General features: G+C 34.2%; 2 protein-coding genes across 4 annotated transcripts; both read right to left on the bottom strand.

Annotated features, from left to right (window-relative positions):
• Positions 1-49,713: 49,713 nt before the first annotated feature.
• Positions 49,714-54,786, bottom strand: LOC130820558 (protein NRT1/ PTR FAMILY 8.3-like). The gene is made up of 5 exons (XM_057685974.1): positions 54,609-54,786; positions 53,115-53,220; positions 52,785-53,002; positions 51,686-52,242; positions 49,714-50,769 (listed from the first exon to the last, which is right to left on the bottom strand). Exons 1-5 carry the CDS (start codon positions 54,708-54,710, stop codon positions 49,947-49,949), a joined length of 1,806 nt encoding a protein of 601 aa, XP_057541957.1. The 5' UTR covers positions 54,711-54,786; the 3' UTR covers positions 49,714-49,946.
• Positions 54,787-59,642: 4,856 nt separating this feature from the next.
• Positions 59,643-64,830, bottom strand: LOC130820557 (protein NRT1/ PTR FAMILY 8.3-like). Of its 3 annotated transcripts, XM_057685973.1 has the most exons (7): positions 64,476-64,710; positions 64,161-64,269; positions 63,961-64,021; positions 62,075-62,180; positions 61,772-61,989; positions 60,882-61,438; positions 59,643-60,660 (listed from the first exon to the last, which is right to left on the bottom strand). In XM_057685973.1, exons 3-7 carry the CDS (start codon positions 64,000-64,002, stop codon positions 59,838-59,840), a joined length of 1,746 nt encoding a protein of 581 aa, XP_057541956.1. In that variant the 5' UTR covers positions 64,003-64,021; positions 64,161-64,269; positions 64,476-64,710; the 3' UTR covers positions 59,643-59,837. The 3 variants fall into 3 exon arrangements, with proteins under 3 accessions (XP_057541956.1, XP_057541954.1, XP_057541955.1); XM_057685971.1 differs by lacking the exon at positions 64,161-64,269 and having other exon boundaries at positions 64,476-64,830; XM_057685972.1 differs by lacking the exons at positions 63,961-64,021; positions 64,161-64,269 and having other exon boundaries at positions 64,476-64,830.
• Between the last annotated feature and the right edge of the window lie 7,259 nt (positions 64,831-72,089).

Raw genomic sequence — 72,089 nt, 5'->3', positions numbered from 1 at the left:
GTCTTCGTCCGGAGTTGTGGGCACATGTTAAGGTGAGTAAGAAAAGAAATAGAGCTGATGAAGTTGGTGGCAGTAAGAAGAAGATGAGTAATGACAAAGTTTATCTGCCTCCAGCTTGCTACACATTGTCCAAAGCAGAGAAGCAGACATTTTGTGAGTGTTTGTATGGCATTAAGGTTCCGTCTAGGTACTCATCCAACATGAAGAGATTTGTGAGCCTAAATGGTGAGCTGAAGTTGGGAAGCATGAAATCTCACGATTGTCATGTAATGATGCAAGTGTTCTTACCAATTGCAATCCGTGGAATACTGCCAAAACATGTGAGATATGCTATTACCGAACTATGTTCGTTCTTCAACACAATTTGTAGTAAAGTTCTTGATCCCTTTAAACTTGATGCACTTCAACTCGACGTGATTGTAACTTTATGCAAGTTTGAGATGTATTTTCCACCTTCTTTTTTTGAAATAATGGTTCATCTTATTGTCCATCTTGTTCGTGAGATTAAGCTTTTGGGTCCAGTTTTTTTAAGGTGGTGTTATCCTTTTGAAAGACACATGGGTGTTTTACAAAACAAGGTGAGGAATCCAGCACAACCCGAGGGGAGTATGATTCAAGGCACTGTGAGCGATGAGATTAGTAACTTTATAGCCGAGTATTTGGCCATGGCAAAGCCTATTGGACTTCCCACCTCTAGACATGAAGGAAGGCTTGAGGGAAAAGGAACAATTGGCTCCAAATCGGTCACACCTCCTCGAGAAAGCCTTCTACAAGCACACTTGTATGTGTTGCATCATATTCCGGAAGTTCATCCTTTTTTTAGTGAGCATTTTGATATATTGCGCGCAAAACAACCTTCTAAAGGGGATAGGGCATTGATGCAGTTGCATAACAAGACGTTTATTAATTGGTTTCATAATTGAGTAATATGCGAAGAACTCAAGGGTGTATCCGAAATTGTTAAGTGGTTAGCTTTTGGTCCTCGTGATGATGTCAACAAATATGAGGGTTACGATGTCAATGGCTTCACATTTTGGATTGAGGGTCAAGACAAGAAGTCATCGTATCTACAGAATAGTGGGGTTTCTATTTTGGCGTCATCTACATTTTACGCGAGTGCAAAGGATCAAGCGTCGGTTGATGCTAAATTGGTATACTACGGGCGGGTACATGAAATATGGGAGCTTGACTACTCTACTTTCAATATTGGTCTTTTCAAATGTAAGTGGGTAGATAATAATCGACGATGCATTAAAAATGACGACCCTTGTGGATTTACTCTTGTAGACTTAGCTCGTTTGCGTGATAGTGAGGAGCCATTCATACTAGCTACACAAGCCAAGCAAGTATTCTACATTGTCGACCCGTCTGATAAAAAATGGTCTATTGTTGTACCGAGAAAAAGAAGTATCCTTGGTATAGGTGATGTTGAGGATGAGGAAGAATATGATGCTTTTGAAGACTCCCCTCCCTTTATCTATCCAAAATCAGTGGATCAAGATGATGTAGATGTTGGTTATATGCGTGTAGATCACACGGAAGGAATACATTTGAATTAAGTGATCCACAAGGTATGAATTTAAAGCTTTTTAAAGTTTTTTTGGCACTTGGTTTGTTTTGCATGAAACATTGCACATAACACTATTTGTTATATATTATTGTGTTGAACGTATCAGAATTGTTTGTCATATTCTTAATATTACTTAGCTTATGTTCTAATATATTTCTATTCATACTCTTTCAGGTACTGATATACAATGCATTTATTCAGAGACGAAATTGTCCCCGAGATTGAGACCTTGGATAATGAGCATCGTAGTAATGACAGCGAAGAAGACCAAATTGTGAGATACGAGCGTATGGCTGAAGAAGCTCCACCGATTGACAATGATTTTGAAACTGAAGACGCCCCACCAATGGATGCTCTCACCACTACCAGTAAGAAAAGAAAAGGGCGAGGTCCTACAAAAAACCTCAAAGTCACAGAACCCATGCATTTGGAATACAATGCATTGGGTCAACCCTGCGGAAAATGGCGTAGGCAATATGGAAAACAAGTGGGTCTATGTATCCGCAAGCTTTCCATATTGCACGCATGGAACGAGGTTCCAGAGGGTTTGAAGAACTCTCTATGGCATGATACTGTGGTAAGCAACTTTACTATATTTACTCATTTATTTTCATTTTAAAATTAATTTGATTGATAGTAATAAATATAAATTTTTTTTGTAGAATCTTTTCCACATCGAGAGCGATGAAGACAAGAAGAATGTGTTTCTTTCAGCTGTTGCTGAAAGATTCAGAGATTTCAAATCCAAGCTAGTAACTGGCTGGATTACGAAGAGTCGTGCCCGTACGACCAAAAAGGTCAAAACGGGAAACGAAGGTGGAGAGCAAGAACCTTCGAAGATGCCCTACGAAATATGGGGTCACATATCGAAGAGGGATTGGGAGGCCTTTGTTGCCAAAAGAACAACTCCCATAGAAGTTGTAAGTATTTCATATTATAATATAGTTTACCAATTTGAATTTACTTCTTTTGATTCAGTCATTAAACTAATACATGACATTCGATTTCTATTGATTAATTAGGAAAAGTGTGGTAAAGCTTCTGATTCTGCAAGCAAAAGGAAGTTTTACCATCGCTTAGGCCAGAAAACGTACGATGAGGTCCGAAAAGAGTGGGTGGATGCGGGTTTATACCCCAATCAAAGTTCATCCACGCCCTCATCTACGACTACCTCCGCATCCGTGAATACTCTTGCTGGAGATCGGGTGCGTGATTGGTATTGCGGGCTTCATTCCCGAGATGCAAGTGGTAAATTTACCATTAATGATCCGGGAACGAAGAAGGTTGCTGATGCTGTGGTGAGTTTTGAAATTATTAAGTATATTCTTCATTTGTTTTGTATTCTTTGGCATTGATGTACTTATACTAATTGCTATATATGTCACTTTTTATTTGAACAGATGGGCTGTAAGGAAAAAGAAGCTACGGGGGAGTTCACCCCAAGAGGCAATGTTGACGCATTGCATATGGTCTTAGGGAAAGACCACAGTGGGCGGGTAGTCGGAAAAGGAGGCGTCCGCGTAGGGTTACAGAAGGCGTTCGGCAAAGAGTGTGTTGCTACTCAATCCAGAACGGCACTACGGGAAGAAGCAGCAACCCTCCGAGCGGAGATTACGAAGGACGTTCTCGCTAAGCTGGCCGCCGTGTTGCAGAAGATGGAAGCACCCATTGTGGACTTGGCAAACCTGATTTTCGAGGATCAGGAAAGTCAACATGGGGATCCTAACGCTTTGGTCGAGCCAACACCCGAGCCCATTACCCCCGTAGCACCCCAGCTCATTACTAATACCCCTGAAGGGGAAAACACCACACCGGAGAACATAAACTTCGTTGCTCAAAATCCGGAGCCAACTCCGGAGCCAGTGCTACAGGTACATAGTTTTTAAATATATAAGCACTTATTAATTTAAATTGCAACGCGTAATTAACATTTTATTATGATGCTTATTATACTAATTCCCTTGCATCTAAACACACATTCATTCTGGCTCCATATTGGGAAGAGTAAGTTTTATTATTGAAATTGAACTTATCTTTTGATTTTTAAAGTCACCTAATCTCTAATTTGTTGATTTTAAATTTGTGTTTGTAGTTTGCATTGGATACTTTTGATCATTTGTCCTTTAACGAACACTGTGCACGTCTTCGACTCATTACAAAAACCTCAAAGCCAACCTCGCAACACAAGATTCAAAGCGTTGTTGAATGCGTACGTAATATTAATTATTTTACCAATTTGATTTAATTAAGTGTTATATATATATATGTAAATAGTATTACTTTTCCCATGCGTTTCAGCGCAATGAAAAGAGTGCGTGGACAAATGGGATCTACATCCAGAGCCACATTTCCAAAATGGATAGCAAGAAAGGTACACAAATTCGATTTTGTGCGTTTTTAAGCGTTTTTGTCAATTTCGCGCGTAAAGTAGGTCAAAATATGTTTGTTATGCACGAAACTTCGCAAACAAGACTATTTGGCATATATTATTGTTTTGAAATGGTTAGAATTGAAAATAATAGTCATATGCTAGAAATTTGGTGTTAAGTTGCGATTTTAAGGGTTTTTAAGCGTTTTTGTCAATTTCGCGCGTAAAGTAGGTCAAACTTGGTTTGTTATGCACGAAACTTGGCACACAACACTATTTGGCATATATTATTGTGTTGAAATGGTTAAAATTGAAAATAATAGTCATGTGCTAGAAATTAGGTGTTAAGTTGCGATTTTAAGGGTTTTTAAGCGTTTTTGTCAATTCCGCGCGTAAAGTAGGTCAAACATGGTTTATTATGCACGAAACTTGGCACACAACACTATTTGGCATATATTATTGTGTTGAAATGGTTAGAATTTAAAATAATAGTCATATTCTAGAAATTAGAAGTTAAGTTGCGATTTTATGGGTTTTAAAGCGTTTTTTTCAATTTCGCGCGTAAAGTACTCAAACTTGGTTTTGATGCGAAACCGGGGCTGATTAAGGCCTTGGTTATGCAAGGATTAATGTTGTGCGTAAGCTTTGATTAATGACATAGTCAAAAACTACAAATGATCATGAAAAGAATACGAAACAACCACAAATTCTAATCTAGCAAACTGTCGAGCAGCCCTCCTTCAGCTCAGCTTCTAGGAGTCCACGGGGAATGTTAGAATGGTTTTAGGACCTTGATAGCTAGATCTAAGTACCAACATTCCATTTCCACTTTATCCTAGGTCCTGGATGCATAGGTTTGGTCTCCACGTGTTGTGCAAGGTGTTCTGGTCACTAGTTTGCTGCTGTGTCAATTTCGCGCGTAAAGTAGGTCAAACATGGTTTGTTATGCACGAAACATGGCACACAACACTATTTGGCATATATTATTGTGTTGAAATGGTTAGAACTGATAATAATAGTCATATGCTAGAAATTAGAAGTTAAGTTGCGATTTTAAGGGTTTTTAAGCGTTTTTGTCAATTTGGCACGTAAAGTAGGTCAAACATGGTTTGTTATGCACGAAACTTGGAACACAAAACTATTTGGCATTTATTATTGTGTTGAAATGGTTAGAATTGAAAATAATAGTCATATGCTAGAAATTAGAAGTTAAGTTGCGATTTTAAGGGTTTTTAAGCGTTTTTGTCAATTTCGCGCGTAAAGTAGGTCAAACATGGTTTGTTATGCACGAAACTTGGCACACAACACTATTTGGCATACATTATTGTGTTGAAATGGTTAGAATTGAAAATAATAGTCATATGCTAGAAATTAGGTGTTAAGTTGCGATTTTAAGGGTTTTTTAGCGTTTTTGTCAATTTCGCGCGTAAAGTAGCTCAAACTTTGTTTGTTTTGCACGAAACTTGGCACACAACACTATTTGGTATATATTATTGTGTAGAAGTTTATTATATATAGATTATTTTGCACGAAAATTGTAATTAGTATAGATTATTTTTTATACTTTAATGTATATTATATATATATATATATATATATATATATATATATATATATATATATATATATATATATATATATATATATATATATATATATATATATATATATATATATATATATATATATATATATATGTACATACATAATATTATATTATATATACGAGCGAGAGTTTATTATTACAAAGAGATTAATGTTGATTATCTGTGATTATCATTGGATTAATCACTGTTATCAAATTGTATTATTATTGCATTATTATAAGGAAAAAACGGAAAAAAAAAAAAAAAAAAAAAAAAAAGAGAGCTATTTGCTGCGGTTTTTGCCCTTGACCGCAGCAAATAACCCTCATTATTTGCTGTGGTTTTTGCCCATGACCGCAGCAAATAACCCTCATTATTTGCTGCGGTTTTTCCCCATGACCGCAGCAAATAATGCCTTTATTTGCTGCGGTTTTGAACCGCAGCATTTAAAGTAGGACATTTGCTGCTATCACTATTGCTGGGGGCCAAAACCGCAGCAAATAATGGCAAAAAACCCGCAGCAAAAGAGGTTTTTTCCACTAGTGTAAAACGTTCCAAGATAGACTTGTTGATGTCTAAGTATGAGCGGTTTGTTATGGAACCAAGAGAAAGCATCCAACAGATGTTTACAAGGTTCACTAACATCACAAACGAACTTGTCTCTCTTGAAAGACTTATTACCACCGATGAACAAGTAAGAAAAATTCTAAGGAGTCTCCCTCAAGATGAATGCTGGAGAGCGAAGGTCACTGCCATCCAGGAATCCAAAGATTTCAAAAAATTCAACCTGGAAGAGCTGACTAGTTCCATAATGACTCACGAATTACATCTGGGAACAGCTGACAGCTCCAGAAACAAGGGACTAGCTTTAACAGCAGCAGATCAAGATGAATCAGAATGTGATGAGGAGGAGGCTGCCATGCTGGTACGAAAATTCAAGAAGTTTTTCAGGAACAACAGGTTTTCCAATCAAAGAAATAACAAGGAAAGAAGAACAACCAATACAAAATCCAGCCTTGAATGCCACAAGTGCAGAAGTACCGAGCACTTCATCAAAGATTGCCCTATATTGAAAAATGAGAAGGGCAAGGGAAAGGCAAGGGATACACGAAGACTACAAAGCAAAGGAAATCTCAACAAAACCGACTTTCGCAAAGCCATGATAGCTGCATGGGGAGAATCCGAGAGTGATGATGAGACTAAAAACCCTGAAGATGAAGAAACAGCTAACTTATGTCTCATGGCCTCACACGAAAGTAAGAATGAGAAATCCAAAGGAAAACAGGTAAAGTCTTCTAACTCATTTTCAAACCATCCGTTTAAATTAAAAAGATATAAATTTATAGAGTTGCTTATGGAGACACAAGATAAGTTGAAAAAATGCAATGATAGATGTCTCCAACATGAAAAAGACCTTAAGATAAGTAAGGACCATATTTCCTATATAAATACCTTTAGATCCGATCAAAACAGAGTTTTCAGTTTGTTGGATCAAAATGTAATTCTAAAGGAAACTATGGAAAGAGTGAAAAAGGAAAATATTATTCTTAATGTTGAATTGACACAATATAAATTGCTAGGCTTGAATAAGGAATTGAATGATGCATCTATTAAAAAAGTTTGTACAGATTTTAAAAATCTGAAAATTAGCTTAGAATCCAACCACACCGACAATGATAAATTAGAACTTGAATTAAATTCAAGAGAAAAAGGGAAAATAAAAAATGTTCCCATATGGATTCAAAATGCTAAAAGTAAAAATTCAGAACGCCTAGATTATTTTAAGAATAATAAAAAGAATAAGGTCTATGTTGTTCTCCCAAGTGACAGAATCTGTTCCTTTTGCGGAAAAACTGGTCATCTGAAAAACCAGTGCACTGAAAGGGAACATCATACTGTCTCCAACAGAGATTATGTCGATCATATTTGGATTAAGAAAGTTGATTCATGTAAAATTGATAAGGAACCCAAGAGAGACTGGCTTCCTAATTCTAACAATTAATTTTTCATACAGGTCCAAGTGAGGGGGAACAATTCATGGTATCTCGACAGTGGGTGTTCCAAGCACATGACAGGTGATAAATCAAAATTTCTCTCACTGGAAACATATGATGGCGGAACTCTGTGACTTTCGGTGACAACATGAAGGGTGAGATCATCGCCAAAGGAAAAGAAGGAAGGTCAAGTTCCCATGCTTTTGATAATGTATTTTTGGTCGAGAATTTAAAACAAAACTTACTAAGTATTTCTCAGTTCTGTGACAAAGGTAACTCTGTAAACTTCACTTCTGAAAGATGTATTATTTCTAGGAGTGACACAGGAGACACTGTTCTAGAAGGGATCCGAAAACGGAACACTTATGTTGTGGACCTCAACACTGTTCCCAAATCGAGTCTGACTTGTCTCAGTGTCATAGAAGATGACTCTCTTCTTTGGCATAAACGTCTAGGTCATGCTAGCTTTACTTTGATTAATACTTTAAGATCAAAAGACCTAGTAAGAGGACTGTCATCCATAAAATTCCTAAAGTATGAAATTTGTGATCCTTGTGCCAAAGGAAATCAAGTAAGATCGTCCTTTAAACCAAAGAATGTGGTGACCACTTCTAAACCGCTTGAATTAATTTATATGGATCTTTGTGCACCTATGAGAATCGAAAGCCGTAGTGGCAAACGATATGTATTTGTTATCGTTGATGATTATAGTAGATTTACATGGACTTTATTTTTAGTAAGCAAAGATGAAACTTTTAATGAGTTTGTTTCTTTTGCTAATAAAATACAAAAATCTAGTAATAATCAACTTATACACATAAGGTCAGATCAGGTAAATAATTTGAAAATTCAAGCTTTGTGGATTATTGTAATGAACATGGAATAAGTCATAATTTTTCCGCATCAAGAACTCCACAACAAAATGGTGTGGTAGAAAGAAAAAATAGAACATTAGAGGAAATGGCTAGAACCATGTTAATTGCTAGTGGTCTACCTAGAAAATTTTGGGCCGAGGCTGTCAATACTGCATGTTATATCTTAAATCGTGTACTAATAAGATCTATCACTTCTAAGACACCCTATGAACTGTTTAAAGGTGTAAAACCGAATATTTCTTATTTTCACGTGTTTGGATGTAAATGCTTTGTTCATGTTAATGGAAAATGAAACATAGAAAAGTTTGATGAAAGAAGTGATGAAGCAGTATTTCTTGGCTATTCATCTCTTAGTAAAGCTTATAGAGTTTACAACAAGAGAACTATGTGCGTTGAAGAATCCGTTCACATTATTATTGATGAAACTAACTTTATGACAAGTGAACAGGATACAAATAATTTTAAAATAGGTCGTGCAAATTTGGAAGATGATGAAGATATAATGAAAGAGCAAGATCGAAGAACAATAGAACAGCTAATTCAAGAACAAATCGAAGTACCGGACAATACAGAACAACTAGTGAATGAGGACCAGCAAGCTGTTCCCAATACAGTTGTTCCCAGAAATGAGCAAACTGATCTAGTAGAAGTTGAGCAAAATAACAATCAAGTTAATGACCTTGAGCATACAACAGTTCCCACAAGAGAATTTGTGCCCAAACCTTGGAGATATAAAAAATGTCATCCTCTTGATTCGATAGTCAGTGATTTGAATAAGGGAACACAAATCAGATCCCAAATGAGAAATTTCTGTGCACACTTTGCGTTCCTCTCAACACTTGAACCCAAAAATCATGAAGAAGCTCTAAAAGATTCCGAATGGATTATAGCCATGCAAGATGAACTGAATGAATTTAAAAGAAATAAAGTATGGCATTTAGAACCCAAACCAAAACATAAAAAGGTGATTGGTCTAAAATGGGTATTTTGGAACAAATTAGATGAGCATGGAACCATTGCAAGAAACAAAGGAAGACTCGTGGTTAAAGGGTACAATCAACAAGAAGGGATTGACTATACCGAGACATTTGCTCCGGTAGCGAGGTTAGAGGCTATCAGAATTTTAATTTCTTTTGCTGCATTTATGAACGTTAAATTATATCAAATGGATGTGAAATGTGCTTTCTTGAATGGTTTTCTTGATGAAGAAGTCTTTGTGGAACAACCCTCTGGCTTTGAAAATCCCTCTTTTCTTGATCATGTCTATAAGCTTGATAAAGCTCTTTATGGGTTAAAACAAGCTCCTAGGCAATGGTATGAAAGATTATCAAAGTTCTTGATTGAAAATAACTTTGTTAGAGGTAAATTTGACAAAACCTTATTCTTTAAGAATAGAGGTTCTGATATTTTAGTTGTTCAAATATATGTTGATGATATTATTTTTGGTGCTACCATTGAATTGCTTTGTAAGGAATTTGCTAACCTAATGAGCACAAAATTTGAAATGAGTATGATGGAAGAATTAAACTTCTTCCTTGGTTTGGAAATTAAACAAAAAGCAAATGGAATCTTTATTCATCAACAAAAATATATAAAAGAACTTCTCAAGAAATACGGCTTAAATAATGCTAAAACTAACCATACACCTATGGCTATAAATGTTAGATTAGATGAAGATTCAAATGGTAAAGATGTTGATCAAATTATGTATCAAGACATGATTGGTTCTTCATTATATTTAACTGCAAGTAGACCCGATATTTCTTTTAGTGTTGGTTTATGTGCTAGATTTCAGTCAAAACCTAAAGAATCACATCGTACAGCAGTGAAAAGAGTTCTTCGATACTTGAAGGGAACAGATTACTTGTCCCTATTTTATCCTAAAAATGATGTCTATGATTTGAAAGGTTATCGTGATGCAGATTATGCAGGAGATCTTGTGAACAGGAAAAGCACTTCAGGTATGGTACAATTTCTTAGCTCATGTTTAGTATCGTGGTGTTCCAAGAAACAAAACACCGTTGCACTATCCACTGCTGAAGCAGAATATATGGCAGCAGCTGCTTGCTGTTCCCAAATGCTTTGGATAAAACAGCAGCTAAGATATTTTGGTATTAAGTTTGAATGTGTTCCTATTTTTTGTGATAACACCAGTGTCATCTGCATATCTAAAGATCCAGTGCATCATTCAAGAGTAAAACATCATTTTCTTAAGGAAAATGTTGAAAATAAAAACATTATTGTCATGCATGTAAATACCAACGAGCAAATAGCCGACATCATGACAAAACCCCTTCCAAGGGAACAACATGAAAAAATGAGATTGGAACTTGGCATGATTAATCTACACTAAAGTATATGAAAAAATTTATCCTCAAGACAAAATGAAAATTGAAAAGGTTAAATCATCCGCCAAAATCTTGATTGAAAAATCAATTATTGAAAGGATCATGTACGCAGTAATTTAAAAGTATGTGCTATGAATGCTTTCATGTTTGTATGTTTAAATTGATCGAACTAAAGCAGCATAATTTTTTTTATTTTTATCCTCATATAAAATATTTCATATTTTCAATTTCTATATTTTTCTATTCCAGCAATTTCTTTTAATAGATGGTTAACGCAAATTAATTAAAAAGTGGGAGCCGGATCATCGTAATGCTTCGAAAAACTGTTATTAACTTCCCTTTCACACACATTGTTCACACATGCAAAATTTAATAATGTGTAGTGCAACCTTTTGTTACCCGTCATTTCATCATCATATATATACACTAACCCTCACGTCATAACCGCTCACATCACAACTCTAACTTTACCTTCACTCAAACCGTCATTTCTCTTATTCAATCTCATTTCCTCTTCTCCAAGCCAGAAATCGATGATGAAGCCCCAAAATCCACCTCAAGCAAGAAGCGGAACATTCAAACGCCCAAAACCTCTCAACCGTTGAAGGTAGTACATCCATCACCCCAAATTGTTGTTGCTCCATCTCCATCACAAGAAGAATCTGGTACACCAAGTGCATCCACGATGCATGTGAGAAACAAAAGACCCATCTACACTCTCGCTGACAAATCATTATCAAAATCTGCAAAGAGGGCAAAGAACAGTGATCCCAACAGTGCTGAGGAGATATCTAAGGAAATGACTGTGGGATTTGGACTAGACAAATACTGGTATGAATCCACTCCCTTTCCTTAACTTCACGCAATTTTACAACATCAATATTGGGAAACACTGATGACAGATTATTGCTGTAACCCCATTTACCCTAACTTAATGCGAGAATTTATTTTGAATTTTTCGATTGATAATGGTGTTTGTTCAAGTATGGTCAAGGAGATAAAGAGTGAATTTAATAGTTTAATGTTAGGAGAATGGTTTGGAGTGCCAGCTGTTGGTTTTGATACTTATCATGTTGGGTCGAAAATTATTTTTTCTGGTATAAATGAGAAGACCGTGCTGAAATTCTTAGGAATTCAAGAAAAGAAAGGAAAAATTAGTCACAATGTGCTGTCTCCACTACACAAACTACTTTACAACATAGCACGTAAATTTATCCTACCACGCAATTCTAAGCATAGTGAGGTAAATCTACGTGATGCTACCTTGATTTATTGTTTGGAAAATCACATTAAGATTAATTTTCTTTCTCTAATGATCTCTCATTTAAGTGACTATATTGAGAAGAAGTATGTTGTTGGGTATGGAGGTTTATTAACATGGATATTTAAGAAGTTGGGTGTCCCTCTTGACGATCTGCATTTTCTAATGGGTCCTAATAATAAAATAGGTGCAAAGTGTTTGAACAATTTGCACTTGAAATTAAATGATAATGGGATTTTAGAAGATGTTAATGAGCAGGTTAATGTTAATTCTGACAAAGAAGAGGAGAGACAGAAAGATGAGGAGGAAAAGGAAGAAAAGGAGGAGGAGGTACTAGAAAAGGAGGATTAGGAGCTTGTTCCCTCTGCCACTGAAAGGGCAAAAGCTTGTTCTCCAAGAGAACAGGGGGAAGAAGGAAATTAGGGGGAAGCTGGAAAAGAAGGTGAGGATGTGGAGGAGGAAAATGATGAAAATAATGATAGTGATGAGGAGGTCCTATTGCCGGTCCAAAAGCAGCCCATCGCAACACCTAAGAAAAGTAGAAGGCTGGTTTCTAAGGGAAAAAGTCCAGTTGTGGATTTGGATGATAACTCTACCTCACATAACACTTTTGAGCCTACCAATGACAAACCTCCCTCACCAAAGCCAACCACACCACCATCTCATCAAATTCCATCACCACCACCATCACCTATACCATCTTCACCACCACCAGTAACCACACACATATCACCCAACCATGGTTTTGATAACACTTCTGTTCCTACAGCTCCTCTATACTTTATCCTCCTTAAGCTAACTAATTTGCAGTCTCAATTCTATGCACTTCAGGATGAAATTCGTGTCTCCTTAGCATCAATTACTAATCAAATAACCCTGATGGAAGCCCGTCTTGGTGCAAAACTTGATACGATAGAGGTGCAGACCGAATAAATTGATGAAGAAGAGACTGCACCCTGATCCCTCCTACTACTGAAATTTAATATTTTAATTGTCTCAACCATCTGTTTCTCTAACTATTCATACAATATTTTTCTTATGTTTTTTAAGTACCAACTGGGGTACACTTTGTGTAATTGTAATTTGTTGAACATATTGCTTTCTTTTATGCTGATCAAAGTTTGTGACGTTTTACCATTGCATATCTTGACTGCATCTCTTGGTATTTGAATTTGATTACTGCCTCTTGTTTCTCTCTTTGACTATATCTACATGATTAGTGTTGTGGTTTGATTATCCTATTTCTTTTTGATTGATGTCAAAAGGGGGAATATTTGGCACAAACTTGCTTGGTTAATGATTCTTTATGACTCAGTTCCAGTTCCTTATTTGTATTACCTAAGGACAGTGAATATGCTCATGAATGTTCATGCTATATGCTATTTATGAATATGCTCATGAATGTTCATGCTATATGCTATTTATGCTTTGACTTTTTGATGAATATCTGATGGAATATTATTTATATGCTCTGATAATATCTAATGAATATGTTCTGATGTAGTTATATGCTTTGATGAATATCTGATGAATATGTTCTGAAATTAGTTAAGCTATGCTCTGAATTCTGACATACAAATTAGTCAAGTTCTGATTAACCTATTTTGATCAAGCTCTGATTGCTCTGATCAAGCTATTTTAATTTGTATTAGCTCTGATCATTGATATTGGGTAACTAATTGAAACCTTGATTATTATGGTTGTTATTTGAAATATGAAAAGCTTGCTCTGATATTCTGGACACGCAGAGTCTTATTTGAATGATTAACACATGTTTTGATTATCTACTTTAGTATTTAGTGTTATCATGACTTATGCTTGGATTAATTATACTTGGTGCTCATTATTATCATTGCTCTGATACTCAGTAATATGATAATGTTCTGATTGTGCTTAGACTAAGGATCTTTGTAAGCTATGTTATGTTATTTTAGATTTATTTAAAGCCTTAAGCAATAAACTACTTCCAATGCTCTGATTATGCTTAGGATATTTTAAATAATTCTAATTGTTAGAGTAATCTGTTTTAATATATGCTTGGTAAATTATATTGTAACGAGTTGATTTACTAAGTTATGAAGAGTAGCTTTAATCTCTGGCATGCTCTATGATATTGGTTTTACTCTATTTTATTTAAGTTTGTTTAAAAGTTCGTCATCATCAAAAAGGGGGAATTTGTTGACTCTTTTAGGTTTTGATGATGACTACACACTTCATATAAACAAATGTATTTTTACAGATTGTTTGCAGGTCAATATCCGGTCGTGATTAAGATCGTTGATGGTACCTATGACTTAGTCTTTTAACATGTACTCGTCAAAGGAATCCAAATAAGTTAGAAAAGGTATATCGCTTAGGATGTCAAATGTAGACAGGAGGTCTACTGTTCCTAAGTTTAATGATCTAACAAAACTGGAAAATGGAAACAGTGCAGTGTTCCCAGACTGGAGTCTGTAGAGAATACGTCTGCTGAAATTCTAATTATTATTATATTTTCTAATTTTTAGTTGATGTATTAGTTAAAATTAATTAGTTGCATTATTTAATTATTAAGTTAATTGGCAAAATATTTTTTATAACCACTTAACGTATGATTTTGTAAATCCTTTTTATTAGGCTTTGGTTTCGAATCTATATTTAGTGAATAACTAATTTGGCTAAATATAGTGGAAGGGAACAGCTTCTAATATTAGTAAAGGGATCCTTAGCTATTATTAGTTAAAGGTAACCGTCTCTAATATTAGTAAAGAGGAACCGCACCTATTATTAGTTAAAGGTAACCGCACCTATTATTGGAAAAGGAGACCATAGCTAATTTTAGTTAAAGGGAACCGTAAGCTATTATTAGTATAGCGGAACTATCACTAATTTGCCTATTATTAGTAAAAGGGAAAGGTAGCTAATATTAAGGAAACCATGACTTTGATTTAATCAAATGTACACCTATTTTAGCAATAACCGTAGGTTTGACCTTACTAATTGAGATCCATATTATTCTCCTTATTATTTGGGATAGGGGAATAGTGGGTAGTTACCTCCTTTTTATTAGGGATTTTAACTCTATAAATAGAGGATTCGGTTGTTCCTCAAATTGTGCATTCGTATGAGCTATTAATTTTGATACGTTATTTTTGGAAAATCAACAAGAAATATTTTGTTCAAAAATTGCCAGTTAGGTTATAATATTTTCTTGTGCAACTCTTTAATTTTATCTTTAGAGAATTTTTATCATTACAAAAGGGTTTTTGAGTGAATTATTGTAACTAGACTTGGGTGAGTCTAGGGGAGAATTAGATAGGTTCTAGTGAAGCTAGAGAAGATATTAGCTTGGAGTAAAGCTAAGAGAGTTGCTTTGAGTGAAGCAATTGAAAAAAGAAGTTGGCCCAGTGGAGAACGCTTCGAGTGAAGCAAGGTGTTTAAAGTAATTGTAACGAGTTGCCTTAAACATAGTGGAGTTTTGAAATCCCGAGGACTCGTGGTTTTTTCCTTCTATTTATGCCTAGAAGGTTTCCACGTAAAATCGTGTTGTATCTTTCATTATTTCTCTCTAAGTTTAAGTTTTATTTCTTTCATCTAATTTCGCAAAAACAGGGCAAAAACACTTAAACTTGTAACAACAATAATTCACCCCCCCCTCTTGTTGCTGTTCCCATCTCTAACACAGTCTACACCTACATTTGAGCAAGGAGGCCCATCCTCTACCTTCGAATTTGGTGGCACCTCTCATGCAGCACCTCCAACCCAACCATCACCCCATCATACCGACCCTGATCCCGTCTTGGCCTCTCTACAACGCTTACATCTGAGTATGGACGGCTTTGATCAGTGGTTTGACCAGATAGAGGCGCAACAGAGCCGGTTCGACCATTTCATGGTCGATTATATGACCACCATTATCGGCAAGGGCATATAGCCCCGGATCATGTGTACCCATTGTCGTACACACCGCCACTAGGTGATTTTGGTTATGTTTACGGTTCTGGGGGAGGCGCTAGTACATCTTTCGATCCTAGGGCATAGGAAGAATGAGACGATGATGATGATGATGAAGAGGGAGATGAGAGTGATGACTAGAGTCCTCGCACCTTCTCTAAAGCCCTTTTGTCGCATTGAAGACACTGCTCAATTTGGCTTGGGGGAGGAGTTGTCTTTATGATCTCCTTAGGTTCTTCTTGTGTATATATGCATGCTTTCATTGATTTGCTTTTTGTTTTATTACTTTTGTAATTTAGCTTACTATTTTCTTAATTTAATTATGTTTTTGATGCCTTGAATCACATTCATGCACTTTTTTTATCTTCAGCAGCTAACTTGATTTCATTTTGGGCCATATTCTTAATCTATGTATGATACCGTGGCAAGTTTAGATTATTTCTTCTAAATTTTTTGATTTGCAATATTGTGAACCTTGAGTTTTCAAAACAATAGTTAAGCATTGATTTGGTTTGTGGCACCACCTTTGGGTATTTGTGGACATATTTTGAACCTGTGAGTATTTATTGAGCCCCTACCATGCATTCACGTAAATTAATGAGATTGTGGATTTGTAGCGCACTAGGCATGACTTTAGAGACTTCGGTATTATATGGATCTAGTTTCTAGTTTGGATCGAGCTTATTCCCTTTCTTTCTTACCCTCTGTTTAACCTACATTATACCCCACTTTCTTTCATATCTCATTCGAGCATTCCATTTTCTTTTGTATCCCTTCACTTTCACCTTCTTTCACCTTCACTCCTAACTCTTTAGCATACTAGTTTGTTTGGTTGATGGTATGTTGGTGGTTGGTTTATCACACTTGGCTTGAGTTTTTAGCTTGCCTTTGTCTTTTTATATTTTCTTGAGGTTATCACTTACATATATCATGGTGATATCTCGATTTTAGACACAATTTTATATATTTAGTTGGTATTGTACGACTCTAAGAGTCCTTTGATTTTACTACCCGCTTATGGTAGTGTAGTGTTTGTTTTTATATCATCAAAAAAAAAAGAAAAAAGAAAAAGAAAGAAAAAGAAGTCAAAAATTTGTATAGAGAAATATTAGTAGTTAATAGATGCCAAGTTGTGTGAAACTACATTTTGGTTAGTTCGGGTTAACTAACTAGTTTTGCTACATCTTTTTGTAAACTTACCCTTCCTTACCCTTTCTACGTTTCATCGTACTCTAACCTTTACCAATTCACCTCTTTTAGGTTGATCCACCTACTTCTAGTGAAGTCTTAGCCTTTGAGTCCCCGAGTACCGAGGTACGAAACTTTGACACATCTTTATTTATAGGCTCACATCACTTTGAGCCATAGCATGAGGGAATGAGTGTAATTTTAAAAACTTGAGTGTGGTTGTTCATCTTGGCTAACATACCCAAAAGTGAGGTCCACTTGTACCCATTGTGATTGGTTTGGGAGTCTTAAACTCAATAGTTACGGTCATTGCTTGACAACTTGTTTTGAGAATAATTTATAGAACAGGAACACACTTCAAACTTTTTAGAATTGATAATCATAGCTTGCTACTCTATCATACATTTTTTGACAAAGTGTGGCTTGTGCGTTCATGACTATAACTATTGTTAGATCATTCATGTGCATTTATGTTGGTTCTCGATCTTTTTTGTTTATGATAATGCAATGCATGCTTGTGGACAAGCAAGGGTCTGGCTTGGGGGAGTTTGTTAGCTACATTTTATCATTATTTTTACACCTATAAGTGGCTTGTTTAGCGTAAGGAAACTACATGTTATTGCATTGGTTTATTTGATTTTACTCTTGTTCTGTTGCTTTGGTGTTTTATTTCATTTAAGTATCTAATCATCAACACCAAGCACAAACTAGATCCTTTTGTTGCAAAAATTGCTCACCTAAACACCGACGGCTCAAAGAAATGAAATGTCATGAGCCAAGGTAGCTCGAGTTGTCCAGGAGCATTGCTTGAGTCAGAAGCTGAGTATCACATTTCTAAAGTTTGCTCCACCGGTCGAGCAAGTTGGCTCGGGTCAAGCAAGTGCATTTAAACTTCCAAAGCTTCTGATCATTAGCAGGATTCAATTCAGAAGTACAGGACATTCGCTCGACTTGTCTAGCGAGATGGCCCGAGTCGAGCGGAGCTAATTTTCATATTCTGTCCAATTTTTGAAGTTTCTGATGTTGGACCTGATGGTGGCTCGACTGGTCGAGCGGGCTCCGTTCGGGTCGAGCGAGATGAGTGGCTGCAGCTTTTGCGATCTTTTTAAATATTATTTGAGGTCCAATTACATTTGTTGCTTCTGATTCCTGCTTCCATGACTACCAACCACCCTACCTTATCCATTAGGAGTGGCACCCCCCTTTTACAACCTAGCTGTGGTGGAGCAATCATGAAACCACCACCCCCCACTTGTTTTTGAAGGCTATAAATAGAGAAGAGGAAGATGGAGCTAGGCATCTGAGTTTTCACCTTTTATTTTGAGTAATTTCTATGTATTCTTCATAGCTTTGCTTTCATTTCAATTAAGAATTAGTGTTTAGCATAATTTCCCTTTCAATTCAATTAAGTACTTTCAATTTACAATTACAAATCTTAACTTCATCCTTTATTGTAATATTTTGCAACTTAGATTCTTCAACCATTGATGTATTATTATTGAAGCTTTTGGAAGGTATTACTTTGAATCATCAAATTATCCTATTCATCCTTAAATTGAACCTAAAAGAGTAATATATATCCTTGCTTATATTGTTTTCAATTCATGTCACTTCGTTATCTTTGATGGTTTGCCTTTAATTTTATATATTAATGCTTGTAGTTCTTCAACTTATATTGCACTCAGCTCTTTAGGATACTCTAGTTTAATTTATCAATCTATGGTTCTTGGCTTGTTTGTAATCTACAATTTAAATATGAATATGAGTAAGTAGTTTATTTTGGCCTAGGCTAGGCATCGTCACCATGTATATAGCTTGAATTGTCTTCTTTACCTTTGGGTTGGTTGTGTTGTTTTTGGTTTAAGATGGATTTTGCTATCATGTTGTAGTGTTGTTGAATTGAGGGCGAGAGTCGATTTTTAACGATAATCTATGCTTAAAAGTTAAGACATCTCCATGAGAATAGGCAGATGCTTTGATTGAAAATGTCTAATGTGCACTGCATGTCTTAAAATATGCTTAGTTCCATGAGAATAGGTAGTTGAGTATGTTTAGAAAGCTTTTGTTGCTCGAGAGAGAACATTAGTACTTTTAATACATTCTTCCCCATAGCAAAATATCCATGACCTTAGGTTAATGTTCAGTAAACACTACTTTGGTGAGAAATTCTAACCTATGCCTCTTAGCTTATTGATTATTTTATCTTTACTTAATTCATTGTATCCTTATTTACTTTTATGCTTTATTTTCATTAAGCACTTTTAATAGCTTGTTTTAATTATTTCTATCTCTAAACATCTTATTAACGTTTTCGAACACACTAATCGATCGAGAAACTATTAACTTAACCCCCACTCCTTGTGGATTCGACTCGTACTTGCAATCGTACTAAACTACGCCGTGCACTTGCGGTATTACTATTGAAGGACGTAAAGTCCCGATCAGTCATCATCACAAACAATGGTCGAAAATTTATTAGGAAAAACACCTTGGAGTATTGTGAAAAATTCAACACCCAAATCCGGTTTAGTTCTGTGTCTCATCCACAAACAAATGGTCAAGTACAATCTGCTAACAAAGAAATTTTGAATGGCAATAAAATAAGGGTCAAAAGGAACATAGGATGAAGAGCTACCAGGTATTCTATTGGCAAGCCTTACCATAGTAAAAGATGCAAAAAGTCATACTCCTTTTTCCTTAGTCTGTGGCTCTAAAGCAGTTCTCCCTGTGAAATTGGCATACCCTCAACTAGGGTAACAAATTACTCACATGAAGAGAATGAAGATGAAAAGAAAATAAACTTAGACTTGTTACCAGAAACAAGGGGAAATGCTCTCACGAAGTCAATAGCTCAAAAACAAAGGATGACCCAACATTTCAACCGCCATGTTAAAACAAGACAATTACAACTTGGAGACATAGTAATTCGTAAAGTTGAAGCTACGGGAAAATTCACAAACTAGGGCAAACTAGGGGCCAATTGGGATGGTTCATTAAGAATTATCCTGATCATCAAACTAGGCACTTTTGAGTTGGAAAACTTAGATGGGAAGAGACGACAACGCCCATGGAATGGAGATCATTTAAAAAAATACTTCATTTAACAAGTTTTGCAAGGGGTCATACATCGTCGCACACCATCAGCATCATCATCAACATGAGAAATCAAAATTTAATCGCATTCAATTTTCATTTGCTTTCAATTAATTTTCAGACTTCTATTTTCGATTAAGATTTGTTCGAATCATATATTTTCTTATCATCACATTATTGTATTTAAGTTGAGTTTATTTCAAAAAATCATTACATTCAGTATTTTCGCATATATTATTGCAAACCTAGCTAAATTCTTATTATCATAAGTCTCGGGTGATTAACGACTGGGCAGAATTTGTTGATGTTTCTTTGGAATCACCTAGCTTGATTCATCATATTAACTCCTGGGTCATCTAAAAAGTTCGACCCCCTTTTAAGGGTTCCATAAGGGAAGTGAATAAAAGTTTCCTAAGTGTTGAAATATTTTCGCACTATCAATAAAATTTTCCATGAGGCAAAGTCGGAATCATTTGTTAGAATCCATGAACCAAGTTTTCAAGCATTCTAAAACTTCCGTAACATCTAAGGGCCAACATGAATAAAGTCGACCATTTTTTTAGCCCTCAAAAGGAATAGGAGCCAAATTCTCTAAAACTTAGAATCAAACAAAATCGGACAAAATAAAGTTCATCAAAATCATAGCATTCAGAAACAGCAAATTCATAAATGTAACCTAAACATTTACAAATGGTACAAAGGTCGGATCAATATTCAGAGGTTACAAAAAACATACAAGTCCATAAGATTGAAGAATCAACCGGCAGGTCGACATAAGAGAAAAAAACCTACAAATCATCTAAAAAATCTATCTTTTGAGCCACTGAAGTCTACGGTTGGGGATTCGAGGACTCGACTTTTTCTTTCTCTAGAGAAGAAGAGAAACTTATGTACTTCTCCACATTAAATGTTTCAGGCTCCCCCTCCAAAAAAAATTTGTCCAAGCTTTGCAGGGTTTGAGTTTCAACGATCAGGGTGTTAGACAAATTAACACAATTTGAATCTAGCTTGGTTAGCACAACCCGATCTGGCACCTTAGGAACAGAAGAATGGTTAGCATTATCTTTTCAAGATCAAGTAGAATAGAACTTTCTTCCCTTTCCTGGCTTAATTTGGCTAATCATTCATCCTTCTGCATCCTATGCCGGATCCTCAAGCACTGCTGAATCTCATCCTAGAATAGTCGAGAAATTTATGATGGCCTCTTCTTTTTTGGTCTCAGCAAGCTTGAGTAAAGCCTCAAAATCCACCCCTAGCTTAGTCGCGGCAATTTAAATTTTTCTTGGCTGATTTGGTAGGCGGCAATCATCACCTTAGTTGTACGATCTTCAACGAAGCCGATTGCTTCATTAGACGCCAACCAATCTCGTGCTTTCCTAGCCCTCCTCTTTGATTGCAACTTGTGTATTTTATCAGCTTATAACAATCCCCTAAAGTTTTCCACATCATCTAGAACAATTTTGTTCAAATGTTCATTCTGAATCACCAACTCCTTATAGAGATCCCGCAGTTTCCTTACCTCGTTGCCTATTACAGCAGATAAATCAGTAGCCTAATCCAAATTACCAGCTTCCCATTGAGCGGACTCAACTAGACGTTCTTTTAAGTCCTAACACTTGGCAAACTTCTCTTTCAGCCATGGAATCTCCCCCACTTCTTCTCTTAGCTTAAAAAGCTCGTTATTTTGTTCTTCGACCTGTGTAGTTATGGAATTCAAAGCTTCTTAATCCACGGCGTTTTTATGAGCCTTGATAGCTAAAAAGACATTTTTGGAAGAACCTGCAACAAATAATGAGTTAGATCCAATTATAATATAATGTAAAATTAAATAAAGTTAAATCATTACCTCAGCCGCGGCAGATTGAGATTCGCAAATTATTTCCCTAACTGGTAAGGAGTCCAAGTAGTCCATGTCCACCTCGATAATTAAGTTTCGGGTACTCCGGTTATACCGAGCCACCAAACCCGTATGATCAAGCTCCTTAAAGACAGAGGTGTGTTTGTATGGGAGAATCTCGGTCCGACTTGAATATACCTCTTTCAAAGGATGGACTTAGGTTTCAGCTGACACTTGTATCTTCCACTTACCTTTATCATTTTTTTTTGGCTTAAAGCCATCATCTCCTCTACAACCAGACTATTCGCCCTATGAGAGTTGATAGGCGTGATGGTCTTGACCCTTTTTGCTGAACATCGTTTGGCCGCGTTTTGAGCTTTAGCAGGAGAAGAGTTGCGCTTTCTCTTCTTCTTAATCTCTTTTTACTTTCGAGGCTCTTCTCGCTTTAAATCCTCCGAGGGAGGGATTGATTTCATCTTCTCCAGCAAGGCTTGCGCTTTCGCAACAATGGGCACTTCTTTTAGACCCTTTTTTATGGTCGTCATATTCTGTAAGAGGAAATTAAGTAAGAAAGATACTCAAAACGAAGAATAGATTATTTTTGACAATCACATACCTTGGGAGGAGAAGGAAGAGGTATGTCGAACTCGACCCTCTTACCCACACTATATGCCAGACGCATCACATTGAACTTCTTCATTAGAACAGGATATATATCCCTTAGTTTTTTCTTTGGCGAGTCCTACATGTAAAAAACAATGCTAGACTGTGATATGATAATCCGATAAAAATGGGATATGAGAAACTCAAGCTTGTTAATCTTAAGACTAATATCAAATGCCGAAAGAAGAAACTCGTTCTTGAGAATTTTTCATCTGGGTATCCATTTGAACTAGACGTTAACAGGTTCCTTCCTAGCTCAACATCCATCTTTGCAGTTCCTTGGCTTTATGTTAAATGTGGTTTTGAAGTTCCTTGGCTCGAAATTGTATAAAAATGCAAATTTTGTCCTATATCTCTTTTGGCTATTAGGGAGATCACCTAGTATCTTATAACTCCGCTGGTGGATTAGTGTAATCCACCAGACATTATGTTCTTGAGTGTTGCACAGACAGGCCCTATAAATATTCTTAGTGTAGTGAGGCTCGGCCTCACACTCAGTACTTTACATAAAACCAAAAAGGATGTTAAACAACCCTGGGGTATAACTCAACCACTATAATATTCAGAAAATCTAAAACTTTTCTAATGAATGGTTGAAGGGGAAACTTAAGTCCTAAATCGAAAGACCAGGCATATCCAAGTGTACATTGGGAAGGAGGAAAATTAAAAGTTTCATACTTCTCTGGTGTAATAATGTTATAACCACCAGAAAAATCCAGTTTTCGATGAGGGATTCTCTTTCCTTCAACAAACGCAACGTGGGCACATCCAAAAAATAGTTTAAAGGTCTTATGTTTGGTATAAAACGGATGCGATTCTGCAGCCGCACTCTTTCTCTCATACGACTCTGCGCTGTTGGACATCCTCGTTGTATCTACATAAAATAGTCCGTCTAGTTCAGGATTTATTTTGGGTAGCTAATTTGGGAAGAAAGCCAGGCTCACTTCCCAAGGAGCATGTTTATTTATTTTCGGTAAATGAAGGGGAGAAACAGAGGACTCTTCCCCACTCTCTATTGATTCGTAATAAGGGGTGATGCTTAGAATAGTGCTATAATCATTTGTATCAACGTTTGTTTCAGTCTTACTAATAATGTGAGTTTCTTTAGTCAAATCTACGTTAGGGATGTATGATAAGTTAAGTGTCACTATATCTAAGTGACTTGATGATCTGGCCACATTGATGATCTTATTATCCATAATCGTAAAAAATAACAGCATACAAAATTTATGTGGGAAAATAAAAAACAATTTCATGAACAGTAATGACAAGGTAGAACTCAAAGCATACCTTGTTGAAGATCTTAGCTTGAAATTGACAGAAAACTTCAATCTCAGAGTGTCTCTCTCTAACTTTCTCTCACTAAAATCAAGATTCGAAAATGGGAAATGTGGAAATAATGCTTTGAACAATCCTAAGCACCTCTATTTATAGCCAAGATAAGGCTCAAACACCAATTCTTCATTCATGTCATGAGATACCCATGTTTGCATTGGAGTGACTTTCTAGGGAAGATCAATTGTCTCATCGTGAACCGATGATTATTGGGAATTCAAGTCCCTTGTGATTCCAAGGTTCACTTTTAGTTGAAATTTTACTCAAGTATTGCAGGTGAACTGAATTATCAGTTTGTCTATGCCCTGATTAAAGTGGGAACTGAAAGCGGGTTACAATTTTGAAGTATTTATGTCGGTCATGGTTTTTTTTTATTAAACTTTATTTTAAGTCGAACCCCATTTCTAACATCCATGGAAAAAGAGATGAAATATTTTCTAAGTTGGGAAGTAATACCGTGTATTCTTTATTTAGAATGATTAAGCCGGACTCCCCTTTTTAGTCCTAAATTTATACTAGGGCTAGAAAATTCTAAGTCTTTATTGACTTTCACAGATAAGTCCAAAATATGAGTGAAAGTTGGACCCTATTATTGACCTCTACTCTAAAAGGAAAAATATTCTAAGTATGGAGACTGTACTACATTTTTATGTTCGAATGTTGCTGAAAGTGGGACCCCGTTTTGTTAAGTAAAAAATGATAGAGGTGCAAAACAATTCTAAGTGTTGAAATATCATGTCTGAAATATTCCGAATGATGGAGTATACTTTTATATGACACTTTCCATGATAACTGATCTCAGGGACATTAAATAAGTCGGACCCTCTAATAGAGGGTTCAATTTAGGTTCTTAGAAATTATTTCCAGCATGTTCTTAACCGTGATATATAGGGTTATGGACGTAGTTGAGATACCATAGCTGGGGCTGGTTTCTTAGTATTTTCGTGTCATCATTTATCATGTCTGAGTCATTCCTAAAGTCAGACTCCATTTTAGAGGGGTTTAGATTAGGTGGATAGAAATTATACGAAGTGTAGAGTACTCATATCGTACTTCACCATATCATTCTTGGAAAAGTCAAATACCTTGAAAAGGGATTCATTTCTTTGCAAGTCATTGACTGAGGTCACTTTGATCAAGCTTTAAGTCAGGATTTGCTGACTTATATGAAGTCGGAATCACGCAATAGTCAGACCCTATTTCTTACTGTCCTAACCGAAAGTTCAATAAAATACAAGTTTGGATTTTTACCGAGCTGTGGGAAGTCAGGTCATTTCGTGTGAACAAATTAAGCGATGCTTAAGAATCGAATCCCATAATTCGGGCTCCCATGTTTAAGCTTTTTTTTACATATCCGTTCCGTATGAATCGAACCTACCGAGTTGTCGCAAAAGTTGGACCCCGCATTGGGGCTTCCACTGATTCTCGAAAGTTCACTTAATGATGCGAACTTGCCGAACCATGAAATAAGTCGGACCCCCATATATGGGGGCTTCGTTAGAAATTCTTTCAAGTCTCCAAGTCATCCGGCCTATATGAGGCGGATTGTCGAGTTATCGTGGCACGAATTGCCGAGTTAGGACAAAAGGCTCCATTAAGACTGCAATTTTTATGGCACGGAATAGCATGAGCTATAACTAGAGGCGGATTTTCCGAATATGTTATGTGGTTTCTGTCGAAATATAAAGAAGATCCAAGATATCAAGGAAACCTGCGGAGTCCTCGTTCTTCTGTATGTCTTCCACATAAAGAAAGATGCTTCATTCCTGCTAAGTGCCTTATTCAAATCATCCTTCATCCGTGGGGCTAAATGTTATGAGTAATATTTTATTTATTTATTTATTTATTTATTATTATTATGAAGATACCTGATCACCCTGTTGACTTTCATTTCTCGTTGATCTTGACCTTCAATTGACCTTAACTTGCAGTTGAGGGGCTTATATGACTTTTTCCATCCGGATTATCCATGAAATACTTCTATAAACCCTAGCTGCTGGTCAAACCCACTCTCTGTCACTACCTACCACTATCACCCATGATGTCATGTTTCATGTACTAAATTACCTTCTGGTCCTTCATTCAAATCACTATAAATACTTGCTACATAATTCATTTCCCCCTAAGCTTTCATATTACATAGCGTAACTCTGACAAAATACATAACCACCCTATTTCCAATCAACATACCAAACAACAAAATCCTATAATCTATAATCATCCCAATAATCGTTAATCTTGCATTGGTCATAGTATCATTCCGAATTTGACTTGAACGTCAGAGGGCTTTCCAGAAGATTACCCCTGGACAAGGCTAACGTGTTGTGATGTAGTTTTTACAGTTATTTCTACTGTAGCATCATATCTCACTTCCAATTCTTGACAATTGACTTCTTTAACACTTCATCTTTCAGGTATTATAAGAATCTTTTTCACTTCTTATTTCATTATCGAAACAATGAAATTTTTAAAAATAAATTTTCAAAAGAAGTACTTATTACAAACTAATAATGCAAAATACAAATTACAATTGGGAATTTCTATTTTCCCTTTATTGAAGGCTAAAATAAAACTTACAAAATACACTAAGAAAAACTTGAAGATTATCTTTGTAACGACGACCGTTAGCCGGAAACTTGATACTTGTTGTAGGCGTGTAATCACTTTCCTTTTGTGAAGTTTCCCCACAAACGTACTTGGGTTTTTGACTTGGAAATTCACAACGAAATACAAACAACACAACACACCCTTAGTACTTACGGTATGTAACTTAATAACAAGTGTTTGATGAACTATAAGCTTTGGAAGTTCTAACAAAAGTTTATAACTCTCTTGAAAGAACACAAATGAAAGAGAAAGAGCAAGAATAAGAATTTAGAAAATTGGTGTAGTTTCCATCCTTTTCCAAGCCCCTATTTATACTACTCCAAGTATAACAAAGGGTCATGGCACAATAGATCACCCACAGATGATCAACCTTAATGACCTCCAAACAATACCATTAACCAAGGTATTTATGAGCATTATTCCTCCCAATTACTCCTTTGTAACATCAGAAAGAATATAGATTAAGTAAGAGAATCCAATGCAATTAACTCAAAGGAAACGTAAAGACTGAACGATCATATTAAAAGAAAAAGCCGAGTCGGTTTTTGCTCCAACCCCAGGAAAGCCAACTCGGCTTTACCTGCTGGATAAAATGATTTTTCCAGAACCTAAAGCCGAGTCGACTTTAGGCTCAATACCAGGAAAGCCGAATCGGCTTTTCTTACTGACACGATTGAAAACTTTTCATTTTTCCTATCCTTTCAACCCCTTTTTGGACCTTGTATTTTAATACATATTGTTCTACTACTATTTGTAGTACTTGGTGATTATATACTTAGGACTATTAGACACTAAATGTTCAAAAATCCTCCATTTAAAGTATAATAAGACTATTTCTCAATTACAAAAAAAAATTTATAATTTCATTTCATGTATCAATGCTAATTGTAACATCTCGGAATAACTCGGATCGTTTGAAAAGAGAAGACGACCTTTTTAAAGAAAGGTAAATATAGTCCGAGTCAAACCAGGATGTTAGAAGGCAGTTATAAAACGGATTTGAAATCAAGGAAAGCTTGCGCATCGAGTTCTATTAGTGTTATTATAAACTACTAGATATAAGAAATTCTTAGCAGCGGACAAGAACGAAAAAATTAAATCTACTTATTACAACTTGAGAACGAAATCGCCTCATAAAACCAAATATTTTTTTAAAACTTTATTAGAAGTTCTTATCAAGACTTCTGTATCCTTAACGATTTATTTTTCCAAGGAACAATCCTCACTCCCCAGACCTGTAACTTAACTTAGTGCTAGTCATTGCCCAGAAAGGAAACAACATCATCGCAGGGTCGTTAAGACCAAAAGTACACGTCAGCAAATGTCGCATACCAATTGATTAAATACAACAAGAGAAAGATTTAATAGCTGTCGATTTCAGAAAATACGCTTCGATCACGCTAACTAAGAATAATCAATTTCATGTAAAGGTTAGTCAGCCATACTGCTGTACTATCCAGCCATACTGCCGGTACAACTCCAATCTCCATAAGTGAGACATTACATTAGGGGAAGCTAACCCCTAAGCAAGTCTCTACCATAGACACTCGCCTTACTTCGGTGCGTATGGTTAAGTATGCATACCCCCGCGGTGGCTCATAATGCCCCCATATACCGCGAGTAATTCATTTCCACTAATTGACGTCATACTACGTCCACTTTAAGGTTAGTAAGGTCATACTTCCTCTGCTTATCAAAACAATGTATCAAAATTATTTATTCGGAAAGATAACAATATTCATACTATATATCCATACTTTACATTTGTTTACCATTATTATATGATACATCGGACTAAATGCGAACTTTGTTGCGTGTACATACCTTAAGCAAGATAACCAGCTCTCAAGCGTCCTATTCAATTCCCGGTCACGAATCGACTTCCAACAAGGTTCAATCATATTCGGGAAATAAGCACACATACACACTTTTCTCAAATCAACCATAACACACACATACAATTACAACCACACCTAGAATACCACACACATCATGAACATCCATCACATACTATAACATAGTAAACGCACAAAACAGGACAGCATACATAATATGTCCAGAAAGGCAATTTAAAACTGTCAAACTGAAAATCCGACTTCACCGTTGCGTTCAGAAGGAGTCAAAACCCCCGAGTACCAATTTTCATAATTCATAATGTACTCTAAGTATTTTTAACCTATTTTCAAGCCAAAAAGTGTCCCAAAAACAAATTTTTTTTAACATTTTTCTAACCCTACGGGATTCACCAAAATTTCATCAACAAATGAATTCCAAATGGTATATTGCCTATTAAATATCAATGACCAAATTTATATAATTCTTACGAACCATCTTTGAGATTAAATTCATTGTTCAACAATAATTTCTTTAACCACACAAATTTTTTTTACAGGAACATTCATTTTTATATATAAATTTCAAAATCACCCATCACACAAACCAATCCTATTCTTCACATATATGCATATCTAAAAACTCTAAAAAGAAACATTCTTCATCAATTTAAATAGAAAAATACATCCCAAAATCATACATGAAATTTTAAATTCTTAAATTAAACATGAATTATAAGATAAAACATATAATAATCATAGAATTTTAAATTAAAACTTAAGAATCAACATAGATTAAAAATTACACTTACAATTGTAAAGGAAAACACATAATGATCAAGCGTAATGGAGTTAGGAATGTGGATTAGGAGGAATTTTGAAAAGATATGTTTTTTTTGTCTTTGGAAACTTTAGAAATGAAAGGATGTCAAATTGAAAATGATTAAGGAATTAAGAAGGGTTAATTATATGGGATTAATGCCTTGATCCTTCATTACCCTAAGAGAGTTACAAGCTCCACCAAGAGTCCCTCCTATTTTCTTTTTTTTTTTTTTTGAAAATAAAAGATGGGTTAAGGAAAAGTTTGGGCCCAAATAATTCTAATTGCCAAAAAGGATTGCAATCTCATGACCAAGCCCAATAATAAATTATATATATATATATATATATATATATATATATATATATATATATATATATATATATATATATATATATATAAATATATATATATATATGTATATATATATATATATATATGTATATATATATATATATATATATATATATATATATATATATATATATATATATATATATGTATATATATATATATATATATGTATATATATATATATATATATGTATATATATATATATATATATGTATATATATATATATATATATATATATATATATATATATATATATATATATATATATATATATATGTATATATATATATATATATGTATATATATATATATATATGTATATATATATATATATATATATATATATATATATATATATATATATATATATATATGTATATATATATATATATATATATATATATATATATATATATATATATATACATAAATATATATATATATATATACATATATATATATATATATATATATACATATATATATATATATATATATATATATATATATATATATATATATATATATATATATATATATATATACATATATATATATATATATATATATATATATATATATATACATATATATATATATATATATATATATATATATATATATATATATATATATATATACATATATATATATATATATATATATATATATATATATATATATATATATATATATATATATATATATATATATATAATATTACTAGTAAATTATTAAATATATCGGGGAAAAAAAAATCGGGAAAATATCGGGGTGTTACACTAATATCCCTACGGATTGAATTAACGCCAAGTACAACACACTTCACAAGTGATCGAGCCAGAATTGATATCCATTGGATTTGAATCAAATGACCCTTCCAACCACTTGAAGATGAAGTACACACAAAACCAATAACACAAAGTCATTAATCTGACACATTATAAGGCCATGTTCGAATCTTATTCATAAGTTTATCATAGTCGGTATCCAATCTTGACTACTTGAAGCGGCCACACTTCAAACTTATATAGGCAGGTTCTCATTACGTATAAAATATATCCCCGTGAAACGGATACAACACCAAGAGCTCTTAAACCCTTGATCTTAAGAACTTTCAATGGACGACTACCTCGTTCATCACGGTCAAAGCAATGATGGGTCATTAGAACTTGTTGCTTACAAATATCAAAAGGAATTTTACCACATTGAATTCAAGACACGATGTTACTCATGTGTGAATTGGGCTTTTCCAAATGACCTTTATTGACATAAGTCGATTGCAATTGACGCTTGTTCAATTGAATCCCTACTCATGGCTTTTGTAAAAGAATCAGCCTCATCGAACTTAGTGTTCACATAGTCAAAAGTTATGACCCCATTAGTGATAAGTCCTTGCACTAGGCTGTGCCTAAGAGCAATATGACGAGACTTACCATTATACACTTGACTATAAGCCCTACCTAAAGCCATCATGAAATCCATAGGAATCGCCATCGGTGAAATTGGCTTAGGTAACAAAGGTATCTCAAACATAAGATTCCTCAACCACTCCGCTTCACTAGATACTGAAGCAAGAGCTATGAACTCTGCTGACATAGTAGAATCAGCTATACATGTTTGTTTCTTAGAGAACCATGAGATGACACCTCCCCCATAAACAAACACCCAACTACTGGTTGAAGAATTATTCTCTTCATTAGTGATCCAACTAGCATTGGAATAACCTTCCAAAATAGGAGGTTCACCACTATACGCAATACCATAATCTTTGATACGCAACAAGTATATTAATACTTTCCTTATCGCCATCCAATGATGTGGACTCGGGTTACTTGTAAATCTACTTAGTTTACCAACCGCAAAAGCTATGTCTGGCCTTGTACAGGTCATGGCATACAACAAAGATCCAATGACCTTTGAATACTCCGATTGTGAAATTGGTTGTCCGGTATGTTTGGAAAATTTCATACCTGGTTCCATGGATGTAGAGACTGGTGCCTTATCAAGCATGCTAAAACGCTTAAGTATTTTCTCATCATAGTGAGATTGACTTAACAAGATTCAGTTACCTTGTCTCATGATCTTCATACCTAAGATGACATCGGCCTCCCCCATATCCTTCATTTGAAAGGACCTAGAAAAAAAGTCATTGTCTTTTAAACTTGTACTAAACTAATACCAAAGATGAGCATGTCATCTACATATAGATAAATGATAACCCCATTACCATGGCTATCAAATTTGCTATAATCTCACTCATCGGCTTGTTTAAGTCAATATAAGAATTTAACAAGTTTACACACCTTTTGCTCTTGTCCTTCCAAAATAAACCCTTCGATTGTTTCATATAAACTTGCTCATTTAATTCCACATATAAAAATGTTGTTTTAAAATCCATTTGATGGATCTCTAGATGATAAATCGTAGCTAAAGCTACTAATAACCGAATAGGAGTTATTCTTGCAACCGGTGCATATGTATCGAAATGATCTACACCAGGCCTTTTTCTAAAGCCTTGTGCCACTAAACGGACCTTGAACTTGTCAATAAAACCATCAATCTTCATTTTCTTTCGTAAAATCTACTTGCAAGCTATTGGTTTACAAGTAGGAGGAAGATCTACTAACACCCAAGTGTTATTGCCTATGATGGATTGCATCTCATCATCAATAGCCTCTTTCCAAAAAGCTCTATCATATGATGCCATAGCATCGCTTTAAGTCAATGGGTCACCTTCCACATTGAATAGATATGGAACACTAGAAGAAATTTTGCTTCTAGTACCATCAACGAATAAACTTCAAAATCTGGTCCATAGTTTTTAGCTTTCCGTTGTCTCTTACTCCGTATAGGAATAGGATCAACACCTTGTTGTTCATCTAGTTGTAAATTTTTTTCAACATCTAAAGGTGAACCTTGTTGATTGTCATCAACATCCTTATTGGTACAAACTTGTAGATTTCTTTGTTTACTCAATGATGAAAATCTATTTTCTTCAAAAATTGCATCTCTTGACTCAATAATCGAATGAATCAACATGTAGTCATTTTTTTCTATAACATAGAACCTATAAGTTTTGTTGTGAATAAAATAACCTATAAAATTGCATTATATTCCTCGTTCACCGAGTTTCTTTCTTTTATTACCGGGCAATCTTACAATGGCTCTACAACCCCAAACCGTAAGATAACTTAAGTTTGGTTTCCTTTGGTACCAAAGCTCATAAGGAATCTCCTTATTTGTTCTTATTGGAACCCAATTAAGAATGTGACAAGTCGTCAACATTGCTTCACCCAAAAATCCTTCACTCAAGCCAGAGTAGGATATATGGAATTAACCATCTCTTGTAGACTACGATTTTTCCTCTCTGCCACACCATTTGATTGTGGTGTGTATCCGACAGTTGTTTCATGTATAATGCCCATTAAGTTAAAGTAATTTGGATCATAATATTTACCTTCTTTATCGGTTCTTAACCTTTTAAGTTTACTACCAATTTGTAATTCTACTTCATTTTTATAAGTCTTAAAGTAATTAAGAGCCTCATCTTTTGTATGTAAAATGTATTGAAACGGCCCAAACCGGCGTAAACAACATAATAATATTGTCTACAAAGCACAGCGGAAGACTTATAGAAGTCTGAGCTGAATCCGACCTGTGGCTCGATAGCCACAGCAACCAATATCAGAGTATTTAAAAACTTTACAAAACTGTAATACAATCACTTACAACCCAGTTATAAACTAAGTTAATACATTATAAAATATCTATTTTTTATATTTTAAAAGACATGATTTGTCAAAATATCATTATAAGTTAACCTTCCAGAAACGATGTCCTCGCTATCGCAACACATGACACATAAATGAGCAGCACATCCATCCACACTAAAAATGGCAACCTGAAAGTGGATCTATCCCTTGTAAGAGATAGACCCTATAAAAAAAACTGTCAACAATTGCATTGTTGAGTAATCCAACAAACTACTACATTTGTATACAAGTCATTAACAAACATTTCCAAATCAAATTCCTTGTACACTTGGTAATCATTTATAAACATTATTTTATCCAAATCAAAACTTTTTTAAAAGACCGTTTGGTATCGACATAAATACGGCTATGAACCTTTAGTTCATAACGAATCAAAACACGGCTATAACTTTACAAGTTAATAGCGTAAATCAAAACTCTTTTAAAAGACCGTTTGGTATCGACATAAATACGGCTATGAACCTTTAGTTCATAACGAATCAAAACACGGCTATAACTTTACAAGTTAATAGCGTAAATCAAAATGCGGCTATTACTTTACAAGTCAATAGCGAAACAATACGGCAAATGACAAATATGATATCATTTGCAAAACAAACAAAACTTTATGTACCAAGCGTATTTATTCAAAACTCTTATTAAATAATTTATTTAACAACACTTAAAACGTGGGAATATATGGACCGTCAGGAAGTAGGCTTGATCTAAATCCTGAGAACACGGGTGATCGTCATCACCGAAAATACGGTTCTTGCAAGAACGAAATGGGGGCTCGAGACCGATCCGAATAACCATTACCTATTATCAAGCTATAGGATTTCACAATAATCCGGATATAAATATCCGTTGCCAATTCCCAAAAACGGACATTTTTCAATGTCGAACATTTCAATATAAAACAAAACAATAATTCAATTGATTTTCTCTGAAATCAACAATCATACCTCATCTTCATAATACAATATTTCAAGACTCGTATTTTATAAGTTAGTAACATACAAAACATGCTTTTGTATTCTCTTTAAATAAATACAATATTTAAAAGCTCGTATATAAAAACATATGAACATTCAAAACATCATTTAATCAAGGACTAGGAGCAAGGTCAAACAAGGTCAAAATCCACCGTTTCAAATACCAAACGATTTTGCTCAAATATCAATAGTAATAATACCACACCTTATAAAACATAACTTGAACTTTGAAATACTTGAATTAAATTTAAAAGATAGGATAGTAGTTTGCTTGTATATTACCTTTCTACGCCATGAATAACAATCAATAATTAAAATACCAATCAATTCATATGTTTCCAAATTTATACTTGAAACAAACACTCATATTATTCAATTAAGATCCACAACCCAACAATACCAATCCATAAAGGGAAAACAACAAACCTAAGTTAATCTCAATTACTCAATAAATAACCTTAAACCTCCAATTTATTTTATACTTCCTAATCCCACATAATAACTTCCATTTTCGTACCATAACAGGCCACTTGTTAGTAATTTGATCATAACTCCCTCATACGAACTCATCTTGGAGCGATTCAAGTGCCTACGTGATCGCGACTCGAAGCTCTACAAATATCATGCAGACACCAGAACCCAAAAACAATCGAAACTATCCCAAAATAGTCAGAACAGAAGGTTCAGTATTGATTTTCATGACAGCCTGCGGGTATGCCACTGTTTTGAACATAACTCCCACATATGAACTCATCTTGGGGCGATTCAAGTGCCTACGTGATCGCGACTCGAAGCTCTACAAATATCATGCAGACACCAGAACCCAAAAACAATCAAAACTATCCCAAAATAGCCAAAACAGAATGTTCAGATCATGAACTGAAATTTTAGAATCCCAAATACTCAATTTGATACTAGAAATCAAATAACCCAAATAACCAATACTAATCAACACTAGCAAGAACCCAATTACTAATTGAATCCATATACTGATCTTAAATTCAAGTTGATACTTAAACTTGAATCAAAGACCCAAATTGAATCCACAAATACCCAACTACTTTAAAACATTCAATTAATACTTAAATAAAATAGTTTGTGGATTACCTCAATCACCATTGAAGGAAGAGGAAGGAGTTGGTATGGTGGTGTGGTGACACAGGCACAGCCCAAAGGAGCCGGTGGTGGTGCTGGGCACCTACTGCCACCGCAGAAAAACCACAACGTGGCTGCTGCTGCTTGGAAGACTCATGGCTGCTGTAGGAGAGGAAGGAGGCGTGTCTGTTGGTGGACGGGAGAGGGTGGAGCAGTTGGTTTGGTTTGAGGAGGCGCACAAAACGTGAGGGAGAAGGAGAGTAAGGTGTACTGATTTGGTGTTGTTTGAAAATGAGGGAGTAAGGGTAATGGATGAGTATAAGGGTTTATAATTAAGGAGTTAACATAATGAGTCATAAATTACGTGGCGAAACTACGGTGACTCAACTTCATACTCATACTCACGAAAATATGAGATGGGTAATACACCCATATTTTTCGTCGTATAATTTATTTTTCAATACTTTATTTAAATTTATTTTTATAAAGATAAGATAGTAATCAATTTATAAAATATAATCAAAATACACTTTATCAAAGTATTCTTTATACAAATTTTATACATTAAATAAAATATACCTCTTTCTTGAAAATGTTAACAAATGAAATACTTGAGTCAATATTATCAAAATAATAATATTATTACTCGGATTAACTTACTTAATAATCCCAATCAGCTTAATAAACTTATGATTAAGCTTTGTTAAATGTAGTCTATTTCATTCTCCCCAACTTAAAATAATTTCGTCCCCGAAATTATACATACACTTTAGATCATCCTTAGTCATAACATATAACTCAAATTTCGTGAAATGAGAACCAAATAATTTTTAGTTACTCTCCATCTTTGATTCAAGACTTACTATATCTATAAATTTTCAATCATATAAGAGGAATTACATATTGGTAACGCAACTAACCTCAATTGAATTACTTCAACCCTTTAAATTTGAAACTTCAACCTCAATTTACATTACGTGATCGTTCACATGTACTTTAAATCAACCACCTTACTTCAAAATCTTTATACCTTTAATTACATATTTTATCATTTCAACCTTTTTATATCCTTAGTTTGAGATATTAAATCATCAACTTACTTGTTGTTTCCCAATTACAATTAAATTTCTAATTAAAAACTCTTATAACTCCCGAGATACTTTGAGATGAATACCTTAAGTCATTTATTGAATCTCATATTCTAAAGATATCCACAATCATTGCTCTATCAACTTTTAATAACTCAAAACTCGATCATTGTCAACTTACTTCGAATTATAACATTTATAACCCTACTCTTCATTTAACGCTTAAAACTTCAAATTCCATAAGAAATTCATTCGAAATAACTTCAATAACCTTTAGATATTCAAATTCGTATTTTTTTTTTCTAAACCATTATTCTATTATACTCACGTTTTACCATTAATAATTTCATACAATCCCAATTTTTTTTTAACCTTTAATAACCAAACATTTCCTCACTTACAAAGTCAAACTTCTCACAATTTAAGTATTCTTTAAACTTCCAATTGATCCCTTTTTTCTTAATTCACATTTTACCATCAATAAAACCTTTATAGAGTCCTAAAGTTATCATTCTTTCATCAAAAACCGTTGAAAGCTTTCTCAATCATAATTTTACATTATCCTCAACACGTATAGGCCATTCAATCAAACTTACTACAACATAACTTTAAGTTACTATTAAATGCATTAACCTTTGTTTCCTTTCGAAACTTCCCTTAATTAAAATTTCTCATCCAAGTATCATTAAAATTGAACATGTCACAAATACTTTTTCTACATTCTTTATTCCTTTATACATTTTCAATCTTAACACACAATTAACGCATAACTTTCAATATTCCCAAAATGTTTCTTTTAAACTCTTTGCATCGAATCATTCTTGCACAACATCATCGCAATTCTCGATGAGTTTGGTCCTCAACTCCTTTTGCCAGATATCCGAGTATATATTATATCTTTTGTAAAACAATTTTAAGAATACTTGACTCGAATATATATATATTTCAAGTTGAAATTTTGAGATCTTTTAAAAACAACTTTTTTTTTATACATGACATGTAAACAATCACACAATATTTCACATAAAATCAAGTAAATCCACCAAATAAGATTCAAATGAAAAATTCCCAAATTAACTTTAATATCCTTTAAAACTCCTTTTACCAAACTTCAAAGTTCCAAATTCGTAATTCGGACATAACTCTTGACCTTCGGCATGACTCGTACTAAAAGAGGATTCACAACACGCAAGGAAACTTCAAGATTTCCTTAGCCCATAAAAACGCTACACATCACACATATAACACATAGTCACATTAATACCATCCGATTCTCAGAGGTTACACCCTAAGACTCGACTACCGCGCTCTCTCGAATTTTCGAAATTCAAATTTTTTTTTTTAAAGTTTTGTACTCGAATATGAGGATTCGAGTACTCCAGAAACAACTAGGCTCTGATACCAATTGAAACAGCCCAAACCGGCGTAAACAATATAATAATATTGTCTAAAAAGCACAGCGGAAGACTTATAGAAGTCTGAGCTGAATCCGACCTGTGGCTCGATAGCCACAGCAACCAATATCAGAGTATTTAAAAACTTTACAAAACTATAATACAATTACTTACAACCCAGCTATAAACTAAGTTAATACATTATAAAATATCTGTTTTTTTATATTTTAAAAGACATGATTTGTCAAAATATCATTATAAGTTAACCTTCCGGAAACGATGTCCTCGCTATCGCAACACATGACACATAAATGAGCAGCACATCCATCCACACTAAAAATGGCAACCTGAAAGTGGATCTACCCCCTATAAGAGATAGACCCTATAAAAAAAACTGTCAACAATTGCATTGTTGAGTAATCCAACAAACTACTACATCTGTATATAAGTCATTAACAAACATTTCCAAATCAAATTCCTTGTACACATGGTAATCATTTATAAACATTATTTTATCCAAATCAAAACTTTTTTAAAATACCGTTTGGTATCGACATAAATACGGCTATGAACCTTTAGTTCATAACGAATCAAAACACGGCTATAACTTTACAAGTTAATAGCGTAAATCAAAACTCTTTTAAAAGACCTTTTGGTATCGACATAAATACGGCTATGAACCTTTAGTTCATAACGAATCAAAACACGGCTATAACTTTACAAGTTAATAGCGTAAATCAAAATGCGGCTATTACTTTACAAGTCAATAGCGAAACAATAAGGCAAATGACAAATATGATATCATTTGCAAAACAAACAAAACTTTATGTACGAAACGTATTTATTCAAAACTCTTATTAAATCAATAATTTAACAACACTTAAAACGTGGGAATATATGGACCGTCAGGAAGTAGGCTTGATCTAAATCCTGAGAACACGGGTGATCGTCATCACCGAAAATACGATTCTTGCAAGAACGAAACGGGATCGGGGGCTCGAGACCGATCCGAATAACCATTACCTATTATCAAGCTATAGGATTTCACAATAATCCGGATATAAATATCCGTTGCCAATTCCCAAAAACGGACATTTTTCAATGTCGAACATTTCAATATAAAACAAAACAATAATTCAATTGATTTTCTCTGAAATCAACAATCATACCTCATCTTCATAATACAATATTTCAAGACTCGTATTTTATAAGTTAGTAACATACAAAACATGCTTTTGTATTCTCTTTAAATAAATACAATATTTAAAAGCTCGTATATAAAAACATATGAACATTCAAAACATCATTTAATCAAGGACTAGGAGCAAGGTCAAACAAGGTCAAAATCCACAGTTTCAAACACCAAACGATTTTGCTCAAATATCAATAGTAATAATACCACACCTTATAAAACATAACTTGAACTTTGAAATACTTGAATTAAATTTAAAAGATAGGATAGTAGTTTGCTTGTATATTACCTTTCTACGCCATGAATAACAATCAATAATTAAAATACCAATCAATTCATATGTTTCCAAATTTATACTTGAAACAAACACTCATATTATTCAATTAAGATCCACAACCCAACAATACCAATCCATAAAGGGAAAACAACAAACCTAAGTTAATCTCAATTACTCAATAAATAACCTTAAACCTCCAATTTATTTTATACTTCCTAATCCCACATAATAACTTCCATTTTCGTACCATAACAGGCCACTTGTTAGTAATTTGATCATAACTCCCTCATACGAACTCATCTTGGAGCGATTCAAGTGCCTACGTGATCGCGACTCGAAGCTCTACAAATATCATGCAGACACCAGAACCCAAAAACAATCGAAACTATCCCAAAATAGTCAGAACAGAAGGTTCAGTATTGATTTTCATGACAGCCTGCGGGTATGCCACTGTTTTGAACATAACTCCCACATATGAACTCATCTTGGGGCGATTCAAGTGCCTACGTGATCGCGACTCGAAGCTCTACAAATATCATGCAGACACCAGAACCCAAAAACAATCAAAACTATCCCAAAATAGCCAAAACAGAATGTTCAGATTATGAACTGAAATTTTAGAATCCCAAATACTCAATTTGATACTAGAAATCAAATAACCCAAATAACCAATACTAATCAACACTAGCAAGAACCCAATTACTAATTGAATCCATATACTGATCTTAAATTCAAGTTGATACTTAAACTTGAATCAAAGACCCAAATTGAATCCACAAATACCCAACTACTTTAAAACATTCAATTAATACTTAAATAAAATAGTTTGTGGATTACCTCAATCACCATTGAAGGAAGAGGAAGGAGTTGGTATGGTGGTGTGGTGACACAGGCACAGCCCAAAGGAGCCGGTGGTGGTGCTGGGCACCTACTGCCACCGCAGAAAAACCACAACGTGGCTGCTGCTGCTTGGAAGACTCATGGCTGCTGTAGGAGAGGAAGGAGGCGTGTCTGTTGGTGGACGGGAGAGGGTGGAGCAGTTGGTTTGGTTTGAGGAGGCGCACAAAACGTGAGGGAGAAGGAGAGTAAGGTGTACTGATTTGGTGTTGTTTGAAAATGAGGGAGTAAGGGTAATGGATGAGTATAAGGGTTTATAATTAAGGAGTTAACATAATGAGTCATAAATTACGTGGCGAAACTACGGTGACTCAACTTCATACTCATACTCACGAAAATATGAGATGGGTAATACACCCATATTTTTCGTCGTATAATTTATTTTTCAATACTTTATTTAAATTTATTTTTATAAAGATAAGATAGTAATCAATTTATAAAATATAATCAAAATACACTTTATCAAAGTATTCTTTATACAAATTTTATACATTAAATAAAATATACCTCTTTCTTGAAAATGTTAACAAATGAAATACTTGAGTCAATATTATCAAAATAATAATATTATTACTCGGATTAACTTACTTAATAATCCCAATCAGCTTAATAAACTTATGATTAAGCTTTGTTAAATGTAGTCTATTTCATTCTCCCCAACTTAAAATAATTTCGTCCCCGAAATTATACATACACTTTAGATCATCCTTAGTCATAACATATAACTCAAATTTCGTGAAATGAGAACCAAATAATTTTTAGTTACTCTCCATCTTTGATTCAAGACTTACTATATCTATAAATTTTCAATCATATAAGAGGAATTACATATTGGTAACGCAACTAACCTCAATTGAATTACTTCAACCCTTTAAATTTGAAACTTCAACCTCAATTTACATTACGTGATCGTTCACATGTACTTTAAATCAACCACCTTACTTCAAAATCTTTATACCTTTAATTACATATTTTATCATTTCAACCTTTTTATATCCTTAGTTTGAGATATTAAATCATCAACTTACTTGTTGTTTCCCAATTACAATTAAATTTCTAATTAAAAACTCTTATAACTCCCGAGATACTTTGAGATGAATACCTTAAGTCATTTATTGAATCTCATATTCTAAAGATATCCACAATCATTGCTCTATCAACTTTTAATAACTCAAAACTCGATCATTGTCAACTTACTTCGAATTATAACATTTATAACCCTACTCTTCATTTAACGCTTAAAACTTCAAATTCCATAAGAAATTCATTCGAAATAACTTCAATAACCTTTAGATATTCAAATTCGTATTTTTTTTTTCTAAACCATTATTCTATTATACTCACGTTTTACCATTAATAATTTCATACAATCCCAATTTTTTTTTAACCTTTAATAACCAAACATTTCCTCACTTACAAAGTCAAACTTCTCACAATTTAAGTATTCTTTAAACTTCCAATTGATCCCTTTTTTCTTAATTCACATTTTACCATCAATAAAAACTTTATAGAGTCCTAAAGTTATCATTCTTTCATCAAAAACCGTTGAAAGCTTTCTCAATCATAATTTTACATTATCCTCAACACGTATAGGCCATTCAATCAAACTTACTACAACATAACTTTAAGTTACTATTAATTGCATTAACCTTTGTTTCCTTTCGAAACTTCCCTTAATTAAAATTTCTCATCCAAGTATCATTAAAATTGAACATGTCACAAATACTTTTTCTACATTCTTTATTCCTTTATACATTTTCAATCTTAACACACAATTAACGCATAACTTTCAATATTCCCAAAATGTTTCTTTTAAACTCTTTGCATCGAATCATTCTTGCACAACATCATCGCAATTCTCGATAAGTTTGGTCCTCAACTCCTTTTGCCAGATATCCGAGTATATATTATATCTTTTGTAAAACAATTTTAAGAATACTTGACTCGAATATATATATATTTCAAGTTGAAATTTTGATATCTTTTAAAAACAACTTTTTTTTTATACATGACATGTAAACAATCACACAATATTTCACATAAAATCAAGTAAATCCACCAAATAAGATTCAAATGAAAAATTCCCAAATTAACTTTAATATCCTTTAAAACTCCTTTTACCAAACTTCAAAGTTCCAAATTCGTAATTCGGACATAACTCTTGACCTTCGGCATGACTCGTACTAAAAGAGGATTCACAACACGCAAGGAAACTTCAAGATTTCCTTAGCCCATAAAAACGCTACACATCACACATATAACACATAGTCACATTAATACCATCCGATTCTCAGAGGTTACACCCTAAGACTCGACTACCGCGCTCTCTCGAATTTTCGAAATTCAAATTTTTTTTTTTAAAGTTTTGTACTCGAATATGAGGATTCGAGTACTCCAGAAACAACTAGGCTCTGATACCAATTGAAACAGCCCAAACCGGCGTAAACAATATAATAATATTGTCTAAAAAGCACAGCGGAAGACTTATAGAAGTCTGAGCTGAATCCGACCTGTGGCTCGATAGCCACAGCAACCAATATCAGAGTATTTAAAAACTTTACAAAACTATAATACAATTACTTACAAGTGATCGAGCCAGAATTGATATCCATTTGGATTTGAATCAAATGACCCTTCCAACCACTTGAAGATGAAGTACACACAAAACCAATAACACAAAGTCATTAATCTGACACATTATAAGGCCGTGTCCGAATCTTATTCATAAGTTTATCATAGTCGGTATGCCAAACTTATTCATAACTTATATAGGTAGGTTCTCATTACGTATAAAATATATCCCCGTGAAACGGATACAACACCAAGAGCTCTTAAACCCTTGATCTTGAGAACTTTCAATGGACAACTACCTCGTTCATCATGGTCCAAAGCAACGATGGTTCATTAGAACTTGCTTACAAAAATCAAAAGGAATTTTACCACATTGAATTTAAGACACGATGTTAATCTTGTGTGAATTGGGCTTTTCCAAATGACCTTTATTGACATAAGCTTCCACTAGGCTGTGCCTAAGAGCAATATGACGAGACTTACCACTATATACTTGACTATAAGCCCTACCTAAAGCCATCATGAAATCCGCATGAATCGCCACCCCTGAAATTGGCTCAGGTAACAAAGGTATCTCAAACATAAGATTCCTTAACCTCTCCGCTTCACTAGATACTGAAGCAAGAGTTATAAACTCCGCTGACATAGTAGAATAAGCTATACATGTTTGTTTCTTAGAGGACCATGAGATGACACCTCCACCATAAACAAACACCCAACTACTCGTAGAAGAATTATTCTCTTCAACAATATTTTGTATTTTTTCCTTGAGAAGTTGAAATTTCTTGAATTTTTTTTCTGTACTATGATGACAATTTGGAAGTATGTCAGTAATAAAGACTTAGTTGGATGTTGACTCATGCAGGTGGTGACATTAAGGTAGCTCTCTGGAAGCTTATCTTTTGCAGACCTGATTACAATTTTGAATTTTTCCCATAATATTTCCGAAATGAAAAATATTTCCCACTTTGCATGAAAGGGAAAATAAATTCCCTCAATACAGTCCACGTAGGACTGGTGGGAGAAATTTTTTTTCTTTTTTTTTTAAATATAACCGCTACCTCAGTTAGCGGTTTTGTTTAGGAATTTGAAGTAAACCGCTAGATGAAATGACGGTTTTCATTAATTTCATTTTTTCAAAAAATAAAATAAAATAAAATAAGCTAGAGTAAACCGCCACTTGAGATGGCGGTTTTGTACCTGTACAAAATGCGACCAAGTTTGCTGTTTTATCATTTCATTTCATTTGTTCCATCTTTGCTGCCGGTTCCCTTAAACAATTCTACACTCCTCATTTACTTCATATTCACAATTCCTCTCATTCAACTAAATTAATCAACTACATTCCCATCTTCTCCTTCTTTACTTGTTCATTTTCATCCTCATTTAAGGTATGAATATAACCCTAATTTTTTTCAATTTGCAAATCGATTTTTTGCTCATTATTGTTGTCATTTGAAGTTATAAATACATTGATTATTTGTTACATTCTCTTGATTTCATGATTTAAGCCTACATTTTACACATTTGTAGTTGAATATTATGATTTGCTTTGTATGCATATAAAGTGTTTGATGAAATGTTTCAATGAAAATTTACTACTTTGTAGGGTTATTTTAATGGTTTTAGTATATATTCATGGTATTGTTAGCTTTATATTTGAATTGAACCTTCTAATAAGTGTTGTAATACTTTAATATTACACATTCTTGTATTCACATTTACACTTCCCTTACTCACAATCAACAATAAAGTGTATGCGAAATCACATGAAAAACATGCTTGTGTTTGCAGAATATGGATCATTATCCCGTTATAGTGTATTGGGGTGGGGAAGTAAGTTATACTGGATCAGATGTTGTGTATAGTGGAGGATTAAATGCAGTGATGTTTATCCATCGTCAGAAAACTAATTTTGAGGTGTTTCATAACAAGGTCTATGATGTAATTGGCTGTGATCGCAACTCTTTTATGTTAAAAATGGAGATGAAATATCCGGTGACTGGGAAAAATGTGTTAGTCCCGATTAAGAATGATGAAAGCATAAGTGCTCTTGCTTATGCAGCATCACAAGCCCCTGGCACGGCAATGGAGGTTTATGTTAAATTGGTTACAAATTTGGGTAATGCGAGGGAAGTCATGACTAGCATAGAACTTCCAGAATCAGGTCCTAGTGTACGCCATGATACATTCACAGAAATGTTAAGTAACCCAAATTACATTAATGAGCACTTGGATGAGTTTACTTCTCCAACTCATTCACGTGGCATTGGTGGGGTGTAATGAACACCTTTTCCACGAGTCACTTGGGTAGGTGTAATGCCAACGAGGTTGACTCTTTAGGTCAGGAGAATGAGCATATTGATTCTGATTCAGAGGAGGATGATGACAAAAGAGAAGCTCTAGATGCAACGATTAGAGATGGTGCTCCATCTCAAGACTGGCTTAGAATTGATGAGGTTGATCAAAGATTGATTGATGCATGGATGACCTGGAATGATGACAACTCCGTGAATGAAAATGGAGACTTTAGGATAGGGCAAGAGTTTAGCTCCTTAGACCACCTTAAGAAGAATGTTAAAGCATGTGCGATATCTAACAATAGAAACTTCCATATAATTGAGTCGGAGCCTTCAAAGTACGTTATCTAATGCACTAATGCGGAGGGTATAGGTTGTGAATGGAGGATGCAAGCTATTATAACCGCCACGGGATCATTTAAGATTGTGCGATATAAGGGTCATAATAGTGACGATCATCCCCTCCTTACATCTGATTTTGTTGCTAATCTTATTTTTGATATGATCAGAGTTGATCCAGATTTCAAGGTGAAGTCAATCATTAATTTTGTAAAAAGTAAATATGGATTTGTTATAACATATAAGAGAGCTTGGTTGGCTAAAAATAAGGCTATAACAAAAGTATTTAGGGATTGGGATAAGTCCTTTAAGAAGCTTCCAAGGTACCTGCAGGCATTAATGCAATCTAATGTAGGAACAGTGGTGCAATGGGAAGTCCAACCGACAATGGATCCTACCAGAGTTATGTTTCAGAGAATTTTTTGGGCTTTCAGACCATCCATTAAGGGTTTTCCTGACTGTCGTTCCCTTATTTCTATAGATGGTACACATTTGTACGGAAAGTACAAAGGCACACTTATGATTGCTATGACGATAGATGCAAATTCTCAGTTTTTCCCACTTGCCTTTGCCGTTGTGAAGGAAAAGAGCAACGACACATGGAATTGGTTCTTAGATTGTATAAGGCATTATGTCACTAAGAGGGATGGCTTATGTGTTATATCTGATCGTCACAAGGGAATTTTACATGCAATGAATAGAGTTGGAAAAGGTTGGGAAGAGCCATATTCATTCCATCGATTTTGTAAACGTCATCTAGCTTCGAACGTGCATAAGAAGTTTGAAAACATAGTAGCAAAAAACTTATTTGGAAAAGCTTCTGAACAGACAAAGATTCGGAAATATAATTTCTATATGAATCGCCTTAAAGAGTTTGATGAGGACGTGTATAAGTACTTAGTGGATGGTTATATTCCTGAGCGCCAATGGACTTTGCTACAAGGAGGGATTTTGGGAGAAAGAGATTAGAGAATGGATATGTGTATCCCAAGAAACCAACTGATACGATTGATAAGAATGTTGAAAAAGCACGCTTTCATGATGTTAGGATATATGACACAGTACGTGGGATATTTGAGGTCACCACTGGTTGTGGCAACGGGATAAAAGGAAAAGGTGGAAAATGCTACATGGTTAACCTCACAGCAACATCATGCTCTTGTCAAAAACTAACCATATTTAAGTTACCGTGCTCACATGTTCTTGCAGTATGTCGAGCTCGTAACATTTCGTATGATGCTTTTGTGGACCCTTCATTTCGCACTACAGAATACGTATCCACATATAAGAAGACTTTTATGCCTGTTCCAAACATGTTCACGTGTGATCCTTGGAATGGTCCTACAGTTGTTCCAGATCCCTCAACTAAGCGTGGAAAGGGTCGTCCGCGATCAACTCGCATAAGGAACAAAATGGATACATCTTTGACGCGTCCTCGTAACACAGGTAGAATTTGTGGATTTAGTGGTCATAATAATAAAACATGTCCTGGAAGGTCAACAAAGTATGTTTTATTTTAATATTTTGTCATGATGTTGAGTCTAATAATATTTTTGTGAATTTTATAACACTTATGTATGTAACAGCGATAATGGCGATGCCGGGCCCAGTTGATCCATCAGTACTTACGCTTCAGGCGACACACAACAGCTTAGCTGCCTAGGAGGGCTCCACTACCTAGTTGTTTACTTGTCAGCACTACCAGGCGAATACGTTACATTGGCAGGTAGATGACAGAGTTTTAGAGGTAGTGGAATTAGCTGGTTTTAGTTATATTCACAGGTTGTTGGGCGGGGGTTTAGAGTTCGATCGAGCTCTTATCACTGCATTAGTGGAGAAGTGGAGGCCGGAGACTAATACCTTCCACCTCACGGTTGGCGAGGCAACAATCACGTTGCAAGATGTGGCAGTTATAATGGGACTGCCCATTAAAGGACAAGCAGTGATAGGTCATGGAGAGGAAAATTGGCCAGCATTAGTTCATGAGCTACTAGGGGTTTGGCCAGAAAACCCTCAAGACCCCACATAGCTGAAGATCATCACTGGATCCTCGTTGAAGTTAACTTGGCTCAAAGAGCATTTCAGCGTGCTAGAGGATGACGCAGATGATAATACAGTAGATAGACATGTGCGAGCGTACATTTTGTACATGTTTGGATGCATCTTGTTTCCAAACAAGAGCGGTGACTCGGTCCAGTTGATCTATCTCCTTCTTCTAGGAGACTTGGAGCGGGTAGATGAGTATAGTTGGGGAAGTGCTACCCTTGCGTATCTGTATTGTAATTTATGTCGAGCATCTCATAAGGGTGCCAAGGACATTGGATGCTGCTTATTGTTATAGATATGAATAAATTGTATATATTACTGAGTATATTGATTTCTATTACAGATGACATGGCAGCCTTACAAAACGGCTAAGATGGACGCTTTGCCACACATATGTAGATCGGGTCACGAGATTTGGAGATCGCGTTGTCCACTTATTTTCTTTGACATCGTCGAACTACATCTCTCGGATCGTGACATACATCAATTCGGTTTAAATCAGTTTATTCCGCATGCCTGTGACACCCAACCTCAACTACATGCGATTGATCGGAGGACTGGGGACAAGAACTACGTCATACGACATAGATCGCAGGTAGATGCGTGGAATGACCAAGCATCTCGATTGGTTCAAGGAGATAACTACACCGGTCAAAGCTCTATTGCATACATGAATTGGTACAGGCGTATCTCCATGCTACGCCTCACGAACACCATATTTGCACAGCCAGGATCACATTACCATCCGACATCTACGTTACTGGTACGTCTTCTTTTAACACTCATAACATATAGTAATACTTTTATGTGATTTTTTTAACAATATAATGATAACATACAAGCTGAGCGCATCCGATCGGTCCTCATACAATGCAATGACACGATTCACGGGGCCACTACATCGCTAATTGATGTGGCGTATCGGCTATGTTCTCAAACCCTTGGCTCCATTAATGCGTCATTGACCGATGCATTGAATCAAGCGGGGTATGAGTACCTCATTCCAACTCCACCCATCATTGGTGAGGTTGATGATACGTTCCACACTCCTTCTCCACAGAGTTCGCCCCACCAAGGTAGCTCTTCCAGAGGATCAAGTAGTCGGTCCACAAGAGGTCGCGAGCGTTCATCTACTCGAGGTCGGTCTTCCAGATCCCCATCGACATCCGGTGCTATGTCGCCATTCGTTTCTCTAGCTTCCATGACTACTCCTCCACATCCATCACCTCCGCAAAGGATCATCACATATCAGCATGCTAGGCAAAGACGAGCTCCTGCTCTTAATGTCATTGCAGAGGTTGACAAGTATACACCATCCTCATCCACCGGTGCGCAGAACAAAAAAGGCTGAGGATTATAGTTTAACACACTTTGTATGAATTTATATGCTTTGAAATTCTTGTATCACTTTCCATGATTGTAATATATCTTCGCATTATTTTCATAATTAATGTTTTCAAATCAAGCTGGTTCGTAGTTGATTGTTATGGAATAGATGGTATTGAACTAGTTTAATGCAGGTTGTGCTAACTATTTATGGGAATTGAAAGAACAAAATAAAATGTTGCAAGGGCACGGAGCAAACCGCCAAATGAGATGGCGGTTCACCGAGAGCAAACCGCCACATGAGATGGCGGTTTACTGTGCAATGTTCACTCTGGGACAACCGCTACTTCATGTGGCGGTTTACTATGGACCACAAACCGCCATCTCATTTGGCGGTTTTCACTGGAAAATTAAAAAAAAAAAAGCTATTTTCCACGTGGATGGTATATTGGGAAATATTTTTCCATTTCATGCAAAGTGAGAAATACTTATAGAATTAGCAAGATTATGGGAAAAGATTCTACAATTTTTAGTGTGACCCTTGAATTTTGAAGTGTCATTTGGTACTTACCACAACTTTTGTTTTAGCATGATGTGTAAACGGTAGTGTATTCAAGTATTTGAAAATCCGATGATAATACATATATCAATTTTTAGTGAAAACTGTCATTTTCAGACCATTTTTAGTTTTGCAAGCCTCAATCTAGCCCGACCTATTTTCATTTTTTGCCCGGTCCAGTTTGTATTCGAGCCATTGCACAAGACTGACATAGTATAAATGAGTAATCTTTAAACCTTAAGAAATTTCAACATATACAACTATTATAGTACAATGATCACAGATTTTCCTTAATGGTTAAAGAATTTACATATTCAGCTACTTGTACACATGTTATGGTGCAAGTAGGGATGGCCGGCCGCGCCCTTCTATAATAACCATGTAACACACTTTCCTGAAGTTAGAATCTGGAGTAACTCAATATCTTCATACTTGCAACAGAATCCTTATGAACACTTCTTTTGCTTATACTTCATAGCACAAATAACGTACACTAACAAGTTCGCCAAGCTGAGACCAGCCCATAAAAAGAAGTAATTATAAAGCTGACCGTTATTCAGATTATCTGGTATCCATCCAGGTTTACCTCCTGCGGTTGTAACTGCTGTCACAATCGTTAGGACTAGAGAGTTTGAGTAACTTCCCAATGACGATGTTAAGAGCGAGAATGCAGTGCATAAACTTCGCATGGCATCAGGTGATTGATCGTAGAAAAATTCCATTTTTCCAATGTAGAAGAAAATCTCTGCAGCACCCATCAAAAAGTATTGTGGTATTTGCCAGAAGATGCTAAGTGAGGACGCAGCTGTCTCATTGGACGAACCCAGTTTTGATGCAAAGTGCAATCGCCTGATCTCTATTAACCCGGCAACTAACATGCAGAAAATGGAGATTACTTGGCCGATACCCATTCTTTGTAGTTCGGTGAACCCTTTTGCTTTGCCAGTATATTTCCGAGCTAAAGGCACGAGAATCTTATCATAGAAAGGAATCCAGAAAAGAATGCTGAAAATACTGAAGGTTGACAAAGATGCGGCTGGGATAAGTAAAGGACCTATCATTCTGTTCATGACCATTCCCTGCTCGATGAATGTAGTCGACATTTGGTCGTAAACAGCTGAAAAGATGATTGATGTTGCCCAAATAGGTGCCATACGGATCAAGACCTTTAGTTCTTCGACCTGTGTTACAGTGCACAATCTCCAATTATTGGAGAAATCCCCAGTTTGCAATTCAGTAGCCGACAATACAGCTGCTTTATCCAGGAACCTGCAGGAATGCACCGTAAGCTAGCTCATTATACACATACTATTTATACAAAGGTTGTCGCACTTACAAAATATATATACGAGAATGAGAAGGAAAAGCTTGGGATCAAGGATTTTTCCAACTCAAGATAATGCTGTCAAGCATCTACAGAGATAAGTCAGATAACACTTATCTACCAATATATCTACCAAGAACAGCAGCAAACTAAGGTGAATGATAAAAGCCTGACCAACGGTCCAGGCTGTTGCCTAAGTGAGGGACATTTTGTCGGGTTTTTTGGTCAGGCCTGAATAAATAGCTCTATGTACATATTGATGGGAGGAATCCGGATGCCAGTCACAGGCACATGATCAATTGCCAAGTCATAAACAGCAACAAAGACTTGTTAAGGTTTATGACTTCAGTACTTTCAGGTTTTCTATGCTTAGTGCAAAAATGTCGTAATGTTCACGGTTGTGGTAACAACAAGGTGATGTGGTAACAGGATTGAAGTGGTTATCGTACCGTCAAATATCAGGTGAAATTATAAGATATCCCTTGTTTTTTTACACTTTGACAGCAAACTTTGACAGCAAGGGTAATATCGATTCGGTTGAATTTGAAAACATTTACAACACAACCGCGACCAATATGACTGACGTGGCCTTGTTTTTGCACTATGTTTCTATGTTTAACTTTTATAAGATCATAACTATGTAGTTTTCCTAATTTAAGGTGTGTAGGTGGTAAGCATTAGTATGACAAGGTAGCTTAGGAATGTTTACAAAATATTTACGATAGAAAGTCACATTTTTCTACTTTCATAGATTTCTTTTTACTACTCTTCGTAAAATAGTTTTTATTGATCATACCATAGTAAACAAAAATTTAAGATACACAAACGCTTAGAAAAGCTAAAAGAAGCAAGGGTTTTTACTTGATTTCTTCAGTATGCTCCAGCTTCCGACTCCCTTCAATTGTTGAATGTGTATCTGAAGTCTCGTACAGAAGGCTACTATCTTCTGGAACCTTTAATCTGAACTTTGATATTGATGCAACTAAGACCTGACATATTCTTGTTAAGGGACTTCCTCCAGGTCTTTGAAACCTGTAGAGCCGAGTTCCACAAAAGAAAAATATAATTGAAATCACCATAAAAGAGGAGGGAATTCCAAACCCAATGTCCCATCCCACATTTTCTTGTATCCAAACAATAAGAGTACTTGCTATCAGACAACCAATGCTTATAGTAAAATAGAACCAGTTGAAAAAAGATGCCTTCTGTATCCTTTCATAAGAATCAGTGTCATCAAATTGATCTGCGCCAAACGAGGAGATACATGGCTTGATTCCTCCCATTCCTAGTGAAACAAGATAAAGCCCCGTATATAATATTGCATACTGTGATGGAGTTGCGGAAGGGCAAACAGAACCTTCACAATCACCAGGCCTAAACATGGGAACTGATGCCGATAGCGTCAAAGTAGACATTCCCTTTAACATATAAGAACAAACACTGTCAAGATATGCCATTAAATACAGTGTAAGAAAGAGACATGTAAAAACTAGAAGGGGGAGAGGGGCATGGGCGGGTAATACCACTACCATGCAAGGTAGCAAAAGCACTTATATCCCCTATATTTCTCTGAATGATTTTTACTAATCAAAACGGATTTTTGCAGATCAGTGTTTTTCGTAGGGTGAGATGGTAGATAATCGAAATGAATGGTGAAGCATTCATGTGGATGGAAACGCTAATCTCTTGGGATTGAGGCTTTGGCGTTGTTGTGTACTTGGTGTTTTTCACAATAGCAGTAATCGATTTTCAGGGATGGCATTTTAACTAGATTATTTTAAACTGATATTTACTGATAAAACAGATTCTACGGACATATATTTTAAAAGTTTAATCTGTTTATAATTAAAAGTTTTTAACTAAAAAATAATAGTGAAAGAGCAATTTGAGCTAGTCTACAATACAGCTCTAACACACAGGAGAAGTAATGTACAACAAGGCAGAAAAGTTGAGAGATTACGATGAAATGAATGATGGAGAAGACAGCAATGGACCAATACTTTCCCCAATACGCATCAGCCAAGAAAGCTCCAATAAGAGGTGTTATGTAACATGTTCCTGACCAGGTGGAGACCATTCTTGCAGCGGAGACATTTCCTTCATGCAACTTTTGGGTGAGATAACTAACCAAGTTTGTGTTGACGCCATAAAAGGCAAGACGTTCACAAATCTCATTACCTAATCACGAAAGGAAGAATAGGGGGAATTAACAAGCAAACACTTAAGATTAAATCTTTCTGAAAACTGATAAGAATAATAACATTGTACAGAAATTATCATACCAACATACCAAGAATGAAATAGCAAGCTTTCCAATTTCCAGTTTTGCTCTTGAGAACAGATTTCCCTTCAAAATCAACGGAGCCGTCTCCAGTAAAAAGGTCAATATTCTCCTCCTAATAATATAAAAATAAAGATGAGGAGCAGACAATTTACCGTTCGAAATCCACAATGGATCACACAGATTCTAAACAACGGATAGTGCACAATTTATATGTTGAAGTATCAATTGTTAACCCATATGTGAGCTGTCCCACAGTCGAAAAAGAGTGGAGAATAATAACATTTTACAAACTTGAGGAGTAACTCTAAAGGGAAGTAGATTCATCAATCTAAATTTAGAAGCAATTATGAGTACCATGTAGCAATTGGCTAACTAGAAGTGGGTAACAAGTACAAGCAGCAATTACGACTCTTAATCAAGTTAAGCTTCCGAGAGCATACTGCAACAACATGGTTTTGATCGAATCTCAAAATGGTGATGCAGTAACGAAATTGATGATGATGATGCGGTAATCATAACACCAAATACTGGCTGAAATCATGAAATGGCCCTCAACACGGTTTCTATGACGCTGCCAGTTCGATGTAATGCGGCCTTGTTGGAGGCTCGCAGCCTATATTTGGCTACGCTCAAAACCTTTATCATACGGTTAAGATATGGTGAAGTTGGCGATATTTTACGTTTATGACCAGAGATAAACCAAATTAGCGCATTCAATATTCACAAATAATTTTTGAATTTGATCAAGTTACCAGTAATATAACAATCAAACACCCATGTGCTATACAGTGAGCTAATTCGGCTATCCAAGTAGATGAAGTAGTTTATAAGATAAGACTTAAAAACACATTTTTTTTTCTTTTCTTTTATCTATCATATACGTGAATTTATATTGATAGTTACTTAGATTAAAAACTTCAATTCCTCAAGACTTGATAGTTGATAGAAATTAAATGAATAAATTTGTCTCACAGATTTCCAGAAAACCAAAAAAAAATCTAATAAAACGCCATAAATGAGCAATTTCTGCATAAGAAAACTCCTCATCATACATAGGAATTAATCATCAACATAAGGATGACATGCAAACCAAATTTTAACCCATTTAAGTACAGAGAATTGAACCAATTTAACTGCTTTTAGAGACAGGATTCACTAACCTCCTTAGGAATCGAACAGAGAAAATTATAGTCGATTTTAGGCTATTTTTTTGACTAATTTGAGCAAACTATGAATTCAAAAAGCAAAGTAGCCATGAAATTTACACTTGTATAAACACAATCTTAATCCTTCGACAACAGTCAACAGGTAAACAAAATATGAAGAAAGTAATTAAAACAAGATAAACCAAATTCCAAACGAGAAAATTTTTCGGAGATGATCAGATTCCAATTGTTCAAATGAGCTTTCATGGAACAACAATCCAAATATTATAATCAAACCCCCAAAAAAAAAAGAAAAAGAAAAAAGCAGCAGTTGTTGAAGGAGAAAGAGAGAGACCTGCAGAAGTGCAGCTTCTAAAAGAAGATTTTGATCATCAAGAACACCCATCTCCTGAATTAAGTGATGTTTATCTTTCCTTCTCCAACGCCTCACTTTCATTCTTTTAAAGTCCACTTTCCATCCAGAGTTTTATTCACCATGGCTTGATTTTTATTACTTTACATAACATTTGAAAATTTTCAACTTAGTCATATATACTTATATAGTAGGACTGTAGGAGTAATATATTTGTCTTACCAATTAATTCCTCCGTTTGGAAATATCTATATTATGATTAATGTCTAATTGAAAATATAGTCAAGTGGAATCTTATTTCAATCGTTTAATCATATATTCTCATATTATTAATATTTTATAATTTTTAGATTTATATAATTTACTATATAAATGAACAAAATAACACATTAGATTACGTAAAAAGTCAAATATAGCAAATATAATGGAACGGAGTAAGTATACTTTGAAAAAATATCAGTTGTGATTGCCCTAACGGAACATTGACTCGGAGGTGTCCATTTGATTTTTTAGATCAATTTTGGATAAATCTAGTCGATTCAATATCATTATCGGGTTTTGTGTCCACATTGAATTTTACACTATTATAAACTTATTTTAAAGTCGGGTTCGGTTTCAAAGTCGATCATCAGACTTGTTTTGAATAACTCTAATCATAAGAGTGATATAATAAGCTCACAACATAATTTTTTTTATTAAAAAAATATCAATTTGATCTTTTCGAAAATTTTTACAACACGATCGCAGTGCTAGTAGGCTATCAAATAAATTAGGTTGGGTCGAACTCGAGTTCGGGTCATATATAAACAGGTCAGAAAAACCTTGACCCGAACTCAACCCATTTAGTTAATTGAATCAAAATCACAACTCTAACCCAACCTGCAACAGATCAGATCGAACTGATTTCAACCCACTTAACCTGTTTATAGTTTTTTGTTTTCATTCTAACGTTTTTGACATTGTTTATATCAAATTTTTTAGGCCTTAATTTTAACTTTTATGTTTTTTTTGTTTATTTTGTAATTACTATAAAAAATAAGAAAATATTAAATAAATTAAGTTTAGGTTATACTTACTGATTCCTTTAAAAAAAGTTATACTTATTGATTTAACTCGAAACTAACACATTTAATTAAATGGGTTTACAAGTTTGTTTGAGGTTTAAAATAATAATCTGAATCTAACCCATTTAATAAACAGATCAGGCCGGATCAACCCATTTAATTAATTGGATCAAAAGTCTCTATCCAAACCCACTTATTTCTAATTAGGTTTAGGTCGAATTAACAGATCCGGTCACCTTTTACTAGTCCTAATTGCCAGACCACATTATTTATGAGATATATCTATTATAAAAACAAAAATGAGAAAGAAAATAAAAATAGTCGATAGTGACATCCTTTCCACTTTCACTTGCATATTTTTAATATTTATGATTGGGTCACCTCTTATTCATTATTATTATTTCAAATATCTTTGATTGTATTTAAATAAAATTTTAAAAAAGTTAATATTAATAAAATTTATATTAAAATAAATTAAATAAGATTTTACCTGATTATATTTTAACTTATAAATTAAAAATAAAATAACTATTAAAAATTATTGATAAATAGTGCTCAAAATCATAATAATAGTAAATAATAACATGATACTAAAGCCTTAAAAAAAGATGCACCCTGTTAAACAGTACAAATTGCAAAAGTTGATTAAGACGGATAATGTTAATTTATGTAGGATATCAACGTAATTAGTTGTTGAATGGCTTGCGTCTTGCTTTAACAACTTGCATTTGATGCAATTTAAATTAGGAGTGTGGTCTGAGCACGCCACTTCCATTCACCTGAGCAAAATATGGTGAAACACTTCTGGTTACGTTGATAGTCATTCTCTTTTCATATCAAATGTTCTTTCGAATATAATTTATAAATTTTTGTGCAAAATTTTAATTATGATTATCGATGTACATGAAAGATTTGTATGAAAAAACATATTTATGTGAAATCTTATTATATTCGTCTTAATATATACTTTTGAAATATAAACTTTTTAGAATATCTAAAAACTCACAATTAAAATTAGAAAAATTATGTAGAATAATCTAACCTTCTACTGATTGTCCTATAATAATCCTAATTTTTGCTTAAACATGAATAATCCAACTATATGGCGTGTTTACTAAGAATGCAACAAAGTAACATTTTACCTATACAACAAGTCATTTTGCAAAAAAAATGAAAAAGTAAATACATAATTAAGTTATAAAAAAATTAAAAAATTAAAAAATTAAAAAAATGAAATCAATGAAGATTATTTTTGATTTTAAATGTTAATTTTTTATATTTATGATTTTTGATTTTATTAGTTTTTTGTAGCATATAACTTGTAAAACCCGGTCACTATATGGGCAACAATGTTTTTTGGGTAAGTAAGTCTAAAGTTCGATTTTTTCATGGTTAATCAAAAGTTAGAGTTATTGTAGGAAATTTAATAAAGGGTTGGTTTATTCTATGTAATTTTTTCCTTAAAATTAATTGACTTTTGAGTTTGCAATGGGTTTTTCAAAAAACTAAATCGGAAGAACAAATGAAAACAGAGAAAGAATAAAGAACACCTAAGGTAAGTATGTGATTATTTGAACTTATCTTATTAATTGGTTTCACCAGCGAATCCAAAATACCGAGTATAGGTTTAACTGAATATTTATGCATATGTTCTTAATCAACTTGGTTGTTATTCTTTTTCTGTGTTATATATTATATTATTCAACTAGATTTTAATTAAATAACTCAGGCTATAACATAGGAAAGCCCAAGCTAAATTCTCGTCTGATTGTTCGCAAAGAGGCAAAACCTCAAAAAAATGTGAAGGGATAAAAAATTGTTTTGGCCTATCTTGTACGGTCTCGATATGAGACGGTCCATCTTCCTTCCCAATCCTATTTCATTACTAGGTAAAAAAAGGAAAAAGTGAAAGTATAATAACTACTATAATTAAAAACACTATTCACGAAAATGATTTTCAAACCGCCAAAATTTCAAGCTCGACATTTTGAAAACAAAATCAAGAAGATTTGGACATTCAATTCTTTACAAATCTATGTAAATCTTTAAGAAACTATCGAGAAAATCGATATATTACTCCAAAGTCATTAGTGGCTCCTACGATCCTACCTTAGTACGGTTTGGAGAGTTCGGTGAATGCCATTTTACCCTTATTAGTGATAAAAAAATTTATTTTAACCGATACTTAGTAACAAAAATCATGTGCTACCAAACTTAAAATTAATCACATAATTAAATAAGTCATTTTAAAATTATTCCTCTAAAATTTATAAGCAAAAATTATAATTGCTTGATCCCATCTAAAGCGGACAAGATCGTCCAATTATGGTGTGTAATTCTCTTCAGCATAAAGGAAAAAAGTATGCAATTTTCACAAATTGCATAAGAGCATAACCAATGGTGGGTAAAATACTCACCTAAATACCCATCTTATGATTTGTTTTTTTTGTTTTTTTTTTCATTCTTATGGTAATAATGACTTTTGTTTTGTGATAAATATACATAAAATGGGCATCTATGTATAATGAAAAAAAATAGGAATTTCAATATGATTTTTTTAGAGAATAAAAATTATATATATTGAAAAAAGCAAAATAAATAACGTGGATAATACTTTTCACGTGTATCGAAATGAAAAATTCATCCGTATTTCACAATATACTCATTCATGTCTCAAGTAAGTTTTGCTCACAACATCAGTATCCACTTTATCAGTCAAAATTTGCTATTACAGCAGCTTTATGAAGGTATCTGCAGAATAAGGCAATATTTTTACTTTTGTTGGAACTCTTTATTTTGATCTTATTATAGAAATTCAACGCCAGTTATGCCACACAGGTAGCAGCAGTTTTCGGAGGGAAGCTTCGTGTGCTTGTACCTTATCAATGGAACATGTCATGGTAACATTTATTTAATCGATTTATTTAAATTAATAATGTCATATTACCTTAATACCCTTTGACCTTTCGTGTTGATCTTGACTTTCAGTGAATTGGCTTTTTCTGAATTCCCCAACCTCTTTAATTGGCCCATGAGCTAGTAACCTCTAAATACCCTAACTTCTCTCTGGTAAGTAACTTCCAAATGACCTAACTTCCTTCTGATAACTACCTCTCATTCCTCACCATCATGCTTCCCCATCTTTTATGCTGGTAACTGTCCCCCATTATCTAACTTACCTTCTCCCAGAGAATAACTTCCTCTCCATCATTATAAATAGAGGCAGTCAGCATCAAGGGAAAGGATCATCTGAGAATAACCCTTCTAATATCCTTACTCATACTCCTTTTCATTAGCCTACCCAAATACAAGGAATCTCAACCCCGACATCTCTGTTCCTGCATTCAATCTATAATCGTTTATTCATTAATCTCACATCTCCGTTCTAACTTGAGCGTCGGAGGGGTTTTCCGGGAGATCACCCCCGGACAAGGCTAACGTGTTGTGTTGCAGGAATTCAAGTCATTTCCTTCCACGAATCGCCGTTCCTGACAACGCCTCCACTTCCAGTATTTCAAGTGTCTTGCACTTCCTTGTTTCATCACAAAAACAGAACAGATTATCAAGAGTCTTCTTTAATAAAATGCAAGTTATGCAACAACCTCTAACCAGCCAAAAACATGTCGAACATTAATCAATAAATGGATCCTAAGATTCTGAGACTCCCAGTATTAAGCCGTGACTACGTCACATAATCTCACTGTAGTTCACTCATGTGGACACAGAACACCCGTGGGCTCGGGCACACAAACCCACGGGTCAAGAGTATTAACTTGCACATACACGTGTGAGATTCATTGTTTCCCAAAATCATATGATAGTAGGAGGACTAGCTCATCCAATATATACGCAAGTCAACAAATTCACTATTTTATTGATGTGGAATTTTGTCTCACATATAAAGTATTTCCAACACCCAACACTCGTTTACCCTTAAAAAGCTATGAATTCATGATTCAACAAGCTATAAATATGAACATGAATTAGTCTTTACTTTTCAATCTAATGGTGTAAATAACAAGATTCTACCTAACAACAACATTTCATTATCCCAATCCTAGATTATAAAAATTGATTAATCAAATACATATCCAATATAAAAAGGCTTGGTATTTTTTATGCTAATAATTTTTAGAAGGAATCAATCCTAGGAAACACTCTTCTGTTTATATTTCATGGCACAGATTATATACACTAACAGGTTCAAGAAGCTAAAACCAGCTAATAGCCAGAAAAAATTATAAAGACGACCATTATTTAGATTATTAGGTATCCATCCGGGTTCCCCACCGGCTGTGGTTACGACTGTAACAATAGTTAGAATCAATGAGCTTAGATAATCTCCCAATGAAACAGTTACCAAAACAAGTGCACTACATAAACTTCTCATAGCGTCAGGCGATTGGTCATAGAAGAACTCAACCTGCCCAATGCATGTAAACACCTCTGCAGCTCCAACCAAGAAAAACTGCGGAATTTGCCACAAGATGCTAAGTGGGACTTCAACACGTTCCTCGACTAAACCTAGCTCTTCTGCAATTTGCAAACGCTTGATTTCGACAATTGCAGCAGATACCACGGCAAGGATAGAGATAAAGAGGCCAATCCCCATCCTCTGAAGATCTGAGAACCCTCTTTCGTTTCCAGTAAACTTCCTAAGAGAAGGAACGAGAAGTTTATCGTAGATCGGCACCCAAATTATTACACTAATGACACTGAACGTGGAAACAGATGCTGCCGGGATAGTGAAGGTTCCGACTTTTCTGTCCATGAGCATTCCCTGCTCAATAAACAGTGTTGCCATCTGGGCATAGACAGCAGAAAATACAATCCCGGTTGCCCATATAGGGAACATACGGATTAAAATTTTCAATTCTTCGACTTGTGTTACAGTGCACAATCTCCATTGATTGTGAATTTTTCCACTTTTTAAATCAAACTCCGATAAAATAGCTGCTTTATCAAGCCACCTGCAGGAAAGCATTAATAAACATCATGCAGCTTTGGCTTGCAACACAACCATTTTTCATCATAAATTAGTTTTCAATAGAAAAAGTCAGCTTCATCGTAATAATAATTCAGTTCAACAAAAATCGAGTGAATAGAGTAAGAACCAAGTAAATCGTAAAAGGAACATTGCTAATAAAGATTGATCAGAAGAGTTCAAATAAGTTAGAGACGCAAAAATTACTTCAGGTCTTCTGAGTGTTCTAACTTTCGACTTCCTTTGATCACTGAAAGCCTGTCTGGAGTTTCATACAAGAGAGTACCATCTTCTGGAACCTCCAACCCACGCTTATGGAATGCTGCAACCACAACCTGACAGATTCTCGTCAATGGACTACCCCCAGGTTTTTGAAACCTATAGAGAGTCGTTCCAGATAAGAAACTTGCAATAGCAATGCCCATGAATAATGCAGGAATCCCAAATCCTATATCCCATCCAACATTTTCTTGTATCCAAACAATAAAGGTACCTGCTACAAGTGAACCAATGTTGATCGAGAAGTAAAACCAATTGAAAAATGATCCTTTCTTTACCCTCTCAATCGGGTCAGTATCATCAAACTGGTCAGCACCGAAGGAGGAAACACATGGTTTAATCCCTCCTGTTCCTAGTGCAATCAGATAAAGTCCTGAAAACAGTATTGCATTTTGTACTGAAGTTGCTGAAGGACAGACCAAATCTTCACAATTAGAGGGATTAAAAGCAGGAGCTGATGCAGACAAGGCCATTGTACACATCCCCTACAATATGTAAAAAAATATAATGGTTTGAGAAAGACAACAAATACATAAGATACAAAGTAAAGATTATGTTGTAAAGTAAAACAAATCTGCAAGGGCATGAATGCATTTAAAGTAATGTATTAAGGATGTAGCAAAACACAACCTGGAAAATATGAAGGTGAGTTGAGCAAATAATAAGGGGCCGAGATAGGACCAAAAAGTGGAAATGTCATAATTTATAATGTCACGAACAAAAGGGAATATGAAGAGAGACTACCCACCACCCTTACAGTCAATCTACATAGCATGGTAGCAGAAAAACAAAATGAAAAAAAGAGATTCAGAAATTACGACGCAGTAAATTGTGGAAAAGACAGCAATTGTGCAATATCTTCCACAGTAAGCATCAGCCAAGAAAGCTCCAACAAGAGATGTAAGGTAACATGTCCCTGCCCAGGTATTGACATTTCTTGCAGCACTAACATTTCCTTCATGCATTTTGTTGGTAAGGTAGTTGACGAGATTTGTTGCAATACCATAGTAAGCAAGACGTTCACAAAATTCAGTACCTGTTCAAAGATGATCACCATGAAAAGTGCAAGTTACAATTTACAAAGAAAACGATACTGCACCAAAAGGAGTATCTTAGTATACCAAGCACAATAGAGCAGGATCTCCAGTTGCCAGTTTTGCTCTTCAAAGCAGGATTCCCATGAAAATCAACAGACCCATCTCCAACATATATCTCACAGTTTTCATCCTGTTCATGTTAAATCAAAGCCATAAGTTTGTAAACCCTGTTGCAAGTATCTTAGTATATCTTATAATATCATTGGGTGCAGACTTCTATATAGGCTTCCTAAGTTCATAGGTAATGCTTGAAATATGTTTATATCCTAAAGTTTGAATTTTTCCGAAAATCTAAACCCAAAATATCGTATTGGCAACCAATGCAAACAAAATAATGGATATAGAAGAGCAGCTTCAAATGTAAAAATGAAGAAGCTTATTCCTTGGTGAAACTGCTACATTTTCCACTCCTTTTTTAGTGGAAATGTGGCAAACCAACAAGGATGAGGAGTAATTAATTATCTACACTTCCTCTGTGGGGCACAAACTCTCCTCATTACCTACCTTTACACTGAAATCCCAAAGCTCCATAAATGTATCCTATCTTCCAACATTTCAGACCATGCCCTTATTAGGTTGTGATGCTAATTAGTTTTATATGAATGTGTAACATCCTAAGATTATGGTACTATACTCGAGAAAATTTAGACTAGTTATAGTGCAATCTCAATGCATAACTAAGAATACACCTATGATCTACCATTTCGTAGGTATGTGGTTATAAATGGCGATATTAGTAATGAATTATACTTAATTTTGTAAAGGGAGTTTCATATCAATGTTCATGATGATGCTTATCCACTTTCAATTATCTCTTTTTCCCTTATGAATTTCATTACCACATTAGAGGATATTTTCATTTAATAGGTAAACAACTTTACAAATGTAAGGCAATTGTAATTAAAGAAAAGATGCAACTTATCCATTCATGCATTACCTTCATAGCATTAAAAAAATACTAAGAGTAGTATATCTAAATCACATCAAACTTTACTATCAACTCCTACAAAAAATGACCAGTTTTGTCTAGCACAGTGTTGCATAATTCTATTTCACTTTTAGAATTTTCCATACGCTCAAAATGGCCCAAAAGTAGGCCAAAAACCGCCATAATTCGCTTTTTTCGATTTGCAAGAATATCAGCGAATCATGTGACATTGGTCTAGCATGATCCAATCGAATCCCAATAATTGAATTTTATTGATACAACATTCCAATAACCCAATGTCTTTAAGTGACTCCCTACCAAAACAAAGCTTTGGATTAAATGTACGTAACCTTATTCTTATTAGTGATAATAAAGAGATTGTTTTTGATTGACCCTTGATAGCAAACATCATCAACAACTTTACATATATAACAAGCGTACTTGATTAAATGAGTCATTTTGTAAATAGACTGCATCAATCTTTACCATCCAACTCTAGTGAAAATTGACCAAATTTGTCTAGCATGATTTCACAGTCCATCTTCTAGAACTAAAGCTTTGCCATTGTAGATCATTGTACTAGTACTTCTATATGAAATCCTACATTAATATCCTGGCAATCAATAATGAAGTAGGGAACTTTTGTTGACATTAATGGATAAAATGAATCCCACATATTTTGAAACGTAAAAACAAAATTCCAAGGAAGTATCAATATCATCCTACTCCGTCTAAATCATAGAATTTGCAGCAAGTTTCATTTTAGTTTATCATAGAACTTGCTACAATTAGTTACAGTCTATATGAAGATTGTTCTTGAGCAGAGGAACTCTTCGACCGCACTCTCCTTTATGGGTATGAGTTGTCGTCTTTCTTCCCTCCCTAAACCCTGAGTCCCTGATCATAATTTCTATGAGCGGAATATACTATGATGAATAGAATTTGCTACAATTCTATTTTTAGATATGACCTAAACTCTTACTTTATTTATCGTCCACTTGATTAAGTTATTTTTGCATCTCATCCACACGTTTCCTGCAACCCTAAAAAACAACATTGTGTACTTTAGCAATTCTTTTGGGACAGGAGTACAATTTCAATCAGATCCCAACAAATGGATTCTACTATTACAGAGCAAAAATATTTAGAATAGTATATCTAGACCAAATCAATTTTACTTACAAAATTTAGCGAAAATTGACCAATTTTGTCGTCCATGATTTCACTGTCAATCTTTTCCATAAATATAGATCATTGTAGTAGTATTTGTATATCATTAATTAAGGAATACCTACATTAATATTGTGTGAATCAATAATAAAGTAGAGAAGTTTTGGCATTGACGGACTTGATGAATTTGGCCAATTTATTCGAAATCGATGACAGGGAAATTCCAGGAAAGTAGCAATATCATTCTACAATTGAATCAAATCCCAGTAATTGGGTTCTATGGATACAGAAAAAAAGATGATAAAAGTCAATCTGAGGAAGAGAAACCTGAAGAAGAGATTGTTCCAGGAGTAGATCATGATCATCTAAATTACTCATGTCCTTTCTAGCTGTTTGCCTCTTTGCCAAATACTTCAAGTAAGCAATTCCTCCCTTCTCAAATTTCACCTTCTTTTTCTCTTCTTTCTGATTATTGCGAGTCCTCACTCTTCTCCCACAGTACCACCTTTTTCTTGGAGTATACAGTTAGTCATCGAAGCAATAATTACTATCTCTGATCATTTCCCAAAATAATAGGAAAAATATTTTCAATCCTCGTCACTCTTTTCATTTTCTCGCCACCTCTCCCGATAAAATTACGAATTTATCTTTGAATTCAAAAGAAATTGCGATTTTGTCACTGCACTTAAAATTTCCTATATATACCACAATCTCACTAAAATTTTTCTTATCACACTAAAAAAACAAACTTAAAAAAGCAATTTTTTGGAGCAAAAACTAAGTTCAATCCGCAAACAATTAATGGAGGTAATTTTTTTTCGAATGTAATTAATTTTAATTTTTTTTTGAAAACAAAAAAAGTGAAGTGAATCGCACAGATCTGGGCGATTGGACCCCGGTTCAATCACCAAAAAAACTGCGATTGGACCACGGTTGAATCGCACTAAAACGTGCGATTGAACCGGGGTCCAATCGCCGTTTTTTTTGGCGATTGAACCGGGTCCAATCGCCTAGATCTGTGCGCTTCATTTATTTATTTATTTTTTTCGTTTCTTTTTGAATAATAATTATTATTTTTAATTATATTATTATTGTTATTATTATTAATTTATTATTATTGTTAGGGTTTTTCTCACTTATACCTACGTACTTTTAAAAATATTCAATTGTACCCAATAAATTTACCAATTCTCAATTGTACCCAATAATTAGTAGGGTTTTTCTCACTTATACCCACGTACTTTTAAGAATTCTCAGCTGTACCCAATAAATTACCAATTCTCAATTGTACCCCAATAATTAGTAGGGTTTTTCTCACTTATACCCACGTACTCATATTGGTAGCTGAAGCTGTTCAAACTTTGATCTTGGTTGACTTTTGTTATTATTACATCAAAAGGTAATTAAGCTTATTTTTTGAACTAATAACTTTTACGTTTTGTTTAATTATTGGTATTAGAACGTGTAAATGATAATGAAAATTTAAGCTAAATTTGCAAGAAAAAAGTACGTGAAGGCTATTGATCATACTTGTCTTACTCTAGTAATCATTTTTTTTTTTTTATAAAATTCAGTAAAATATTTGTAGAAAAATTAACCACATGTGATCTCATATCGAAGAATTAGAGAGGATTAGACAAGCATATAAACTTAATGGACTACTCCTTTTACTAATTGATTTTAGGATGAAAATTCATTGCACTTGTGTGCAATGAGCTCTCATGAGAAATTTATCAACACTTAATTGTGGATAAAACTTACATCGCCATGAAAATAACATATTACGAAAACTTACTCAAAAAGTCATTTTATTACCGTTGTTTAGTATTTACCATCAAATGGACCGTTAAAGTCGCTACATTATAATGCTACTGGTAATTCTAAAAAAAATATTCAAAAAATATTACTAACGCCTTAAATAAATATAACTAACTGTTGTTAAGTTGTCATTAAAAAATGGTTATTGTTGCTAAATTAATACTAATTATTGGGTACAATTAAGAATTGGTAAATTTATTGGGTACAGCTGAGCATTTTTAAAAGTACGTGGGTATAAGTGAGAAAAACCTTACTAATTATTGGGTACAATTGAGAATTGGTAAATTTATTGGGTACAGCTGAGAATTTTTAAAAGTACGTGGGTATAAGTGAGAAAAACCCTTATTGTTATTGTTGTTGTGATTGTTATTATTTTTATTATTAAATTTTTATTTTTGTTTTGATTATTAATTTATTATTTTAAATATGTTTGTTATAATAATAATAATAATAATAATAATAATAATAATAATAATAATTATTATTATTATTATTATTATTATTATTATTATTATTATTATTAACTTTTTTATATTCTTTTGAATATTATTTTTATTATTATTGTTGGTGATGTTGTTGTTGTTGTTGTTGTTATTGGTAATGCTATTAAATTTTCCTTTAATTTTAATTTTAATTATTGTTTTTGTTATTAGTGTTATGATTATTGTTATTGTTTGTGTTATTATTGTTATGATTATTATTAATGTTATTTTTTTTTGTTAATATTGTTACTAGTATTATGATTATTGTGAATTTAGAAAATTAATTACAATAATATTGTTAATAATCGTAATAATAAATATGTTGTAACATTGTATTTGTTGGTAATGATTAGTTAAATTTTGTTGTTGCTAATTAATTATTGTTTTTTTTTCATATGGTTAATTTAACGTAACGTTTGATTATGTTCATTTATTATTAATATTTACTTAAATTATCAAAAATTGTAGTAAATGGCTGGTAATCAAGGAAAAGGAAAGAGTTTTTTTAGACTGTAACATCTCGGAATAATATTAGTATTATTATAAAAATCGCGAGAAAATAAGATACAACGGAATATTCGAAGTTTAGAAATAAATGAAATAAGGTAAATGAAAGGTAAATGTTACGAACTGAAATGTAAATGAAATGTTACGAACTGAAATAAGGTAAATGAAATGTAAATAAAGGATATTAGAAGGCAAATGAAAGGTAAATAATAATAATATTCCGAGAAGTTTATTTACGGAATATTCCGTAAAGGTAAATGAAAGGTAAATACATTTACATTCCAATAAGGTAAATGAAAGGTAAATAATAAACTTATTTACGGAATATTCCAATAAACTTATTTGGAATGTAACACATGATGTATTATTTCAAATGTAAATGTATTTAAAACTTATAATTGGTATTTCCAATAATTGTTTAATACATTTAATTTAACTTACAATTATTGATATTATTTAAGGTAAATAAACATGATGTATTATTTTAAATGTAAATGTATTTAAGTTTATTCGCTATGTATTTACCGACCACCAAATAAGGGAATATTCCGTAAAGGTAAATGAAAGGTAAATAAAGCAAATATCTGTAACAATTCAGTGTGTAACATCTCGGAATAACTCGGATCGTTTGAAAAGAGAAGACGACCTTTTTAAAGAAAGGTAAATATAGTCCGACTCAAACCAGGATGTTAGAAGACAGTTATAAAACGGATTTGAAATCAAGGAAAGCTTGCGGATCGAGCTCTATTAGTGTTATTATAAACTACTAGATATAAGAAATTCTTAGCAGCGGATAAGAACGAAAAATTAAATCGACTTATTACAACTTGAGAACAAAATCGCCTCATAAAACCAAATATTCTTTAAACTTTATTAGAAGTTCTTATCAAGACTTCTGTATCCTTAACGATTTATTTCTCCAAGGAACAATCCTCACTTCCCAGACCTGCAACTTAACTTACTGCTAGCCATTGCCCAGAAAGGAAACAACATCATTGCAGGGTCGTTAAGACCAAAATTACACGTCAGCAACGTCGCATACCAATTGATTAATTACAACAAGAGAAAGATTTGATTTAATAGCTGTCAGTTTCAGAAAAATACGCTTCGATCACGCTAATAAAGAATAATCAATTTCATGTAAGGGTTAGTCAGCCATACTGCTGTACTATCCAGCCATACTGCCGGTACAACTCCAATCTCCATAAGTGAGACATTACATTAGGGGAAGCTAACCCCTAAGCAAGTCTCTACCATAGACACTCGCCTTACTTCGGTGCCTATAGTTAAGTATGCATACCCCCGCGGTGGCTCATAATGCCCCCATATACTGCGAGTAATTCATTTCCACCAATTGACGTCATATTACGTCCACTTTAAGGTTAGTGAGGTCATACTACCTTTGCTTATCAAAACAATGTATCAAAATTATTTATTTGGAAAGATAACATTATTCATACTATATATCCATACTTTACTTTTGTTTACCATTATTATATGATACATCGGACTAAATGCGAACTTCGCTGCGTGTACATACCTTAAGCAAATAACCAACTCTCAAGCGTCCTATTTAATTCCCGGTCACGAATCGACTTCCTACAAGGTTCAATCGTATTCGGGAAATAAGCACACATACACACTTTCCTCAAATCAACCATAACACACACATACAATTACAACCACACCTAGAATACCATACACATCATGAACATCCATCACATACTATAACATGGTAAACGCACAAAACAGGACAGAATACATAATCTGTCCAGAAACGCAATTTAAAACTGTCAAACTGAAAATCCGACTTCACCGTTGCGTCCGGAAGGCATCAAAACCCCCAAGTACCAATTTCCATAATTTATAACATAGTGTATGTATTTTTAACCTAATTTCAAAGCCAAAAATATTCCAAAAACACCCTTTTTCACCATTTTCAAAACCTACGGGATTTTGTCCTTTTTTTTTTTTTTTACAAATACATACAAATTTCAATGCTTTATTTCCTATTAAATCTAAACGACAATATTTACATAATTTTCATGACCTTCTATGAGATTAATTTTCATCCCTCAACAATAATTCTTTTTACACAAATGTACACACACACACACACACACACACACACACACACACACACACACACACACATATATATATATATATATATATATATATATATATATATATATATATATATATCTAGCAACATTATAAATTCCTCCTATTAAACAATAAAATAAATTTCTAACACCACATACATTTTTTTATGAGCATCCATTTTTTATATTCATACTTTACAATCATCCATCAAACAAATCCTTCACACACATATATACATATCTAAAACCCTAAAAACCATACATTAATTTTGATAGAAAAGTACATCACACTTTCATACATGAATTTTAAATCATAAACTAATCATAAATTATAAGATAACACATATAATAATCATAGAAATTTAAATTAAAACTTAAAAATAAAATTAGATTGAGAATTTTACTCACAATTCGCAAAAGAACAAAACACCAATTGATGAAGGATGATGATACTAGGCGTGTGGTAGGAGGAGTTTGAGTGAGTTTTCTTGCAAATTTTTTTGAAATGAAAGGATACAAGGTAAGAAAATAATTAAGGAAATATGTGAGATTTATTATATGTGCTAATTACCTTAACCTTTCAGTTACCCAAATGGGAGTTACAAAATCCCACCAAAACCCCATATGGCCGGCCAAAACCCTTGCCATTTCCCTCTTTTATTTTATTTTTTTTTCCTTTTTGAAAATAAAGTTAGTTTAGGGAAAAAGGTTTGGGCTTAAAATAGTTTTAATTGCCTTAAAGAGTTGAAATCTCATGGTCTAACCCAATAACAAATAAAAATACACTCTTCTAAAAAGAATAATAATAATAATATTACTAGTAAACTATTAAATTTGACAAGGATGTTAGAAGACGAAAATACACTCACAATGTATCATATCTATATCATATCTAATGTATCATATCTATCAGTCTCAAAATAATCAAATGGTTTTTCTTTTATTATTATTATTAAATACACTCGTACGGTCTGGAAGTGGGACGACATTTCCATGGACTTTGTGTAGGGTTTGCCCCAAAAAAGAGCCGGTAATGATACTCTTTGGGTTATCGTGGACAGACTTACTATGTCGGCAAGGTTTATTCCAATGAATTGTAAGTGGGATATAGAACAACTTGCTCGTGCTTATATTAAGTACGTGATTCGTTATCAAGTAATACCTCGTACTATTGTTTCCGATTGGGATACTCGATATTTGTCACATTTCTGGAAATCACTACAACAAGCGTTAGGGACCACCCTTCTTCATAGTACGTCCTTCCACCCAATGACCGATGGTCAGACGGAACGTCTCAATCAAATACTGGAGGACATGTTGAGAGCGATAGCCATGGAATGGAAAGGTTCATGGGATGAACATTTGGATCTGGTAGAGTTCTCTTATAATAACAGTTACAAAGCTACACTCTTATCATATCTTGGTCTAATGTATCATATCTATCAGTCTCAAAATAATAAATTTGAAAATAATAATAATAATAATAATAATAATAATAATAATAATAATAAAAATACACTCTTCTAAAAATCATTTTCATAGTTCCAAAATAATTCATTTCTTACAAATAATTTGACAAGGCATATATATAAAATTCATAACATCACTTTAAATCATGAAAGAAATGTCCATGGATCAAAAATTCACACAAGCCACAAATCACATAATTTAATTTAACTTAATATAAATAAAAAAAATAAATGCAGAATTATACTTACAATTTATATGAAAAGAATACCAAAATCAAAATTGCAAGAGGAGTACTAGGCGTGTGGGATTGCTAGGGTTTGTGGGAGTTTTCTTGAGTTTTCTAGGAAATTGGAAGATAGAATGCAATAAGGTTAAAGTAATTAGGAAGATTAAGGAAGTAAAGGATTAAGGAAATAAGGATTATGGCAATTAGTGTGATCCTTCAATATTCCCACATGGGAGTTACAAACTCCATAATCCCTCCAATAGGGCCGGCCAACCTATCCACTTCCCTCTAATTATTTATTTATTTATTTAATTTTTTTTTATAAAAATTTGAAATAAGAAATGGGTTAAAGGGTTTGGGCCCGAAAAGCTAGATTGTTAAAAAGGCTGAAATATATTAGCTCGAGCCCAAAATAAATCAATCACAACTCTATTTATATTAAAAACTTTATTTATATAAAAAATAATATTACTAGTAAATCATTAAATATATCAGAAAAATATCGGGGTGTTACAGACTACCCCCCTTAAAAAGGTTTTGACCCCAAAACCTCAACTTACAAACACAAAACACACAACAACCACACACACAAAAACGACAAAACAAGCACATAACAAAAGAAACTAGGTCAAAATAACTCAACGCGCGAAAATCCTATCGCTTCCTACCCCCCTTACAAAGTTACGTCCCCGTAACTCACTAACCTGAGAGAAAAGGTACGGATACTTCTCTCGCATGGAAGCTTCTGTTTCCTAAGTTGCCTCTTGTGACCGATGATTGGACCATAATACTTTAACCATGGTAATATCCTTCCGACGAGTACTACGAACCTTCTTATTTAATATTCGGACAGGCTGTTCCTCATAGGTTAGGCTCTCATCAAGTTCTAAAGCCTCTGGATCTAATACATGAGAAGAGGCTGCGACGTAACGTTTCAAGTGAGAAATATGAAAAACGTCGCGCACTTTACCCAGAGCATTAGGCAATGCTAATCGATAGGCTAACTTCCCTACTTTCTCCACAATGTCATAAGGACCTATGAAACTTGGGCTTAACTATCCACGAGCACCGAAGCGAACTACTCCTTTCATTGGAGACACACGAAGTAGAACCTTATCACCCACTTCAAATTCATTAGGCCGACGTCGGAGATCGGCGTACGATTTTTGTCTATCTTGGGCTGCTTTCATTTTCTTGCGAATTAACTTTACTTGTTCAGTCATTTGAACAAGCATATCAGGTCCTAAGGTGACAGATTCAGTAAAATCATCCTAGCATATAGGACTATGGCTCTTACGACCATAAAGTGCTTTAAATGAAGCCATTTGAATCG

The sequence above is a fragment of the Amaranthus tricolor genome, chromosome 8 (assembly GCF_026212465.1).
Source record: "Amaranthus tricolor cultivar Red isolate AtriRed21 chromosome 8, ASM2621246v1, whole genome shotgun sequence".
Lineage (NCBI taxonomy): Eukaryota > Viridiplantae > Streptophyta > Magnoliopsida > Caryophyllales > Amaranthaceae > Amaranthus > Amaranthus tricolor.
Note: the sequence above shows the minus strand (reverse complement) of the source record. Positions and strands in the feature narration are given on the sequence as shown.

Coding starts and splice junctions, on each gene's coding strand:
- LOC130820558 (XM_057685974.1), bottom strand. CDS start 54,710: ATGAAAGTGAGGCGTTGGAGAAGGAAAGATAAACATCACTTAATTCAG. Junction 53,003..53,114: donor AGCTTGCTATTTCATTCTTG/GTATGTTGGTAT, acceptor TTTCGTGATTAG/GTAATGAGATTTGTGAACGT. Junction 52,243..52,784: donor TCTCCATCATTCATTTCATC/GTAATCTCTCAA, acceptor TATATGTTAAAG/GGAATGTCTACTTTGACGCT.
- LOC130820557 (XM_057685971.1), bottom strand. CDS start 64,513: ATGATCATGATCTACTCCTGGAACAATCTCTTCTTCAG. Junction 61,990..62,074: donor ATCCTGCTCTATTGTGCTTG/GTATACTAAGAT, acceptor ATCTTTGAACAG/GTACTGAATTTTGTGAACGT. Junction 60,661..60,881: donor GAACACTCAGAAGACCTGAA/GTAATTTTTGCG, acceptor GCTTTCCTGCAG/GTGGCTTGATAAAGCAGCTA.